This window comes from Eretmochelys imbricata, chromosome 1 (assembly GCF_965152235.1).
Source record: "Eretmochelys imbricata isolate rEreImb1 chromosome 1, rEreImb1.hap1, whole genome shotgun sequence".
NCBI lineage: Eukaryota > Metazoa > Chordata > Testudines > Cheloniidae > Eretmochelys > Eretmochelys imbricata.
The window spans coordinates 65123145-65195233 of record NC_135572.1 but is presented as its reverse complement, the minus strand read 5'-3'; the positions used below and the strand labels follow the sequence as shown (position 1 = coordinate 65195233).

At 43.5% G+C, this 72089-nt stretch overlaps 1 protein-coding gene across 1 annotated transcript; it reads right to left on the bottom strand.

The window, feature by feature from the left end:
* Positions 1–27239: 27239 nt before the first annotated feature.
* Positions 27240–59385, bottom strand: OLFM4 (olfactomedin 4). Its single transcript, XM_077806843.1, has 6 exons — positions 59299–59385; positions 56664–56762; positions 53087–53239; positions 42536–42748; positions 41534–41687; positions 27240–28042 (listed from the first exon to the last, which is right to left on the bottom strand). The coding sequence occupies exons 1-6, from the start codon at positions 59383–59385 to the stop codon at positions 27240–27242; spliced, it is 1509 nt and encodes a 502-aa protein (XP_077662969.1).
* Positions 59386–72089: the final 12704 nt, after the last annotated feature.

Sequence of the window (72089 nt, the reverse complement as noted above, 5' to 3'; positions counted from 1 at the left end):
TCCCACTAGCCGCACTTCACAGTTCCCAGCCAATGGGAGCTGCAGGAAGCAGCATGGGCCGAGGGACATGCTAGGCAGTGCTTCCCGCATTTCCCATTGGCTGGAAACAGTAAACTGCGGCCAGTGGGAGCTGCGGGGTTCTGTGCCTGCGGACGCTCCAGATAAACAAACTGGCCCAGCCCGCCAGTGGCTTTACCCTGACTGACTGGGTGCCAAAGGTTGCCAACCCCTGGTCTAGAGCACTGGACTGGGAGTCAATATGAAGAATTTGGTTCTATTCCAAGCTCTGCCCGTGATCTGGGGCAAGTCACTTAACATTTCTGTGCCTTGTTTCCTTTCCCAACTTTTGCCTGTCTTATCCATTTAGAAAGTAAGCTCTTCAGGACTGGGACTGTTTCTCACTATGCGTTTGTACAGTTTCTAGCACAATCGGACAATCCCAGTTCAGGCTCCATGCTGCAGAGAAGTAGATCATGATTTGACCCCCTGAAAACCAGGCTAGATTAGGAGAATAGGGTGAGGAGGGGGAAAAAGGAAGAGCAATCAGTTCTCCTTGTTTAATATAAATGACAGTTCTCCTTGTTCAGTGTTTACAAACTGAGCTCTGCCTGGTAGGGGAAGATTCCTTCAAGCTTTGGATAATCTCTTAGGCAAATTGTCAAGCTAAAAACTGGGGCTTTTAGATGGCCGATTTTTAACTGCATTATTGATTATAATGCAGATAGAAGCCCTTCTGAGGTTGATCTTCACATGATTTAACTGATGTCCAGAGGTGTTTTAATTGAAATGTTAGACTTTTTTAAATAGAACTGCCCTTTTTTTAAGCAAGCCAATTTTGGTTTTATGCTTTTAATCACCATCTGTTGTTCAATAAATGTCAAATTGCTCTTAATGGTCTCTCCTGGCATAGGATTTTTTAATTTGCTTTTGCACTCTATGTTCATTATTGGCAATTGAGCACTTGTCGTACAAGATTTTCATTTCTTATAGTGTCTTGGTTCCTTTAGAGGGAGAGATTGGTTGGAAGTGTAACAAAAAAATCCACACATACACATGCCTGCACACTTTTCATTCTTTAAGGCAGTAGTGGGAATTGGAAAGCCTATAAATGTTCTCTCAGCAGTACTGGTAGCTGTACTCCCCATATACAGCATAAAAGATAGTGAAATAATAGACCTCCAGAAACCCTTTGAGAGTCATTGGGATTTTCAGACTATATTAGAATCTGAAATATGAAAAGAAATTAACTGTAAAAATCCACTGGATATAATAGGAAGGTTCCTGATACAGTGGGGAAAGCTCTGTGTCAGCTCCTAAAAGGAGGAAACTACCTGCTGGTTCTGAAAGTGCTTTGGATATGACAGTGGAGATTAAACAAATCCAAAAACACCAAATGAATCCAGAACTGAATGGTTCTACAGACTAGAGAAGGGAAGTTTAAAAGCGAGTCACAGTGGAGAAAGATGAGAAAAGGTATCTTAACCAGTTAGGCTGGTGCAACTTACACCCTCAAGTGGTGTAACTGGATGGAAAATGTGAACAGAGAAGCCCCACAAATTTGTGGTGATGTAAAAATAGGCTAAATAGCTTTCATGGCCACAAATTAGTGGCCAAAAGGAAGGTAAGTGAGGTAAAAATGGCGGTGATAAGGACACCTAAGTCAATGCTGTGATGTAGGGTAATCTCACTGCCTGCCATAAGATAAAGTCACTTCTCAGACATCCAAAAAGACATCCAGCACAATCAAAAAAAACCACTCAGTGAAGCAGTGCTGTCTGACTCCAAACACCTCTCCAATTAGTTCATGCCCAGCTGTGGCCTCTGCTGAGGTTTGCCCCATCGCATTCAGTATCCAAGGCATGCCCATGGACAGCTCTGGAAGGTGTGCCAACTGCAGGGCCAAGAAAATAGCTAGTCTCTAGAAAGAGGAGACTGAATGCAGAGGCTAACTCTACAAGAAGGCCTATGGAACCTGAGACTGAAGTTGGTTTTTAATTATTATAATTATTTGTATTGTGGTAGCCTTTACAAACCATAGCCCCCATTGTGCTTGGCACCATATTCATAACATAAAGCGTCCCTGCCCTAAGGAGTTTTCAGTCTAACTATAAGGTGAGAGACAACATGTGGATACAACAGGTCAATTTGGGAAGCAAAAGGTAATAATGAGAAGGCTCTGATCAGCATGGGGCACAGCACACCAGCTGCCTCACAGTTGTCGAGTGTCTTGTAGACATCACATGAGAGGAGAGATTTAAGGATAGATTTGAACGTAGACAATGGGACAGCTTGGCAGATATTTGAGAGGCGCTTTCCATGCATCAGGCGTGGCATCGGAGAAGGTGGGAAAGCACATGTTGCAAAAAAATGTGACACATGGACAATGAAGGCTAGCATGACTGGCAGAGAAGAGAGTTAACCTCTTCTAATTTGTTAGAGGAGAGTCAGGATAGGTCTTAAAAGAATGAAGACAAATAGCTTGTTTGCGCTGTGATGGAGAAGGGAGAGCCAGTGGAGGGATGCAAAGAGGGAGGTGGTCATGTCAAAGAAGCAAGCTAAAATAAAAATCTTTGCGACAGCATTTTGAATGGATATAATGGCACCTGATGGCATTTGTCAAGGCCAGAAAGGAGCAGGTTGCAGTGCTCAAGCTATGCAATGATGAGGGCCTACATGAGAGTTTTAGCGGTGTGGACTGAGAGGAAAGGCCCTATTGTGTCATTCATAGTTAATGAGAAAGAAGGCAGGGGCTAGGGGGAAATATTAAGAGCTCTGTTTTGTCTACATCGAGCTTATGCTGCTGGCTTAAATAGTCAGTATCAAATAGTCAAATTATTCACTGAATGTTTTATCTGATCCATTTAGCCATTTTTTTCTACTGACAAATAATTCACAAACCAGACCTGATTTCTGCAAATGTATCCACTTCAAGCATTAAAACAACACCTTCACTAGTTCAGATACCTCAGTAGGTCTGATGTATCTTCCACTAGAGGGCAGTCTCACTCACTCTGCATCACACACACCAGTACATACCATGCGGTCTTTATAATGTGGCAGCTCCCTGAAAGTCCCTCAGCTCACTAGATCAATTGCCATGGATATGTTGTGACAATCCCCTTGAGGCACATGAGTGATCTACACAACAGCATTTTTGAGCCGTAGGGATCCCTTTCCAAGCCTACATTGAATTAAGTAAGTCACGCCATTACCAAGGCACTCTCAGGACTGGTGATGCAAAACTTTAGTAGCTATTTGCCAGCCTTAACTGCTTTTCAGATGTATTCAGAGCAGCCCTATGGAAGTCCCAAGACATGCTTTCCCAGCACTTGTGCAGTAGAACTGAAGCCTCCATTGTTAGGAGTCTGTTTTAAATTTTCTTAGCAATCTCTTTTGTTGCAGGGGCTGCTTTTTAGTGAGGGCTAGAACTCTGAGTGTCAAAAGGAACACTGACTCCAAGCAAAACTCGACTGACTATTGAAAATAATTAAGTACTGTATTTTTGTAGCTAACATGATGCCATTTCTACCCCGTGCCTTTTTCAACCGCACAGAGGGTGCAGAGGGCTCACAAGTATGGTAGTGCTTTGTCTAAAGCCTTGAGGTAGGCTCTAAGGCTTCCTTTTGCTATTTATTTAATTCTTCCCCCACTTCACCCCTCCACATTGTCTTTCTTTTTTCCATGGCTTCTTCCCTGTAGCATTCATTTGCTACATGAAACAGCACAAAACACAGTACAGATCCAATTGTCATGACTCCACTGACTTCAAGGGAGCTATTACAGCTTACTGCAGATGAGGGTTGGCCTCTATATGTTTGTGTTTTAAGCAGAGATGGCTCAAGGCACCAAATTCAGATGTGAATCCAAGTTTTCAGCACCAGAGGTTGAAGGGGGTTCATCTCTGGGGTTTTGTTTTGGCCTGTTATAAAAGCAGCTGCAAAATTACAGGTCCAGGTTCAATGCCATGCACGTTCCTCCCCCAGAGTTGAGGAGTGTCCAGATCTGGGGGGTTTGGCTCTGTATCCTCTCTATTTTTAAAGGGAATTTACCACTTACAAAAAGTGCCAGAGGGCAAGACCTGGAAACTTAAGTCCTCTGCTTAGCCACAGAAATTATACAGCATGGGCAGGAACAGCAAAAGGGACACTCCACCCCATGATGTGACTCAGCTGTGACCTGGAGGGATCACCCTTAGGGGTCACATTCAAAGTGATGGCATTTATGAAAGTTCTATATCCCAGTCTCTAGATCGATTCAGTCTGCACAAGAGTACACAATGATTCCTTCTTATTCTCTTCTCCACTTCTTGTTCTCCTTCAGAGAATCACCACTAATATTACAAGCCACAATAACAAATAAGTATACACAATGCCCTTATTTAATACTAGGGATGCTACAGTCAAATTCCTTATCTCTTTCCTCCCTCTTCCTTAACGCACATTTTTATTTTTGAAAACAAACTTATTTTCCAGTCTATTGTATCAACTCTGAGCTCCACAGACTGTGGTTTGTAGTGAATAACAAAACTGCGATGAATGAATAATGATACAGTAATGATGATTTATTTGCACTTCTATTGTGCCTGCCTTCCATCTGCGGATCTCAACACACTTTGCAATTATTAGTGAATTTAGAACGTAAGAACAGCCATACTGGGTCATACCAATGGTCCATCTAGCCCATGCCAAGTTCTTCAGAAGGAATGAACAACACAGACAATCAAGTGATCCATCCCCTATTGTCCACTCCCAGCTTCTGGCAAACAGAGGCTAGGGACACTCAGAGCATGGTGTAGCATTCCTGCCAGCCTGACTAATAGCCATTAATGGACTTATCCTCCAAGAACTTATCTAGTTCTTTTTTTAATGCAGTTATAGTTTTGGCCTTCACAACATCTGCTGGCAATGAGTTCCACAGGTTGACTCTGCATTGTGTGAAGAAATACTTCCTCTTGTTTGTATTAAACTTGCTGCCTATTAATTTCATTGGGTGACCCCTGGTTCTTGTGTTATGTGAAGGAATAAATAACACTTCCTTATTCACTTTCTCCACACCAGTCAAGATTTTTATAGACCTCCATCATGTCTCCCCTTAGTTGTAACTTTTCCATGCTGAAAAGTCCCAGTCTATTTAATCTCTCCTTATACAGAAGCTGCTCCATACCGCTAATCATTTTTGTTGCCCTTCTCTGTACCTTTTCCAATTCCAATATAACTTTTTGAGATGCGGTGACCCAATCTGCACACACTATTCAAGATGTGGGTGTGTCCACATCTTGACTTGCATCACCCCTGCACTATTGTCCCCACTCTACAGATGGGGAAACAGTGGCCCAACAATAACTTACCAAAAGTCATACCGAAAATTGAATAAAATCCTGGTGCCTTCTTCCCAAGTCCTGTGCTTTAACTACAACTCACTTCCCTTGCAGAAGTTTCTGACAAAGATGGAGAAAATATTGTATATGTCAATAGCAACTTTTTACTTAAATTCAACTTGACTCCTACATCCTGACAATGTCCCATGGTTGTACAACAGTTGGCCTGTACCCTGTAAACCTGGTGACAACCTCCAGACCAAGAACCCCTAAATGTGTGGCAGAGTATGATGTGGGGAGGAAATGTCATGGAAGAATCAATTACAGATATGAAAATGTATTCTTATTTACATATTCATATTGATATTTTTCCATTTCTAGCATTCATGAATGTAGTAGCATCAATGTATGCTAAGACAGCTTTTAGGGTATGTCTACCCTACAAAATTAGGTCGATATTGTAGAAGTCGATTTTTAGAAATTGATCTTATATAGTCGATTGTGTATGTCCACACTAAGCGCATTAAGTTGGCGGAGTGCGTCCTCACTACCCTGGCTAGCATCAACTTACGGAGCAATGCACTGTGGGTAGCTATCCCAGTCTCCACCACCCACTGGAATTCTGGGTTAAGCTCCCAATGCCTGATGGGGCAAAAACATTGTTGTGGGTGGTTTTGGGTACGTGTCGTCAGTCACTCCTCCCTCCGTGAAAGCAATGACAGACAATTGTTTTGCACCTTTTTTCCGTGCAGACGCCATACCATGACAAGAGTGCAGCCAGCTCAGCTCAGCTCACCGACACCGCCGCTGTTGTGTCCTGGGTGCTGCTGGCAGCAGACAATGCAGTAGGTCTGCTAACCATCATCATCCACCGCTTCCGCTGCAACTCTGCTCTGCTGCTATTGTCTCAATTGCGAATTTCTCCATGTTGTCTGTCCTGGGCTCCCGGGTATGTGTGTTCTTCCTTGGGAAATATGTGCGGTGCTAACTGTCACCCTCCACTGCTTCCGCTGCAACTCTGCTCTTCTGGTCTCATGAATCCACCTCTCAGGTCCTCTCGTCGTTCTCTATAAATATCTATTCTCGTGGCATCCGTTTTTAGCCACCGCTTCCGCTGCAACTCTGTTCTCCTGCAGACGCCATACCACAGCAAGCATGGAGCCCACTCAGATCACCGCAGCAGTTATGAGCATTGTAAACACCTGGCGCATTATCCTGCAGTATGTGCAGAACCAGAACTCGCAAAAGCAGGCAAGGAGATGATGGCAGCGTGGTGACGAGAGTGATGAGGATATGGACACAGACTTCTCTCAAAGCACAGGCCCCGGCAATTTGGACATCCTGGTGGCAATGGGGCAGGCTCATGCCATGAAACACAGATTCTGGGCCCGGGAAACAAGCACAGACTTGTGGGCCACATAGTGTTGCAGGTCTGGGATGATTCCCAGTGGCTGCAAAACTTTCGCATGAGTAAGGACACTTTCATGGAACTTTGTGACTTGCTTTCCCCTACCCTGAAGTGCAAGAATAGCAGGATGAGAACAGCCCTCACAGTTCAGAAGAGAGTGGCAATAGCGCTCTGGAAGCTTGCAACGCCAGCCAGTTACCGGTCAGTCGGGAATCAATTTGGAGTGGGCAAATCTACTGTGGGGGCTGCTGTGATCCAAGTAGCCAACGCAATCACTGAGCTGCTGCTATCAAGGGTAGTGAGTCTGGGAGATGCGGAGGTCATAGTGGATGGCTTTGCTGCAATGGGATTCCCTAATTGTGGTGGGGCGATAGACGGAACGCATATCCCTATCTTGGGACCAGACCACCAAGGCAGCCAGTACATAAACCGCAAGGGGTACTTTTCAATGGTATTGCAAGCACTGGTGGATCACAAGGGATGTTTCACTGACATCAACATGGGATGGCCGGGAAAGGTACATGATGCTCGCATCTTCAGGAGCTCTGGTCTGTTTGAACAGCTGCAGGAAGGGACTTACTTTCCAGACCATAAAAAAACCGTTGGGGATGTTGAAATGCCTATAGTTATCCTTGGGGACCCAGCCTACCCCTTAATGCCCTGGCTCATGAAGCCATGCACAGGCACCCTGGACAGTAGTCAGGAGCTGTTCAACTATAGGCTGAGCAAGTGAAGAATGGTGGTAGAATGTGCATTTGGATGTTTAAAAGCACGCTGGCGCAGTTTACTGACTCAGTTAGACTTCACAAAACCAATATTCCCATTGTTATTGCTGCTTGCTGTGTGCTCCACAATATCTGTGAGAGTAAAGGGGAGATGTTTATGGTGGGGTGGGAGGTTGAGGCAAATTGCCTGGACACTGATTTCACACAACCAGACACCAGGGCGATTAGAAGAGCACAGCAGGGCGCGCTATACATCAGAGAAGCTTTGAAAACCAGTTTCATGACTGGCCAGGCTACGGTGTGACAGTTTTGTTTGTTTCTCCTTGATGAAAACCCGCCCCCTTGGTTCATTCAACTTCCCTGTAAGCCAACCGCCCTCCCACATTCGATCACCACTTGCAGAGGCAATAAAGCCAGTGTTGTTTCAAAATCATGCATTCTTTATTAATTCATCACACAAATAGGGGAATAACTGCCAAGGTAGCCCAGGAGAGGTGGGGGAGGATGGAAGCACCAGGTGGGGTGTTGGATGAGGGGAGGAGGGAAGGACAAGGCCACACTGCACTTCAAAACTTATTGAACGCCAGCCTTCTGTTGCTTGGGCAGTCCTCTGGGGTGGAGTGGTTGGGTGCCCGGAGGGGGCCCCCCCGCATTCTGGGAGGGTTCTAAACTGGGAGGAGTGGTAGATACGCTGGAGGGGAGGGATAGGATACAGAAGGACCTAGACAAATTGGAGGATTGGGCCAAAAGAAATCTGATGAGGTTCAATAAGGATAAGTGCAGGGTCCTGCACTTAGGATGGAAGAATCCAATGCACCGCTACAGACTAGGGACCGAATGGCTAGGCAGCAGTTCTGCGGAAAAGGACCTAGGGGTGACAGTGGATGAGAAGCTGGATATGAGTCAGCAGTGTGCCCTTGTTGCCAAGAAGGCCAATGGCATTTTGGGATGTATAAGTAGGGGCATAGCCAGCAGATCGAGGGACGTGATCGTTCCCCTCTATTCGACATTGGTGAGGCCTCATCTGGAGTACTGTGTCCAGTTTTGGGCCCTACACTACAAGAAGGATGTGGAAAAATTGGAAAACGTCCAGCGGAGGGCAACAAAAATGATTAGGGGTCTGGAACACATGACTTATGAGGCGAGGCTGAGGGAGCTGGGATTGTTTAGCCTGCAGAAGAGAAGAATGAGGGGGGATTTGATAGCTGCTTTCAACTACCTGAAAGGGGGTTCCAAAGAGGATGGCTCTAGACTGTTCTCAATGGTAGCAGATGACAGAACAAGGAGTAATGGTCTCAAGTTGCAGTGGGGGAGGTTTAGATTGGATATTAGGAAAAACTTTTTCACTAAGAGGGTGGTGAAACACTGGAATGCGTTACCTAGGGAGGTGGTAGAATCTCCTTCCTTAGAGGTTTTTAAGGTCAGGCTTGACAAAGCCCTGGCTGGGATGATTTAACTGGGAATTGGTCCTGCTTCGAGCAGGGGGTTGGACTAGATGACCTTCAGGGGTCCCTTCCAACCCTGATATTCTATGATTCTATGATTCTTGGGCCTCTGGGTGAGGAGGCTATGGAACTTGGGGAGGAGGGCAGGCGGTTACACAGGGGCTGCAGCGGCAGTCTCTGCTCCTGCTGCCTTTCCTGCAGCTCCACCAGACACCAGAGCATATCAGTTTGATCCCGCAGTAGCCTCAGCATTGCATCCTGCCTCCTCTCATCACCCTGCCGCCACCTCTCCTCTTGCTCCTGCAACCTCTCATCTTGCTCGTCCCTCCTGTCCTAGCGTTCATTTTCTGTTTTCCTGGACTCTGACATTGTTTGCCTCCATGCATTCTGCTGAGCTCTTTCAGTGCAGGAGGACTGCATGAGCTCAGAGAACATTTAGTCATGAGTGCAGTTTTTTTCGCCTTCTTATCTGCGCTAGCTGCTGGGATGGAGATGATAGGGGGAGCGTTGAAACATTTGCAGCTGCAGGAGGAAAAAAAGGGAGAGTAGTATTTAAAAAGGCACACTTTAGAGAACAATGGGTAGACTTTTCCACGGTGAACTAAGCTGTTAACATTACATAGCACATGTGCTTTAAGTACAAGGTCGCATTTTGCCTCTTATATTGAGGGCCTGCCGGTTTGGTGTGAGAGATCACATATGCAGGGCCGGGCAACAGAATTCGGCTTGCAGGCAGCCGTGGTAAGCCACAGTTTTTCAGCTTCTTCAACCTTCTTAACATGTAGGAATGGTTTCAAACAGCAACGCCCTCCTTTCCCATACCAAGCACCCATTGGGTTGGCTATTTAAAAGGAGGGGCTGTACTGGCCGCGAATGCATCCCAAGTCTTCAGGGCAAATTAATCATTAAACATGCTTGCTTTTAAACCATGTATTATATTTACAAAGGTACACTCACCAGAGGTGCCTTCTCTGGCTTCATGATCTGGGAGCCTGCCTTGGGAGGGTTGAGAGGGTATTGGCTCCAAGGTGATAAAGAGTTCCTGGCTGTCAGGGAGAACGGTTTCTCCGTTTGCCTGTTGTGCACTATCCTCATCCTCATCCTCCTCCTCTTCCTCGTCCCCAAAATCCTCATGTCTGTTGTGTGAGACTCCCCCTTGTAGGTATTCACGGACGGGGTGGGGTAGTAGTAGGGGCACTCCCTAGAACGGCAAGCAGCTCATCATAGAAGCAGCATGTCTGGGACTCTGATCCGAAGCAGCCGTTTGCCTCTTTGGTTTTTTGGTAGGCTTGCCTGAGCTCCTTAATTTTCACACAGCACTGCTGTGGGTCCCTGTTGCAGTCTCTGTCCATCATGCCCTTGGAGATTTTGGCAAATATATTGGCATTTCATCTTTTGGAACGGAGTTCTGATTGCACGGATTCGTCTCCCCATACAGCGATGAGATCCAGTACCTCCCGTTCGGGCCATGATGGAGCTCTTTTGTGATTCTGGGACTGCATAGTCACCTGTGCTGATGAGCTTGCCACGCTGGCCAAACAGGAAATGAAATTCAAAAGTTCCTGGGGCTTTTCCTATGTACCTGGCTAGTGCATCTGAGTTGAAAGTGCTGTCCAGAGAGGTCACTATGGAGCACTCTGGGATAGCTCCTGGAGGCCAATACCATCAAATTGCATCCACACTACCCCAAATTCGACCCAGCGGTGTCGATTTCAGCGCTAATCCCCTCATTGGAGAAGTGTACAGAAATCGATTTTAAGAGCCCTTTAAGTCGATAAAAATGGCTTCGTCGTGTGGACGAGTGCAGGGTTAAATCGATCTAACACTGCTAAATTCGACCTAAACTTGTAGTGTAGACCAGGGCTAAATTACTTCTTGTTTTCAATACATTTTTTATTAAAAACTAGAACAAAGAGTAGGAAAAATGTTCCACCACTATGTATTTTCAATTGAAAATTCTGTTCACCAATATTCACAACCATTCTTGTGTTTGCTTTCAGGGGGTACTTGGGTGATCAGTCTTCTGTAGCATGCATACTTGTGGAAAGCAGATTTTAAACTTGAAGGCAGAAATAGACACTGAAAGTGAATTTACGATAATACACCAGACCCTCGCTAGAACACAGGATTTGGGATCCATGCACGGTACCGCGTTAACGCGGGGATCGTGTTAAAATGAATTCCAATTAAAGTAATAAAATTTGGGATCCATAGTCGCAATTACGTTACATGCAAATTCGCGCTATATAGACACATGTTCTAGCGAGGGTCGGGTATATCTAATTATAATATTTGTAACTCATAATGAACTAACACAGTGCAAAGTGCGAAGTTTAAATATTCACAGCAAACTAGTCATAGGCGAAAAACATATGAAGGACTACCAATGAATAAATGCAATAATTTCACAAATGGGGGGGAAGGGTGAAAATCTACAAATTATTCACTACAAATTATTCACAGCTCAGCTAAAATAAAAATACTATTTTAATGGACTTCATGTCCTATTTTATGTTCCCCACCCCGCACCCCCAGGGAAGTCAACAGAAATGGTTCAGGCCCTAAGTGAACTTAGTGTTAGAAAAAGATGCTGATGGCCTGATCCTGACTGGGCTCTGTTGGCCAATGCTGTGTTGGGGCAACTCAGGCAAGCATAACCGCACCGGGGCAGAGGGAGAGCACCTCAGCTGTACTGGTGAAATGCATGCCTTTTACATGGGAAGGACCAACTCCACTTTGCCCTGCCCTTTCTTGACTCCTCTAGGGAGTCTAGTGGCACTAGGCTTGAGTAACATTTACCCTCAGGCTGATGAAGGACTATGATTATGCCTAGCCCACGCCCAGGGATACAAAGAGAAAGACCCTTGTGCCTCACAAACCTGTGCAGGGACTGGAAACAATTATGCCCTCTGCTTTCAGGTTCACTTTAGTTTAATGCTTGGAAAAGATGCCAGTTTGACAGCAGGGAAATCGGACCCCTTCTATTCATACACAGGACATGAAGATTATAATCCATAGCAGTGCAAGCTTCCTCCATAATCCCCCAGCAATGCGTTTTTAACCTTGACCTGCAAGGAACACCTTTAGGGCTGAGCTTGTAGTTTGTAGGGGAGCAGGAGGATCTACCAGTTCACCTTGATCTGGGCCTGGCAGCGAATCCCTGAGAACCCAACATTAGATCTGACTGAGATTCATTTTTGCTGGCAATGAAAGAGGGTAATTGTTAATTTTTCATTTTGAAAATGGAAAAATATATTCATGTTGTTGGATTTGGAGACTTCCACCCACCATTGCATCTCCCTCGTCTGGGCTGAACAATCCCCCTGCTATGACTGTGGAGGCCCTTGAGGGGTGCACCATATTTGGGAAGGAATAACCCAATTATAATGTATATTACCCTGAAAAGCTGCCTCTGTCGTGCAGGCTATGCTTTGTGAGATCCCTCTGCTCTGGAAGAATGTATTGTAATGCAGATTTCCTCAATTTCCTTCGGAATCCCTTAGATAATGCAGGACAAGACTTTTCAATGGTTCCCACTCTATGCACTGCACGTCTAAGTAAATGGGAACATGGTACACTTCAGAAATCATTGTGAAGAACTACTGTTTATCTGGGTAAGGAGAATAGTCTTGAGAGCTGATCGTGCCTACTGATCTCAATGCAGTTAAAACTCTGTCCCCTTTTTCACATTCCTAGAGCAGCAAAACTTGAGATCTGTGCAAAAACTGTCTTCCTGAACAAGAAATATGGCTGTGTATGCAACTAAAAGGATAGTTTGCATCCCTCTTTCAGAGGCATTTATGACTATTGTATTTGTTGTTTTTTATGCGCACTTTACGGGGCATCAAAGATCGAAGCTGACGTGTGTTCAAGAAATGACTTCGAATGTAGATCCGTATGTACGAATGGCTAATTTTTGTCAGATTCATTGCAATTGTGCATAGAAACTAGGAAGCAAAGTAGATGACTGGGTAGTTAAACCCAACCCTGTGAGGTGCCGAGCACCCACAACTCCCATTCAGGGAAGTTAATGAGAGATGATGACTCAGCGTCTTGCAGGACCTGGCTTTGAGGTACCTCAGCAGCTGTTGGTATGTGCAATCTTCTGATCTGCGCACACATTTACTATAATTGTTCACGAGAAGATGGGGGCATGGATGCACTTGCCCTCCTTGCACATGGTCCTCTGCAGTGCTTAATTTGTAATGGAAAAAGGTGCTGGGGCTTGAGCAATTTTTTTTACATGCATAAATGATGCAGCAAGCCCAGAGGTGCCGGGGCTATGAACTTCCAAGCCTAGGGGTGCCGCGGCTCAGCCCTGGCAAACTCTGGCCCAAATTAAGCACTGGTCCTCTGGCCTAGGGTTAAATATTTGGCTCTGAGTCTCATTTGGTTGCTGTTGGGGTGGGGTGGGAGGTTCATTTAACACCAGAACTGCCCCAGCGGTTGGTCTTGACCGAACCTGGCAACTGGCTTTTGTAAAAGAGGCAGTAGCAGTGAATTTTCCGAAATGGTCTGTCTTTCCTGCATAACCTACACGTATACACACGCACATAATTGTTATCTCACTGAGAGATTTTTGTGTGCTTCGTGTCGATAGATTCTAAAGTCACTCATCTTGAGTAATGAAATCTATTGTCCACTGCAATATAAAGCAGCCTATGAACCACACGGTAAACATTAGGCACAAAGCACACTGACATTATGAAGCATTCAGCTCTATTTCCTGTAGATTCCCCACTGCATAAAGCAGAGTAATATATTTTTAAGAATGAAAGGGTACGTTTTCAAAGTGCTTAGCTCAGCAGTTTATTCTCCTGACTCCTATTAAAGTTAATGGGAGTTGTGCTGCTGAAACCCCATGGAATGCACATGGATTGATAGCACAATATAGCTGCAAATGAATGATGGATTGTGAAGAGTCAGGTACAAAATGGCAATATTTGCTCGATTTAGCCATAGTCTGCTTTCCAGTTCTCAGCACTTTAACCTCTTTGTTGCTGGTTTCATCTGCAATTTCTGTGCAGAGACTGTGCTCTTTGAAGTGTCGGAATTTCACTGACAACACTGTGACGTACCTGATAGACCAAATCTGTGTTTGTCCCACGTACCAGGTACGTTTCCCAGCACTATCTGTGTTGATGCATTTGCTCTGATCCTATCACAGACTGTTAGCATTCTCTCACCAAGACACATACAAGATTAAATCCTTGGAATGCTTTAGAGATTTAGCCCTCGAAGTCTATTCAATGCACTGTTCAGTTTTAAAATATTATTATTTTTTGCTGTGTAGAATAAGAGTATGTGACTTTAGAAATGCACAATTTCAGAACAAAAATACTCAAGATTTTTATAGCTGTAAACATGTATCATTTAATGAAGAAAAATGTGCTAAAGTGTGGCATCTATAGATAGGCATGGAAGAATTTAGTTTATCTGTAACAGTTGATAAAAATCAATTTCACCATACACACACAAACCGATGAAAAAGTATTTCTATCCACAATCATCAAAATTTACCGATAAGTAAGAAAAATGCTGCTTGAGAACTTATTGGAGTTTGATTTAAGGATATTTATTTTGCCTATGTTGACATGTGGTGATGACAATTTGTTTTAATAGTATAAAGCTAACTTTTTGATTCTCAACATCTATGGTCATTAAATAATCTGACCTCACCCCTTTCCTGTTGTCTGACACCCCTATAATTTCCCATGACTGTGAAAATTTAACTTAATAAAAAAATCTTTAAAAATGCTTTAAAATAAACATTGATATCCATCAAAATTATATTTAAAAAATTGAAGTCTCACAAGCCTATTTTCTCTTAACTTAGAATTGCCCAACTTGCAGATTAAGATTCCACAAACATCCTAAACTCTGCCCTATCCTCCTTATCTACCCACCAACGATCCCTTGAAATCTAACCACCATAACTCTGTGTCATTGTACCTCTTGTACAGTAATGGAGGCCACAAACCTTCTCCTCCATACTGTAAATATTGTTGCCTCTTTTCAACCTGAGCAGCTAGTCAGTTTGGGACCCTGTGGGGAACAGAAATTAGTGGTACTCAAGTATTTCTTTGATACAATTTTATTTACAAAGAATGTACAAAGTCCAGCATCCAGCAAATGCAAAAGGAATCAGGTAATAGGAAATGACCTCTTTGGATCACAACGTCAAGAGCACTCTTATCAGCCTGCAGTCCAACCCAAAAGCTCTTCCCTGGTTTCTTCCAGGGTCAGCCACATACATTTAGCTGCTCCTTCAGACTGCCTTTCTCTTTCCAAATGTTCTTATCTGACCTCAGTTTCTGTGAGATCTCTTTTCCCACGCACACCTACCAAAAAACAGTACTCAGCCAAAAGCTCCTGGGTAGGTTCACACACCTCTTTTGTCTTAGGTGGTGTTTTTGCTTACATTTATGTTAATTGATGGGTGTGAACTCACCTTCAATCTCTTGGCTCACCCCATAACAACGTTTCACCCAGCTCATAACAATACCAATCTTCAACTGCCTCCCTTCAATCACATATGATCCACGGATCCAGACTCCCTTCCACTTCACCTGCCTACATGCTAACTGAGAAATATGGAAAACTCATCTCTTATCCTCCGGATGAATGTCTCAGAGATGCAAAGAAAATATTCATGAACTGCTTGTGAATCATAACATAGTTCCAATGCTGGTTGGGGACTGTATCTACTTAAAAACCAAATTATGCTACTGATCTCTCCAGATGGAAATGTAATGATTTAACACTGAATAAAATTAAAAATCAACACAAAGTGGCACTCTGTCTTTCTAGGTTTGTACACTGTGGCGATTATTATTGAATCTGAATGAACATTCGTTCAAAAAGATCAGAACTAAAAGAAATGTTTGAAGTAATTCCTGGGATTGATTCCTGGGTCTTCCAGTGACTGGCTGTCTCCTCTCTGCCCTTGGGCATGTCTCCAAATCCTTCTGTGTCGCTTTGTTCCCTCCTATTAAAGAGAGAGACAGAAGAGTAAGACGGTAGTAGATTCACTGTTTCCCATCTCCCTCTGGATATATCTACCCGGGAATTAAAAAGCCCAGGCTGGCCTGGGTCAACTGATTTGACCTTGTGGGGCTGAAAAATTGTCGTATAGAGATTTTGGGCTGGAGCTTGAGCTCTGGGACCCTGCGATGGTGGAATAGTCTACCTGCTCTGTAGACTATTACCATAGGGGAGAATCAGAAACTCTTAAATCAGAGTGCAATTGTATCACTCAAGACTTTTTATTGAGTTCCAAAAAGTCTGAGCCTTTAATTCTGCTATATCTTCCGGGGGGAGGAGGGGGGTTGTCACAGTAAGAAGAATAAGCAAACAATGCTTCCATTCAAAATGTATAAAATTGCTTTACTATTGAATGTATTAAATGTCCCACATCATGCATAAAAAGGATTTGCACCTCTACTTTTCTGCTGTAAACAGTATTTCCATATGTATACAACAAATAGAACAGTTTAAGGCTCTGGGTTCTGTTCAGAACGTGGATGGTAACAATCTGTGCTGCTTAAATATGCATTTTCAACATTCCTAGGGAGACTTGAGTCTTAAATCTCAGTCTTTAACACTGCTGTCGACTGATATGCTCTTGCACAATGATTAATCAAAATAAGAATCATGAAGAAAAAAAAAAAAAGAGCCAATCAGCCCTGATTCCAAATCAGAAGCAAGGCACTACTCTGATTAACTGGAAATTGGAATTCTCCTGAAGACATAAAATGAGCTAAGAACCAAAGCACCAAAACTATGACTTAAGATTCCAAAATGCCTCTCATTTCAAGGGACTGCATGCATTTTATCCCCAGAGTCACTTACATTCCACACAATCTAGTATCCTCTTACTTCTGTTAGATTATAAAAAGTTATTTACACTAAGGGAAAGATGGATCCCTCATCTTTTAAATGTTTTTCTGCATGAATAAATTTTTGGTGCCCCCTCAGTTTGGTTCTTTTAGAAAAGTTAATAGATTAGATAGATAATGATATGGGTTACCAGTAAGCTTCCACTCCCTTTTTCCCACCTATTTTCAAATTCAGTACAGTGAAAAAGAAACTCAGTTCTGACACTTGTGCTTGCAAATAGCACACAAATAGTTCACTTTCTCCTTTAAATCTGGACCTCTATCACATTTCCCTCTCAAACTCCTTCACTGTTTGCTTCATGAAAATCATGAATACGATTTGAGGCCTAAGGTCAATGGAAGTTTTGCCAATCAGTTCTGTGGGAGCAGGATTGATCCCAAAGAACCAAATGGTGGGCCCAGTTTTCCAGTGACTTCTGGCTGCTTTGCACCACTCCAGCTGCACCAAGAAGCTGTATCCCAGCTCAAATACTAGCACAGGAGATGGGGCAGGAAGAAAGGCGTGAGGTCAGGATATTGCCACATCCAGCTGATTCCCAGCTTCTGGAATGACTCTTGGGGGCCATTAGCAGCCAGCATAAGATAAAAGAGACTTAAAGCTGCCCTTACTTTCGCCAAGGCCAGCACCCTCCAGCCTCATTACTGGGATGATGGCTGCAAGTCACCTTTGACTCCTCCACATGCTGGACCTGAGCCAAGCACAACTCAGCTAGTCCAGAGAAACCAGGCCAATGGCTGTAGCTCTCCCCATAGAGTTCCTAAGAATGGTTGCCTATTCATTCTTACTCATTCAATTTGCAGCCCTGTGCATGACAAACAGCTTGCTTACTGTCTGTACTCCAGAGGGGAGGAGAGGGACTTCTTGCTACACACTCACTCTCTTTTTGACCAATCATAATGTGATTTTTTTTTTAAAGTCTGATATCTCAAAACCTGGACAGGCAAGGAACCAATGTTAGAACCCCTTGGAAAGAGGAGATTCCCAGCTCCTCAGAGGGATTAAATATTAATTCCCAGCCCTGATGGTTTACAAGCTACTGGATATTACTCCTCTCACTGGTGCAATACTGCATATTTCCCATCCTGAACCTTGCCTCAATGTCATTCGGAGGGGAAATTCCACATTTTAGAGAGTGTAGAGGAAGAGAGAACTTTATTTTTTCATTGATTTTTATTTTATTTTTTTAAATAGATGGTTCTTTGAAGTTGTTCAGCAGTTTTGAACATCATTAGACTTAGGCCTGATTTACACTTTATTCTTTTTTTTAACCAGGATTACTATTTCAAATAGGTGTGACTTTTTTTTTTCTTAACTACAATAATTATACCAGTAGAAGCCCTACTGTCGATGCAGTTGCAGTGGTATAAAGATGACTTATACCAGGATATTAGAAAGACAAGGTGGGTGAGGTAATCCCTTTTACTGAACCAACTTCTGTGGGTGAGAGAGAGATGCTTTTGAGCTACAGGGAGCTCTTCTTCAGGTCTGGGAAAGGTACTCTCTCATCATCAGAAGTTGGTCCAATAAAATATATTGTCCCACACACCTTGTCTCTTTAATATCCTGGGACCTACATGGCTACACCTATGCTGCATGCTGATACCAGTATAGTTGTTGTTCTTCCTGTCCAAGAATAGCTGTAACAGTATAAAGGACCCTTATACGAGAGCAGATGGAAGGGATCAGGAAGATTAACAACAGCCTCGGGAGAAACGCTGCTGTTTTCTGGATGGGATGATGGACAACACCATGAGGGTGTTGCCCTTCTTTTGAAGAAGGGAGTGGAGCACTCCCTGCTTGAATGGAAATCCATCAGCAGCAGATTTATGAGAGCCAGACTGAAAGGGAAACATAATAGTATCACCCTGATTCAGTGCTATGCTCCGACAAATGACAGTGATGAAGAAGTAAAGGACAAATTCTACCTGACACTACAGGCAGAGTTAGAGAGAGTACCATACCACGACCTAACTATCGTCATGGGAGACCTGAATGCCAAGGTCAGTAAGGACAACACAAACAACAACAGAGCAATGGGAAGACATCGGTGTGGCACCATGAATGAAAACAGAGAAAGGCTTGTTGATTTCTGTAATATGAATGACCTAGTCATCGGCGGAATCCTATTTGAACATCGTGAAATTCACAAGCTGACATCATATTCTCCAAATAGCAGAGATAAGAACCAGATTGACCATATCATGATCAATGGCAAATGGTGACGCTCACTGACAGATGTGAAAGTGAGAAGAGGTGCAGATGTTGGCAGCGACCACCACCTTGTGACAGTCTCCATCAAGCTAAAACTGAGATGTGTGGGTCCATCAAACAAGGGACATAAACGTTATGATATTGACAAGCTAAAGTCCCTTAAAATAGAGGAGCCTTCGTTCTGCAGTTAAAGAACAGGTTTCAAGCAGTTGCAGACCTTGATGAAGAGGAGGGGAATGCAGATGAGGAGATCAACAAAAAGTGGGACAAAGTAACAAGTGTTATAGCCCCTTGGTGAGAGGAGATTCCCAGCTCCTCAGTGAGATTAAATATTAATTCCCAGCTTTATAAACAGAGCAGTGAAGCCAGTCTAGGCTACAGACAAAAGAGAAGGAAGGAGTGGATTACACCCAGCACATGGAATGCCACAGAAACCAGATGAGCCCTGAAGAAAAAAGTTTTTAACACAAAATCCCAGAAGCTAAAGGACAGATACCACAAGCAGCATAGGTGCAGACTCCATGGGTGCTCCGGGGCTGGAGCACCCCCCGGGGAAAAATTGGTGGGTGCTTTGCACCCACCAGCAGCTCCCCGACCCACACCCCCCGCCCCAGTTCACCTCCGCCTCTGCTCCGCCTCCTCCCCTGAGCACGCCACCACATCCTGCTTCTCCCCCTTCCCTCCCAGCGTTTGTACTGCGAAACAGCTGTTTCGTGTGGCAAGCGCTGGGAGGGGGGAGGAGGAGGAATGCGGTGCGCTCAGGGAAGAGACAGGGCCGGGGCGGGGATTTGGGGATGGGTCCAATGGGGCAGGGAGGGGACAGAGTTGGGATGGGGACAGGGGGATCATGAGCACCCACCGGCGCCAACAAAAGTTGGTGCCTGTGACGAGCAATATAGCAAGGCACACCAGGAGATAAAACACCTTGTGAGAGCGGACAAACGGCATTATATTGATAATCTGGCAACACAAGCAGAGGCTGCAGCTGCTCGTGGTGAACAAGGAACCATCTACAAAATGACACAGCTAATCAGTGGTAAACGGCAGACACCAACAAACACTCTCAGGAACAAACAAGGACACCAACTAACAACCGAAAAAGGACAAGAAATGCACCGGACAGAGCAGTTCAAAGAATTGCTGAACAGGGAGCCACCTAAAGAGGAAGCAAACATCCAGGAGGCAGAAAAAGATCTTGATATCAACACAGACACCCCAGCTAAGGAAGAGATCATTCAAGCCATCAAATCTTTTAAAAAATGGGAAAGCTCCTGGCAAGGATAACTTGAATGCAGAATTGTTCAAGGTAAATCCTAAATTAGCAGCATCTATCCTGGCCCCCGCTATTTACATCAGTCTGGGAAAGGGGAAAAGTGCCCGACGAGTGGACCAATGGGGTTATAGTGAAGATACCAGATAAAGGAACTCTGTGATTGTAATAACTGGCATAGTATCACACTTGTATCTGTGCCAAGCAAAGTATTGTGTAAGATCATAGTCCAGCATATATTAGAGGCAGATGGTAGCATTCTCAGAAAAGAGCAAGTTGGTTTTCGGAAAGGGCATGGATGCATAGACCAGATCTTCATTCTACAAAACATAATAGAACAGTGCTTAGAATGGCAACGGCAACTCTACATAAATTTTCAGACTTTGAGAAGGCTTTTGATAGCATTCACAGGACCAGCCTATGGCAGGCTGTGGGCATATGGAATTCCTTTCCGTATAATCAACGTCATCAAAAGCTTCTATTTCAACTTTACATGCAGTGTTGATCACAGTGAGCTCAGTTCTGAAGTCAAAACAGGAGTACATCAGGGTGTGTCATGCCTGCAATCCTCTTCAACATTGCCATCGACAGGGTAATGCGGCGTACAAGAGAAGACCTGCCAAGAGGCATTAAATGGACACTCTTCTTATCCCTTGAAGACCTGGACTTTGCAGATGATGTTGCTCTCCTTTCACATACCTAACACCATATACAAGAAAAAACAACTTGACTCAACACATTCAGCCAGCAAATTGGACTGAAAATCAACCGCAATAAGACAGATATCATGACCCTTAATATTGCCTCACCATCACAAGTACAGATAGAGGATCATGTTCTCACCAATGTAGAAACATTCACATAGTTGGGCAGCACTATCAGCCAAGATGGTAGAACAAGCCAGAACATCTGGAACTAAATCAATAAAGCCAGGAACACCTTCAGGAGCTTAAATACAGTCGGGAAATCATCAAAATACAACACCAAAACCAAATTCAAGATTTATCAGAGCTGCGTACTTTCAACACTACTTTATAGTGGAGAATGCTGGGGAATGAGGAAGTATGACATGTCCAAACTGTCTTCATTCCATACAACCTGCCTCAGAAAAAGCCTCTGTCTCTTTTGGCCCAGAACAATCTCAAACCAAGACCTATTGACACAGTGCAGCCAAGAGGCTCTGAGCACCTTCGTTGCCAGGAGGCGTTGGAGATGGATCCGCCATGTGCTTCTGATGGAAACTGATTCCATCACCAGAGTAGCAATAAGATGGACACCTGAAGGCAAGTGAAAACGAGGCTGCCCGAAAACAACATGGCGAAGAGCTGTGGAAGCTGAGCTGAAAAACCTGGGGCACAGCTGGGGAACCATTGAAAGACTTGCCAGAAACAAACAGGAGTGGAGGAGCTTCATCACTGCCCTAAATGCCAGAGGCGCAATAGGAACATGATGATGATACTAGATGATGATCCCTTACTACCAGTTGTACCACTTTAACTGTACCAGTGCAGTTACAGTGATATAGCTTCCTTGTGTGAACAAATCCTTACTTCTTGGAAAGATTGATTAGTGTATAGAGCAGATCAGCTACAGTGGAGGACCTGTAACACATATTCACCATGAGTTACACGTACATACACAAATGTGGCTTGTATGGTTCTTTAGGATCTTTCTGGAGATAAAGCTCAATATCATGGTCCGTGTAAGGATGTAAGTCATTACCAGTACAATGACAAGACTAGCTCAATTGGAACCAAAAACTGAAGGTGGAGATAAAGCCAAAAGAATGTATAATGGAGGAAACGATTTTAACTTGCTAGTGTAACTTTAATGCCCTTGTGGCCAAGAAGGAGTTTGCTTTGCAGGGAGCTCTGGCCAAGAAAAGGCAAGTGCAGTAATTCAGCAGAGAAACTCCCTTCCAACCCAGGAGTACCTGTTCCACATCCCCTGGAGTAAACACACACGCACCAGAATAGTACAAGGAATATAGGAAAGGGAAATACTTCATCACAGGTTTCAGAGTAACCGCCGTGTTAGCCTGTATTCGCAAAAAGAAAAGGAGGACTCGTGGCACCTTAGAGACTAACCAATTTATTTGAGCATAAGCTTTCGTGAGCTACAGCTCACTTCATCGGATGCATACTGTGGAAAATACAGAAGATGTTTTTATACACACAGACCATGAAAAAATGGGTGTTTATCACTACAAAATCTTATGCTCAAATAAATTGGTTAGTCTCTAAGGTGCCACAAGTACTCCTTTTCTTTTTACGTCATCACAGAGGGATGAATGGAGAAAAACAACAGGGGGGAAGATAAGGGAGCAGTAAAACAGGATTATATCCAACACAAGGCCCCAGTGGTACCACAGACTGAAAGGGGCAGACACTGAGCAATGCATCTACACTCAGACTTTTTCAGACTCCTGAAAAAAGTTCCAGTCTGGCAGTGAGTCTTTGGTACCCGGTCGTCTTCAGCACCAGTAAACTTTCCCCACAAACCCCTCCAGTGCCCTCTTCTGCCACTCTCTACAAAGCCACACAGAGCAACAACCTCCCCACTTAAGTAGCTACAGCCTCCCTCTTTATTCCCAATGCAAGATCACAAGCCCCAGTACTCACAGCCCCACAGAGCTCTGGATCAGGCTCTGGTTTGTCCTTCTCGGGTGATTCCCCCCTGGCACTGTGCTCCTCCTAGCTCCAGTCGTGGGGTGGCCCAGTCAGTCACTTTGTCCCTCCCAGGCTCTGGGCTCGTTCTCTGCTGCTTCATTACATGAGGGCCTGCGCAGTGTAGCCCTCTTGTCTGGAGCTACACCTGCCCTGTCACTCTCCCACTCCCCAGGCGTGAAACAACATGCACTTCTGCCTCAGAACAAGGTTTTAAAGGGGCCATGCTCCCTGAACTCCAAGGGCATTACACTGGCAAATACTTAACTAAAGAGTGTTAAGTAATTAACACTAGAACTGTTTGTTAGAGTTTGAAAACAGACTAAGAACAAATAGGAACAGAATTCCTCAAGAATCTTCAGCAGAGACTGCAAGTCATGGTTTTTCAATCGATTCTCAAGAGACATGCCAAATGTTGTTTTTAGGGCAGAGTCCCACCAATAGTGCAGTGTGCAAAAGACTACCCATTGGCTCTGTGCTCTGTGATTGCCTCAGACTAGTGTTGTTAGTCTCTAACTTTCAGGTGCACTAATATTCAATCACAAAAAACAATGTAATATCTACAAGAGAAAGAGATCCCCATCTCTTACACCTTACAAATTTAGAGATGAATTCATGAAATTTAAATGTCATTATGTGCACATAACTCTTGAAACACTGTTTCCAACAGAATGTTTACACAGTTGTCTGGAAGCATATTGTTTGCCTACTTTTCAAAGCCAATTTAAATTCAATCCACATAGCCGCATGCATGAAATTTCGGACAAAAACACAGATGCACAAAAAATCCCAGGCATGCTATTATTTATTGTTTGTATCCCAGAAGTACCTAGAGGCCACAATTGGTGTTTGATGCTGTTCTAACGCAGAGCAAAAAGGCAGTTCCTCTCTAGAAGAACATACAACAAAATGTAAGCTAAGACGCAACAAGTAATTGTAACAACAATTGAAAAGAATGAGGGATAAACAGTAAGGGTAAAAGTAACAAGATCATGAGTTTGCAGAGACCAGCTATGCGCACGAATAGATGGTCCTGAGTTGGTTCATGTCTTTAATTATTTTAAATACGATAAATATCAGAAGTTCCTACTGGAAACATCTGCTTAGCTGTAATCAGCTGGCAACTAACCATAGGCATCTGGAAGAAGTCGGTCTTAAGGAGCTATTTGGAGGAGCACAGTGTAATGGATTTATGGATTAGTTTAGGGGGAGTGCACATGCATAAGAGTCAGAGTGGAAGTAAATGGGAAAGTGCTTGGATGACAGGTGAACAAATAAATAGGGGCTAACAGCATTGTCAAAAAAGAAGAGGAAGGGTTGATAAAAGAGTAGACAAGTGGGGAAGGGTTAGGTTGTGAAAGACCATAAAGGAGGAACAAAAAACTTCCATATGACATGTTCTATTGGACTCGAGAAGGGGACTGACATTGTCACTGTGACAGGTCAAAAAGGTAACTTTGCAACATCATTTTGCCTAGATAGGAGAGTGAGGTGAATGACAGGAAGGTCAGAGAAGATGCAGATAAGCACCAGGGAGAGTTTTAGTCATGTAGACTGAGGGAATAGGCCCAAGAGTGGAAGTGCTAGGGAGGAAGAAGTGGCAAGGCTTGGATACAGCTTGGATGCATGGCTCTAAAGAGGGTGAAGAGTCAAAGATGATTCTCATGATGAGTCTGAGTGACAGGAAGGATGGTAGTAGTGTCAGTGGTGACTGAGAATGCAATGGAGATCTTGAGAGGAATGAAAGGAGCTCAATTTTAACCAAGTTACAATGAAATAGATAGCAAAATATCCACAAGGAGATGACAGAGAGACAGGCCAAGATGCAAGACTGTGGAGAGGAATCAGGTCAGGAATGGATCTCCAAACAACCGAATTTGTGAATTTACGTTCCGGTTTCGGTTCATTGTAGTCCCGCTCCCATTGAAGAAAAAGGAAGTTTTGTCATTTGCTTCAATGGAAGGCGCTTGCTTTCCCGTTGCTTTGCTGTTCAATTTGGCAAACCCGTGCAGGGACTGGCGACTCTGTACTCCTCTTTGTAAACTGGAGAGTACCATATCAGAAACTCATTTACAGTATGAGGCCATTTGGGGCCTACCCCACACTAGGCACCTACATGACTGAAGAGGCACTCTGTCTTTGGACAGTACAGAAAGGCATGGAGCTGTCCAGCTGATGTGACACTCAAAAATTGCAAGTGGGAAACGCACAGAATCAGCTAGACCTGCCCTTTGCTTTAGTCTTTCTGATATTAGATACAGAATGAGCTGACATTGCACAGCCTATTTGGTAAATAGGAACCTCCTACAAAAGAAAGTTGACGGGTTTGGGCTACTAGCAAGCTTGTTGCTAATCACAAGATTTCTCACAGTGACAATAACAAGACACTGTAACAGCTTAGAACTGAGTAATGTTCCAGGCTTAAACAGTCATTGGTGCAGGACTAGAACTTGGGTCTGTAAACTAGATACTGTAATCCCTCTGCTATAGTCATTCTGACTACTCTTTGGCCCACTGACTATTTAAGTATTTCATACAAAGCGAAGCAGCTTCAACAGGTGAGATTGAGAAAGCCCCTCCCCTGACCCACTTCAGAGTTCCCTGTAGCCCAGTACTTAGCATACTCACTTGGGCAGTGAAAGACCTGGGGGTTCAAGTGTTTGCTCTGACACAAGAAGAGTGGGGATTTGAACCCTGATCTCCCATATCCAAGCTGAATGCTTTAAATACTGTGTATAAAAAGGGCATCACGACCTCCAATTTCCCCCCTTCACACAGGGCTGACCTGAATCCCAAGTAGCATTAAGTGGACTTGAGGCCAACCCTCTACTCAGCATTTGCTACTGGCTGTCTTAAGCAGCATCCCACTCAGCTTCTGTGAATCTCATTCTTAGGTGCCTAAATCTCCGCATACATTTATGGGGAGCCTGTGTACCTGAGTCAGGGCTGAAGATTCCAGTAAGTGGCAGGGGACCTAAAGTTAGGTGTTGCAACACTGAACGTAAGTCCTCTTTGTGGATCTAGCCCCAAACTGCTCCTTAAAATGTGATGCCATATAGAGATACCTTTTATGCCTTTGAATAGGGCAACCCTTGGGAATTATTGGTTCGCCACCCCAAAAAATGTGAAGCAAGAAATATTCTGTTCTCTATTAGCTTTTTTATTTTTAAACAAACCCTCGGTTGGGCTATTGTGAATTCCTTATAGGCCCATGCTCATAGATCAGATTACTGTGCCGATGATGGCTGGCTTTCAAATTTATTTCACACATTTTCGGGAAACAGATGCAGATACCTAGTAAATAGCAGTACCTGACTTAAAGATCATATGACTGATTTTGTCCTAACTTCAGTATTCTGTAACTGACAGATCATGTGCCAGATTCACCCCCCAATGTAAAATAATTGAAGCCAATGGAGTTATATTGGAAATGAATTTTGGCTCCTTGTTTTCAGAGTGTTTTTGAAAAATGCTAATGGAGGTCACAGTAAATTGCAGACTGCCAAATGGCTAAATGGAAGTATGCAGGGTGGCATAGTTTCTGTTCTACTGCAGCATATGGCCTACACCAAGGAACTGCCAGAGACTATTCAAGTCAATGGAACTCTTTCTGTTGCTTTTAGTGGGCTATGGCTCAGGATCCCAGGACTTCAGTGCTAAGAAAATGCAACCATCCAAAAATGGGTATGATTTTTATTCCCTGGAGTGCAACTTTAGGAAAGTAGTGTATTGGAGCCCTGCCATCTAAAATATATTGATGGGTTGCAAGGAAGGCGCCATGGCAACCGTTTCCATAGCTTCATCTTAACCAATGGTCTGCTCTTTAAAGATCAAGTCTTAATTCTCCTCTAATTTTAATCTTTTAGTAATTATTTGAGGCCAGTGTTTAATATATTATGGCCTTTGAGCAATGATGACAAAACAGCAGTTCAGTTTCCATGTTTTATTCAAATACAGACATTCCTCCAAATGCACATCAGTGTGTGAACCTATTGCTATGCATGTTCTGTCCATCAGTAAGTCATCTATTTATCTTTATAGCAGAGGCATTTCTAGTACACCTGTCACCATTGTAGCTAAACACCAGTTAAAAAACTAAGAACCCAGTTTTGCAATTAGTTATTACCAGGCATAGAGGTTATAGTGTAAGTAATCCCTTCAATGGGAAAGCTCATGGTAATAAACCCTATGCCCAGTAGCTATTCTTGGTAGGATTAGATCCTAATCTAACATTAACATTTTCCACAGGGATATAAAATGGGACTTTCTATGATCTCTAGCTGTTAAGTTTATTCATATCAGTGTAACACAGGTTGAAAAATCAGATTGTATTTAACAAGGTAGCCATTATTGTAAACATACAAGATATGGTCTGAGGGGTTATAGTTGATACTCTGAACTGTTTCTAACATTTTGTCCATAATGATGTTAACTTTACCTTCCTGTTTGGTGTTGGTGTCATACGTGTAAAATATTTCCTCTTCCCTAGTGTTGAGAGGTCGTGTGGCATATAGAACACCACATATGATGAAAGTGTTGGAAACAGATGGCTTGTACTGCCTTGTTTTCCAAGTATGGAGCACATCAAGTGTGGTCTCATTGAGTTTGCTAATCACAATGTTACCTGTGCTTTCTTCAGTTGAATAAATTACCCATAATCCACTTTCATCCACAGCAAAGTCCATATCTTGCCACCCAACACCAGCATAAGAGAAACGGTTACCATAAGCAGCATTGGGCAGAGTTTTCCTCACAGTTAATGTGTTTGTGTTTAAATCAAGCTTGCCCATATCTCTTGAATTATATATATTATAGTACATGAAATTATTGTAAACTGCAGTGCCACTGCCTTCCCCGTAGGTAATTCTTTTATCTCTAGCATTTTTGAATAGCAGCAAATCATCATAGGAATCGTGAAGTCTGTAATATTCCAAGACTCTCCCTTCTGTGTTCAAAGGTGCAACCCAGTACAGGTCCTTCTCTGGGGTCTGAAGAGAGTAATCCCGACCCCAGGCACCATATTTGAAGGAAAATCCTCTCCAGTTCAGCTGTACAATATAGGGCTGGCTGATATTCACAATTCCACCATGACCACAGCTACCTGTAAGCAAAAAGAAAATGCAGGCTTTTCAAATGGCATGATTAGAGAAGATTACAGTGTGTGCTTTATAAGAATCAGCTTTGTTGCAAGAACAGAAATACATACATATCTTTGTCAAAGATTTGCTTTGCACCGTGTAAATAGCGCATGGATGTCATTTCTGTAGCTGTTCCAGTCTGACTGAGATACAGAGGTCAAAGCTCCATACCACTAGAATGGGGGTCATACTGAAAAAATAGCCAACAATCCAGCAACAAATTATAGGGACCTCTGTTTTCAGTCAGTACTCACTTGCAGTAAATAAGTGATCAGCTTAGATAAGTGATCAGTTTTCTGTTTCCACCTATTCTATGCTTTCCAACCCGATGGGCTGGGAAATCACATAGAAAATACAATTTCAGAAGCATTTTAGGTCCTTTGCTCCTTTAGTAGAGCATAGTTCTGGGAATATAGGAAACAAGAAAATGGGACATCTTGTCTCACTATACAACAATGAATTTTAGAAGTTGGAGGGAGAAATAGCAGCACTAGTTCTAGAGGCTCATTTCAGATTAGCATGCTGCTGTCAAAATCACCACTTAAAAACAATACATCACAGTGCCTTCCACCTGAGGCTCTCAAAGCAATTCAGACATTAATGAGCACAGCCTTACAACAGCTCTGTGAGCTGGTGTTAAATATCCCCAGTTTACATGTGAGGTAACAGTCCTGGTGTTTTTTACGATAACCCAGGAGCTTCAGGAGCTTGAAATAGCCAGTGTTTTTCATTTCATCAGCCAAAATGTTTGGTTTTTTTATAGCTACACAATGCTTGTTCAAGATGTATTGCTATGCTGAGTAGAATTTGCACTATTTACCTAGAACAAACAGCCCAGTGGAATGAGCATTCAGTGGAATGAACAATGTCTGGAATGAAGAGAACTTGAATGAACGCTATCAAAGCTATTCCTTTGCTCAAAGCCACTCTTTTGCTCAAAGCGACTGTTGGTGACACTTCGTTCAATGTTTCACAATGAACGCAGACCACGACATTATTGGAACATAAGAACAGCCATATGGGGTCAGACCAAAAGTCCATCTAGCCCAGTATCCTGTCTTCCGACAGTGACCAATGCCAGGTGCCCCAGAGGGAATGAACAGAACAGGTAATCATCAACTGATCCCTCCACTATAGCCCATTCCCAGCTTCTGGCAAACAGAGGCTAGGGACACCATCCCTGCCCATCCTGGCTAATAGCCATGAATTTATCTAGTTCTTTTCTGAACGCTGTTATAGTCTTGGCCTTCACAACACCCTCTGGCAAGGAGTTCCACAGATTGACTGTTCGTTGTGTGACAAATACTTCCTTTTGTTTGTTTGAAACCTGCTGCCTTAAAATTAATTTCGTTTGGTGACCCCTAGTTCTTGTGTTATGAGAAGGTGTAAATAACATTTCCTTATTTACTTTCTCCACAACAGTCATGATTTTATAGTTCTCTATTATATTCCCCCCTTAGTCATCTTGTTTCCAAGTTGAAAAGTCCTCGTCTTATTAATCTCTCCTCATATGGCAGACGCTCCATACCCCTAATCATTTTTGTTGCTCTTTTCTGAACCTTTTCCAATTCCAATATATCTTTTTTGAGATGGGGCGACCACATCTGCATGCAGTATTCAAGATGTGGGCATACCATAGATGCATATAGAGGCAATATGATATTTTCTGTCTTATTATCTATACCTTTCTTAATGATTGCCAGCATTCTGTTCACTTTTTTGACTGCCGCTTCACATTGAGTGGTTGTTTTCAGAGAACTCTCCACAATAACTCCAAGATCTCTTTCTTGAGTGGTAACTGCTAATTTAGACCCCAACATTTTATATGTATAGTTGGGTTTATGTTTTCCAATGTGTATTACTTTGCATTTATCAACACTGAATTTCATCTGCCATTTTGTTGCCCAGTCATCCAGTTTTGAGAGATCCTTCTGTAGCTCTTCGCAGTCTGCCTGGGACTTAACTATCCTGAGTAGTTTTATATCATCTGCAAATTTTGCCACTTCACTGTTTACCCTTTTTACTAGCTCATTTATCAATATGTTCAATAGAACTGGGCCCAGTACAGACCCCTGGGGGACACCACAATTTACCTCTCCCCATTCTGAAAACTGACCATTTATTCCTACCCCTTGTTTCCTATCTTTTAACCAGTTACCAATACATGAGAGAACCTTCCCTCTTATCCCATGACTGCTTACTTTGCTCAAGAGGCTTTGAGGAGGGACCTTGTCAAAGGCTTTCTGAAAATCTAAATATACTATATCCACTGGATCCCCCTTATCCACATGCTTGTTAACCCCTGTCATAAATATAAAGGGAAGAGTAAACCCCTTTAAAATCCCTCCTGGCCAGAGGAAAAATCCTCTCACCTGTAAAGGGTTAAGAAGCTAAAGGTAACCTTGCTGGCACCTGACCAAAATGACCAATGAGGAGACAAGATACTTTCAAAAGCTGGGAGGAGGGAGAAAAACAAAGGGTCTGTGGCTGTCTGTGTGATGCTTTTGCTGGGGACAGAACAGGAATGGAGTCTTAGAACTTAGTAAGTAATCTAGCTAGGTATGTGTTAGATTATGATTTCTTTAAACGCCTGAGAAAATAGCTGTGCTGAATAGAATGAATATTTCTGTCTGTGTGTCTTTTTTGTAACTTAAGGTTTTGTCTAGAGGGATTCTCTATGTTTTGAATCTAATTATCCTGTAAGGTATTCACCATCCTGATTTTACAGAGGTGATTCTTTTTTACTTCTATTAAAAGTCTTCTTCTAAGGAAACTGAATGCTTTTTCATTGCCCTAAGATCCAAGGGTTTGGGTCTGTGGTCATCTATGCAAATTGGTGAGGATTTTTACCAAACCTTCCCCAGGAAGTGGGGTGCCAGGGTTGGGAGGATTTGGGGGGGAAAGACATGTCCAAACTATGTTTTCTCAGGAACCCAGATAAAGTTTGGTGGTGGCAGTGGAAGTCCAGGGGCAAAGGGTAAAATAGTTTGTACCTTGGGGAAGTTTTAACCTAAGCTGGTAAAAGTAAGCTTTGGAGGTTTTCATGCAGGTCCCCACAGCTGTACCCTAGACTTCAGAGTGGGGAAGGAACCTTGACAACCCCCTCAAAGAATTCTTGTAGATTGGTGAGGCATGATTTCCCTTTACAAAAACCATGTTGACTATTCCCCAACAAATTATGTTAATCTATGTGTCTGACAATTTTGTTCTTTACTATAGTTTCAACCAGTTTGCCTGGTACTGAAGTCAGGCTTACTGGTCTGTAATTGCCAGGGTCACCTCTGGCGCCCTTTTTTAAAATTGCGTCACATTAGCTATCCTCCAGCCATTTGGTACAGAAGCTGATTTAAAAATTGAAAAAATCCTCCACTCCAAAATATGCATGTCTCTCTGAGTCAGAAGCTGGCAGTGGTGACTCCAGCACACTTTAAAATAAAAGTATCCTTTTGTCTGACTCTTTGCAGCCCTAAAAGATGTCAGCATGTACATGTGCCAGGTTTCTTTTTCCTTTAAAAATATGGTCATCTGAGACACAGATGCCAAGAGACCTATATCAGGTCACACAACAAGTGAGTGGCAATGCCAGGAATAGAACAAACATTTCCTAACTCAGGTGCTTTCACCGCTAGATAATGCTCCCTTCCTCTTAGAGGTGAAGGAAATTTTATCTGCCAAGTTTCATGTTTCTATTAATTGATCAATTCACGGCAACAGCTAATGACATCATAAACACCTAGATCAGGGCAGAGGCTGCACGTGCTCTGGTGGAGGGGGTGTTTTTAACACCAGTCACTTATATTTTATCTTTTCAGTGAATAGCATTTGATGGCTGTTTGCAAGCCTGTGTGAAAAGAGTTGCTGGTCTTAGTCTATTCCAAATAGAGAAGAGGCCACAGCACAAATAACACCATCACCCCCTTAATAGCACTGAGAACAGAGATAACAAAGACAGAACTATGCTCTCATACCTAACGATGGTCCCCTTTAAGGAGGGTTGAAGAGCACCTGTGGAGCAGAATAGGGAACACTGATAGGCTCAGACGAGCAGGTTCCTTTGGCCAGAAACATCTTCTGAACAGTCCACAATATACAAAGCAATGTGCAGAGGAGGGAGAAACCCTTGTGGTCAGTCTGAAGATGCTCTCCCTGGGAAATGATTGGAACACACCTGCCACTTGGAGAAAACTGGTGCTTGTGTAACCCACACACCTGCTGGGTATGGTGTTCCATCTCATCTAGTGGCACCCGAGACCACGTAGAGAGAGAGTTAAATGAGTCTGCTCTACAACCTTAGCTAACAAGCAGTTGGCATTTAGATCATACGGTAGAGGCTCATGCACTGAGCTCCAGAGATCCCCGGTTCGATTCTGCCTCCCGATGATTGGGGTCTGTCCACGTTACAAGTTGGGGCTTGTCCAGGATTTCAACTGGAAAGACTCTGAAGCTTGGGACGTGCTTCCTCAGCTAGGGGAAGTATGTAACCCACACACCTTCTGGGTGTGGTGTTCTGTCCCATCTAGTGGCACTGAGACCACTTAGAGGGAGAAATAAAATTAGTCTGCTCTACAGCCTGAGTTAACAGCCCGTTGGCTTTTAGCGCATGCTGTAGAGGTTCATGCACTAAGCTCCAGAGGTCCCAGGTACGATCCTGTCCACCAATGACTGGGGTCTGTCGGCGTTACACTTGCAAATGCAAAACATTTCTTGTTCAGAAATAGAGGGATCAAAGTCATCCCTGGCAGGGATGATTTATCAGCATCTAGCTAGAAGGATGCACCGCCATAGAGGCAGGACTGTATCTTTGTGGCCTTTCAGTTTAACTATTGGTAACATCTGCAGAATCCAATGTTAATGTGCATTTAACTGTAATTGTAACATTTGTGGCAGTCTATGAAATATGTTTTTTCAGTGAAACTCACCATGTCTCACTTGCTTTTGTCTTTCCACCTTTCCTAAGCTCCACTGTCTCCTTTCTTCTGTTGTACATCTTTTCTCACACCTCCCTACCCCAGCCTGATCCCTGGTGCCAAAGCATGTGGGGATCAGGAATTCACTCACTGCCCTCACTGCTGGGGGTGGGAAGCAGATTTCATTTCTTCCCAGGGCTTCTGTGGAGCCCTGCTGATGGAAGCTGCAGAGAGGCTGTGCTGAATTGCTGCCTCCCCTGGCCACCTGGGTCATGCCCCTTATTGGTCAGCACCAGCCATTTGTGGGGCATGGTTGGCTAGAGATTACAGCCATTCTGTGCCACTGTAACTTCCCCCTGATCAATCTTCTGCTCTGAGGACACACTGCTAGAAGATGGTGTAGCCCAGGGTTTTGCTCCCTTGTTGAAAAACACTACCAAATAACGCTCCAATTACAGCAAATCAGCATTCTAGGCTCAGATTCAGCAAAGAAGTTAAACACGTGCTTAAGTGCTTTACTGACTGGGAATGGACCGCTGAGACCGGAGACCTCATTTCCAGATATAGCACACAATGCAGGCACGTATAGCCAGGCAGGCTGTAGCTCTACAAACGACAATTAGCATGGCTAATAACATGGCCTCAGTACTTGGCACACATACTGATGTTTGGAGGTGCTCATACCTCAGCTAACGCAGTGCAAGAAAGATAACGCGGATGATGATGCACAGTGGCTTGCAGCCTGCCAACGCCATAAATCAATTTGAGCCATTTGCCTTATATCTCTATTGTGTATCGCTGCCTCCGGCATTATGGTTTGTTCTTAACTGTTGACATATTGAATCTATTACTGAACTTAACTCACAGCAATCTTATTTTTAAATGGTTATTAAGTGCCTCTATAAATCTGTGATTTGTTCCAAATAATATTGCTGGTACTGAGGTACTACTAAACTCATATATATGCAACCTCAAATAAGTTTTCATGTCATTAAACTGAACCCAATCCAGCTTTATTTTAATAATTCATATGCAGTTTCATAAATAAAAAAACGTGTTCAGCAGAGAGACCTTTTCTTACAAAAGAAATAATAAATTATTATTTCTTCCCTTAAAGAGATCTCTCTGCTGAACACTTGTTTGTTTCTTATTTATGAAACCATGCATGAATTATTAAAATAAGGTTAGAAGCATGTTCAGTTTAATGACATGAGAAATTGTGTGAGGTTCCATACAGGGGATATTTGATTTTTGAAAATTCTCCCAGAAACAGTTTAAAAAACCAGCTCTGTGGTAGTCAGGGTGGGTTATCTGTCTTCTGCACAGGTTCAGAGGAACTCATTGTTGTTTGTTTAATCTTAACCTGCCTTCCTGTTTGGATCTTATGGAAAAAGATACACAAAAGAAACAAAGTGTCATGTCATTTTGTAAATATTGGGCGGCACTTGAAATAAATCCATATGAATTATTCAGACTTTAGCATTTTTAACTCCTTTTTTACTGTGTTAGGCCTCTGATCATTGAAGTCCCAGGGCTAAAGCTGTGTCTTGTCTCTTTTTCAGAGGTGGGCTGCATGTTCATGTGGGGAAATAAGGTAGAGGGAGCTAAGAAAACACATACGCTTTATTCCCCCACACAGGCTACCCAGACTTTGGGTCAGGATGCCCAGGGGGAAGTGGCGCTGCATGTCTACTTGCTAACCCACTTCTGAGGGGCAGAGGAGTGAGCATGGAGAGGCGGGAAGCCATGGCCCCATAGCCCCAGTGTGCCAGTCACCACAGCTAAGCTGGCAGGTTGGGGGTTGTGACAGCAGTGAATTGATATCCTTGTGCCCATAGTTCCCTCTAAGCTGCACAGCCAGGCAGCCGCCCAGCAGTCTGTCAAGTTCCTCGCACTTCAGGTGCCTCCTTCCCCCAACTGCAGCGCTGCTCCTACCCTCTGCCTTGGAGCCCCTGGCCAGCTGCTCCCGGGAGCCTCTTGCTTGCTGTGCAGAGCAGTGGGAGGGATAGGAGGAGAATGTCAGGGTGTCCCCATCCCCACCACCTCTGTATCCAGAGGTGAAAGTAAGCTGGTACGCGCCAGTACGGCATACCAGCAAGAGCCGGTGCACCGTACTGGGGCAGCCCGGCTTCCCCAGGGGGCAATTTAAAGGGCCTTGGGCTCCCAGCAGTGGCTGGAGCCCCAGGCCCTTTAAATTGCCTCCAGAGCCCCGCTGCTGGAGTCCTGGGGTAGCGGCAGCGGTGCTCCGGCAGCTATTGAAAGGGCCCAGGGCTCCCCTGCTTCTACTGCCCTGGCCTTTTAAATAGCTGCTGGAGCCCTGCCCCCGCTACTCCAGGACTCTGGGGGCTATTTAAAGGATTGGGGCAGCAGAGGCAGCTGGAGCTCCGACCCTTTAAATAGCCCCTGGAGCCCCGCCACTTCCCCAGGGCTCCGGCGGCTAATTAAAGTACCGGAGCAGTAGAAGAGGGGAGCTCCGGGCCCTTTAAATAGCCCCCAGAGCCCCGGGCTGCTGCTGCTACCCTGGTTGGGGGGGGAAGGGGAGGAGGAGGAGAAGGAGGGGTGAGGAGAAGGAGGGGCGGGGCACTTACCTATCAGGGTGGGCTGGGGCTGGCTCTGACCCTCTCAGCCCCGCCCCTTCCACCCTAGGCCCCGCCCCTTCTGGGGGCCAGAGCTGGCCCCAGCGTACCGGTAAGTCACTCGACTTACTTTCACCCCTGCCTGTATCCCATCTCTGCAGAGCGGGGTGGGGGTGACACGACAGAGCTCAGAAGTGGGACAGAGCTTGCTGGCAGCTGCTGCTGTGTCTGAACAAGCACAGACTGTTCAGACTGGTGAGTGCTGATCTACTTAAAGGGGCAGTACGTGTGTGTGTGTGTTTGTGAGAGAGAGAGAGACACACACACAAACACATACTTGTGGTGTTCTTGTTGTTACTTCTGAATACCTCCTACAATGCACATATAGGCTCTGTAATTTTATTCTTTCAAAGTGCTGTTATTTGAGGTTTTTTTACTGATTTCATAATTTTTATTCCTCTCTTACGCTTACATTTAATTCTTTGAGTAGTGAGTTCTAAAATGGTTGGAGTAATTATCCCTATGGTAACTTTTTAAAAATATTCTTATATGTAGGTTTTTTGTTTCTACTGGGAGCATACATCCACACATTACCTCAATAATTTGGTGCACATAACAAAATTCATTCCACACATGGATGGAAAAAATTAGAGGGAACATTGCCTGTGCCCCCTGAAGAACAAGGCAGAACGGGAAAGTGTGGCTCCTTGAACCACAATTTTTCCTGTGTTGCTCCTGGGGCAGCCCGGCAATGCGCCACCTCTTCCAAAGGCTTGGGACACCATCCAACCCAGAAATAGTAAGCTCCCTGGGGAAGGGAACATATTACATTTTAGTCCTACTTCTCTAATCTGGCCCATGCAGGCAGATCCTTACACCCACATTGATTCCCATTGATATCAGGGGCACAGAGATCCACCCACCTGGATCAGATTGCTGGAGTGGACCTGTGTTTGTACAAACACCATGGAAATGTCCAGCTCTAAATTAACATATCCATAACTAAAGCATTAACATTTCAAGTGATAATTGGTGCCATTACATTACCCCAAAAGACAACCAAGCTATAGGCATTTATTTTCCTACACCCCAGCCTTATTTAGATGGCAGGGTGCATGAAATCAGTGTAACCCTCAGACCGAGATGCCTGAGCTTCCACGGAGGCTGATTCCATGTCCCCACCCTGGTGAGAGCTGTTTGCCAATAACCTGCAGTCTGGTATATTAGTCCATGAAGGCACAATGCGGGGGAAAACCAGCTTTGCCTTTTCATTTGCCTGTTAGTGTCTCATTTGGCTCATGACTGTCTGCTGACTATCAGATCATTTTAGTCCAGTGTGACAATGAGCCTGTTGCTGAGCCCTCACTGAACATTTATCTCTGTACTCCTGCTCTGATGCAATCAGTTGAAATCAACACACAAGAGAGACAGTCATTCATGGCACATCTTCACTGGCAACGTTAAAGGGCTGCTGCGGCCAGCTCTGGGAGAGCTCTAAAAATCCACCTCCACACGGGGAATAGCTACCAGGGCAGGAAGCGCGGCTCCCAGCCCTGGCGCACCGTTTCCACTGGCACGTTACAGCGCTGAAACCTGCAGCACTCAAGGGGATGTTTTTTCACACCCCTGAGCGAGAAAGTTCCAGCGCTGTAAAGTGCCCGTGGAGACAAGTCCTTAGCTTGTTAAAGGGATGGGAAAAGGTTGGATAAGTTTCTGCTAATTTGGGGCAGTAAATAGTGACAGAGGTGCTGGAAACTGCTGCAGGCATGGTAAAAGTAATGAGTTTTTATTATCAGCACATTTACTGAATCCTATCGTGGACTGGGCCATGCACTAGAAAATTGCAGTCAGAGAGCAGGCTAGATGGAGAACAGTACTTTCTTTCTGACAGGTTGCTTGAGAATAGGCCTGCTCTCTCTACACAGCGTGTCAGTGAGCAGCACCTTGGGATGCAGTGTTTGAGGGGCTGTATTCCAAAGTACTGCAAGAACAAGTAACTTTAATTAAACCCGCCTTAGACAAGTTAAGGATTTTTCAGAGTCTCCCAAGTCCGCTTTACCCAACCAAAATATGAAGGGGGGGGGGGAACAGATCTGAAAACAGGACAAAGGGTCAGTGTAATACAAATATTATAAATATAGTATGAGCCAAAAGCAGAGGAAGTTGTTTGACAGGAATCAAGGTTGTGGAGGAAATGTCTGGAAATCTGTGTGTAACTGCTTAAAGGCATGTTAGGGAGTTTTGACAGTCTAGTGTGAGCAACCGTTTGCATCCTCCAAAGGGACCCATCCAGGAAATCCAACAAAGTCACTTATTTGCCCCCTGTTCCCAAACAACAACCTCTCCCTCTCACATTCTCTCTGTTAAGGAAATGGACTATACCAGGGGTGGGCAAACTTTTTGGGCTGAGGGCCACATCTGGGTGGGGAAATTGTATGCAGGGCCTGGGCAGGGGGTTGGGGTGCAGGAGGGAGTGCGAGGTGTGGGAGGGGGTGCGGTGTGCATGAATGGGCTCAGGGCAAGGGATTGTGGCAGAGGAGGGGTGCAGAGTGTATGAGGAGGCTCAGGGAAGGGGGTTGATGCAGGAGGAGTGTGGGGTGCGGCAAGGGGTTCAGGGCAGGGAGTTGGGGTACACGGGGGTGCAGGGTGCAGCAGGGGGCTCAGGGAAGGGAGTTGGAGTGTAGGAGGGGTGCGAGGTGCAGGCAGGGGGCTTAGGGCAGAGAGTTGGGGGGCGGGTTGCAGGAGGGGTTCAGGCTCCGGCCCGGTGCCGCTTACCTAAAGCAGCAGCGCACACCGGGGCCAGAGTAGGCTGCCTGCATGCCTGCCCTGGCCCCACGCCACACCGCTCTGGGAAGCGGCTGTCACCACGTCCCTGTGTGGCCCCTGGGGTGGGGGAGCATAGGGCTCCATGCGCTGCCCTTGCTGTGCCTCCAGGTATGTCCCCCGAAGCTCCCATTGGCCGCAGTTCCCCGTTCCCGGCCAATGGGAGCTGCAGGGGGCGGTGCCTGGAGGCAAGGGCAATGCACAGAGCCCTCTCCCCGCCCCCCCGCCCCGGGGCCCCAGGGACGTGGTGCCAGCCACTTCTGCAGCACCACGGGGCAATCCCACAGGCCGGATCCAAAGCCCTGAGGGGCCAGATCCAGGCCGTAGGTTGCCCACCCCTGGACTATACTGTGTGCAATCGCTGTAGAAAGTTTTGAACAATAGGGCATGAAATGAAAGATTGCACCCACTGTAAAGAGAGTGCAATTCATCTGCTCACCTTCCTCCCCACCATGCAAACAATGTCAGGCTAAGCAGGCTTTGTGTGGTCAATTATACAGCAGGTTAGGGATCTGAATCTTTGTCTCTATCTAGATATTTACACAGTAGTAGCTGAGCAGCTCCACTTCCTAACAGACAGGCAAATTCCCAGGCTCTCCACAGTTGCTATTCCAGTCTTGGGCTGAAGTACGAACCATGGCACTGATATACTCCCCTTCAGCATGGTTTACTATCATTTGATCTCCGTAATGGCCCACCCAGAAATCACAATCACTCTCTGCTCCCAAACTCCCAGCAAACCTTGTTTTGAGCTATTTGAAGTTGATGGCAACTTACCTCTACCATGCACAAGACATGCAGAGTCCCTCTCTATGGTCTCTCCACAGCTTCACACACCCCTCAAACAAGAGAACCACTGAGGTTCCACTGCAGTAGGAGCCTTCTGAAGCCTCTGTGCCAATGGGGGAATTGCACCCAGAAACCATCAAAAAAGTCATCAGCTAAGTCCCTAACTGGTATAAACTGTCATAGTCCAACCAAAGTCAATGGAGCTATGGCAACTTATGTCAGCTGAGGATCTGGCCTTCCATGCCATTCCTGGTGCTAAGAAAGCTGCGGTGCCCTGCGGGCATGTCACATTCAAGTCAACCAGAAAGAGATCCACCAACCCTGAAATAAGCCCCTCCTCCATCCCACCGCATCATCTGACCTAACTGAGAAGGTGCTGTTCATTTTTCCTATCAGAGACAAACTGCGCTGGCTGCCTGCAATGCTGGCAAACCCTGAAGAGGCCGCAGAGGGAAAACACTTACTTCCACCAGTTCCTCTTTCCTGCTAATGGGAAGCTTGAAATAACTGACCTGAAGATGGTAGGAGGCAAGTGCTGGCAGGTAATATATGTGCACTATCTGTATAGTGGAAAGTGCTCTGCTTTGTTCAAAGGTTTCTCCAAACTTTTTGTTATTCATCTGGTTCACCTCTGATTTGCTAGCCAAATTGTTAGGTACAGATGAAAAAACAGTCTTCTTCCCCAATTGTATTATGAACATTTCAATATCTTCTGCTTTAGAATAATTTGGCAAAAAGAAGTCATAAAAATGCATACAAGGGAGTTACAGTGCTTAAAAAATCCTCTTGCCTACTCATTGGTGACTGGGAAGCTTTCCCTTAAGGAAAGCTATCAATTGCTACAGAATTTAAACTTTCTTTAAAAAAAACCGAGTGAAATCCTGGCTCCATTAAAGACAATGGCAAAACTCCCACTGAGTTCAATGGAACTAGGATTTCACCCTAAGATTCTAGACTTTATGGCTCAAAATAAATTTCTGCATATTAATGAAAAATGTAAACTATGCAATATTGTCTTCTTGAGTCTGCATACAAACTCCTCCAGTGCATCAGCTGCTTCTCAAATTTCCCAAGCAGCAGTAGAGTAACATTGACAAGACACAGATCACTTTCACAGAAGTTATCCATGATCAGAGCTAGTCAGAAAAAATATCTCTCTCAAATCTGGTTAACTGGACAACAAAATGGCAGATGAAATTCAATGTTGATAAATGCAAAGTAATGCACATTTAAAACATAAACCCAACTATACAGATAAAATGATGGGGTCTAAATTAGCTGTTACCACTCAAGAAAGAGATCCTGGAGTGATTGTGGATAGTTCTCTGAAAACATCCACTCAATGTGCAGCGGCCGTCAAAAAAACGAATAGAATGTTGGCAATCATTAAGAAAGGGATAGATAATAAGACAGAAAATATCATATTTCCTCTATATAAATCTATGGTACTCCCACATCTTGAATACTGTGTGCAGATGTGGTCACCCCATCTCAACAAAAGATATACTGGAATTGGAAAAGGTTCAGAAAAAAGCAACAAAAATGATTAGGGGTAAAGAGCGTCTGCCATATGAGGAGAGTTTAATAAGACTGGGACTTTTCATCTTGGAAAAAAAGACAACTAAGGAGGGATATGATAGAGAACTATAAAATCATGACTGGTGTGGAGAAAGTAAATAAGGAAGTGATATTTATTTCTTCTCATAACACAAGAACTAGGGGTCACCAAATGAAATTAATAGGCAGCAGATTTCAAACAAACAAAAAGAAGTATTTTTCATACAACGAACAGTCAATCTGTGGAACTCCTTGCCAGAGGGTGTTGTGAAGGCCAAGACTGTAACAGGGTTCAAAATAGAACTAGATAAATTCACGGAGGATAGGTCCATCAATGGCTATTAGCCAGGATGGGCAGGGATGGTATCCCTAGCCTCTGTTTGCCAGAAAGCTGGGAATGGACAATAGTGGAGGGATCACTTGATGATTACCTGTTCTGTTCATTCCCTCTGGGACACTTTGCACTGGCCACTGTTGGAAGACAGGATACTGGATGGACCTTTGGTCTGACCCAATATGGCCGTTCTTATGTTCTTATATTTTACCACAAAAAGAGAGTTTGGAAGAAGGGGAAAACATTGCATTTGTACTGTTTTCCAACTTTTTCCACTTTAAAAACAGTATAAGAGTATGTGAAAGTGTTTGTTTCCTGCTCTCATCTTTCATACCAGTCTGTTGCTGAAAGGTTAGTACATGTTTGGCAAATTTTCCAGGACCTGTGCTTTATTGTCATTTCATTTAACTCAGTCTTCTTCCTACTTCTCCCATCCCTTCTCATGTGATCTATACATGAAATGCTTACCTGGTGGGAAATAGGGGGGCGGAGTGGTTTGATTTCTTTCTTTTTCACATTCCTTCAATCGATTCTGCAGAGTCACAATTTCTCGACGGATTGCAAGGATATTGTGTTTGTCCAGTGATTCCAGATCATTTACCATGAGAGTCAAATTCCTAATCTGGAGAAATAAAAATTCAGCATGACTTTAAATTACAGTCAACTTTATTTCACAAACATTTTAGGCTGGATTTATCATTTCACAACAGGTGCTGCAGAACAAGTTTTAGGAAATGTTCCCAAGAATATGTTTAAGCATAAACATCAGGTTTAGCATAAACATCATGTGGATGTGTGTAACCACAAGAAAATGTTTGTGATTTTAGCACCTAATCATATTCCATAATGCTAAAGATCACCCAAACATGTCCAATAAGGCTTACTCGATTATTAATTGTTACCTATAAATTATTTCAACCTCGCAAATGTGTCTTGAAATTTTACCTGCCCAGATGAATAATCTACTCACATGCTCATTTAATGTTGAAGAGGACAGTGAAGACACTAATGATATTTTACTTACCATCAAAAGCAGTTATTCACTCCAGGTGAGTGAGTGATAACTTTGAAAATTTGATTTATTGAATATTGGGAAGGTGTGAGTCTTTTCCAGTTCTTGATTTTATATTGATTGGGTTACTACCCTAATAAGTAACATTTTTAAATTATATTTGTAGAGCACAGGAGCTTTCAGGCATCGGTGCCCATAAATTAATATTATAATAATTTAGACAGCATATTTATTTAATATAGCAGCATCCAAGAACTTTAGCTTTCAGTCACACAAATGATAAAAATTGCCATTTTCTGTCATATATGAAGAAACATGCTTCAGGCCAAGATTTGCTTTAATTAACACCGATTTAAATCCAGAGTGACTGCACTGACAATAATAGAGACATGCCAAATGTCACTGGTGTAACACAGAACGGAATGTTTCTGAATGGCAGAATAACCCTCAGACTCTACCTCCACGTATAGTTGTTCAACAATCACATTGCTTCCAACAAGTGTGGATTTCAGCTGAGTGACCAGTCTCTCCATTTCATTGATTTCCAGTTTCAGTAACTGAAAGTCCAGCTCAGTATAAGAAACAGTGGTCGACTCCATATGTTCCACCTTGATGGTGAGGTTTCGGATTTTCTGTTCATATATTTCAATTGCTTTGGTATATTGGCTAACCTAAAAAAAAAATAAGCACATTTTCAAGTTCAGTTTAGCAAATATAACAGGCATGTTTGACATCTTTATTACACGCATTTAAATTATAAATTTGTCAAATTGTGCCTTCATTTACACCTATGCATTACTGAGGGCAGAATTTCATTCATAATCTTCACTTTTTTACTCCTTACTGTAACAAGAGCAACTGCACTGTGAGCAACCCCTTTTGACCAGAGGTCACCCTGCAGCACCTGCATCCGGGGCCCCTTATGCAGACTCCATACTCTTTTTCTGGGGTCAAAATACCCCTTGTTGGGACCTAGGTTGATTCACAAAACAAACTCAAAATAAATCTCAAGAGTCCCAAATTAAAGTCCAACAAGCAAACGTTTCTCTTCCTGTTCCCAAGCCTCCCTGCTTGGAGAGCTTTGGCTGTCTTTCCCCTGCTCTCTCGCAGAGTCTCCCCTGCCTTAGCAGGCTACTGCCAGTACTTCCTAGCTGAAATCTTAGGCTACATTTATACTGCCCTGTGGTTCAGACTGCAGGGCGCACCAAAGTGCTGCTCTGTAACTTCCCTGTGTGGATGCCTGGGGTGCGAACTAAAAGGTTCCTTCTTCCCATTAATGTAGTCCTGTTTGAAGAGGATTCCATGAAGGCAAACTAGGAAACTTATGGGTTGCACCCACAACATCCACACAAGTGAGTTGCAATGTGCACCAAGATGCTGCACTGTTATTCACACACCCGTGATCCAAACTGCTGGACAGTGTAGATCAGGAGTGCCCAACCTATGGCCTGTGGGCCATACACAGCCCACCAGAGTATTTCATAAAGCCTGAGGCCTGCTTCAATACAATATACTAGTGGCCGATTCATTAGCGTTTGGTCATCACGCTTACATCATTTTAGTTTACACAAGTGTGTAAATAGACAATACTGTACATAGAAACAACCTATCTAAAGACATACAACACAAGTTAAACTTCAAATATAAATCAATACATGTGACTTTAAATCTTATTAAAATATGTAGAATCTGTTTAGCCCACATAAGGTTTATGTGGCACTCCTGTGTAATAAGGTTGGGTACCACTGGTATAGACAAACCATAGTCACAAATCCCAGGACTCTGCTGGAGCCTCCTCACTCCCAGCAGTCTTTGGTCTCCCTGAGTTTTCCCCATTTCAGCTTCCAGCTACTTTTTATAGGGGAATCTCCTGATCCCTCTTTCAGCAATCGGGGTTGGCTGCCCCAGCAACACCAGGTTTTCAATGGTGCCAAGGTGCTGGGCCCACACTCAGAAGGAGCCCCAGCCCGGCCTTCTCCATTTGCACTGTGCCCTGAGGCCCCACCAGCCCGCTGGCTCTTCTCTGCCCCCTGGCCAGACCCCAGTGCAGCTCCAGCTCTGGCCACTCTCAGCCAGTGTAGGGGGGAAGAGGCAGTGTGGGGTGCTTGGCTGGGCCCCTCTAGGCAAGAGGGTCCTGAGAGTCTGTCCGTGGCAGGGGCAGGCCCTTGCCTGGGTGATCATGCTGCTCCCAAGGGGCGAGAGTAATTCCCTGCCCCAGGAATGGGACCAGCCCCAGCCATGCTGCTGGCTCAGCCCAGCAGACACAGTCACCTCCCAGCAGCAGTGAGTTCAGCCAGGGGGGCAGGGCACGAGGGGAGTGGATCTCTGGGGGGACCAGTGCAGGGTGCTGGGCTGTGAGGGGGCAGGGGTGCTGGGCAGTGGGGGAAGTTTATGCGTTTTGGGGTGCTAAGCAGTGGGGGGTCTGTGGGGGGGCTCTGGGTGGTGGAGGAGGTCTATGTGTGTTGGGGTGCTGAGCAGTGGAGGGTCTTTGGGGTGCTGTGTAGTTGTGGTGATAGGGCTGTGGAGAAAGGCACTGGGCAGTGGCAGGAGGGGGAGATCTGTGTGTGTTAGGGTGCTAGGGAGTGGGAGTTTTGTGTGGGTGCTGAACAGTTGTGGTCGGGCTGGGGGGTGCTGGACAGTTGTGGGGGGGTTGTTGGGGGGGCACTGGGCAGGGTGGTGGTGTGCAGGGCACTGTGCATTGGTGGTGGGGGATATGTGGAGGGGCACCACAAATGGCATAGCAGGTCCAGGGGACATTGGGCATAGGGAGTAGGGGGAAGTTGGGCAGGGAGCTGTGGGGCACAGCCCAGGTCCACCCCCAAAGGGAAGTGGCATGCTGGCAGCACAGGGCCAGACAAGCCATTGTGCGTCTGGCAACTGCCGGTTTGTAAACTGTGTCCTTGCAGTGGGCTGGGCGGAGTGGGGCCACCCCCGCTGTGCCATGCCCCATTGCCCCGGCCAGCCCCTCGCTCTGGGGACCAACCTCCCCACGCCATGCTCCACTGTCCCCAAGGGGTCCCATAAATATGTTTGGCACCAGGCCCACAAAAAGTTAATCCGGCCCTGAGCCCCAGGCCCTCCGGCCTGTACGGGGCAAGCCACCCACTTACACTCACTAATGTTCCCTCTAGGAGCTAACTTTATCCAGGATTATATAGAATTTCAGGGGCCAGAGTCCACCAGGGAATCTGCAGTGACTATTTCTAATAAGTGATGTACGTGAAGAATGTTGGGGTATGTCTCCGAGCCTGTCGACAGACTGGGGCTCTCACTGCCAGGCTAAAAGCAGCAGTGCTAAAAAATAAACCCCTCCCTAGGCCTCAGAGCCTGCGCTCCAGCCTGAGCCACACCACTTATACAGCTATTTTTAGCACGCAGTGCAAACCTGAGTCTGTTGCCTGGGGCTCAGATTCACGGCTGCGGCCTGCCACTTGCTGTGTAGATGTACTCTCTGGGGCTGGAAAAGGTAACGAGAGATCCAGCAATTTCCCAAAGATGACTTTCTGCTGACTTCAGTGGGCACTGGTCAGGCCACCACTTTGCAAATAGTACCCAACCTTTTCTGCATTAGAACTAACTGAGTCCCCTGAAGAAGGGGATATTTTAGCAGAGTGCACTATTACAAATCCGATCCATCCATCCTGAAACTGCTTTACGTGAAGGCCAGTTGAGATGAAATAGTTATTTTAGCCTTTAGGTCGAATAACTGTTGCCCAGCTGCCTCTTCAGACATGGAACCACTAAACAGATGGCTGGAGAAATATACGTTTGCACATGTATCTACTAATGTAAAGGTCACGGTGCAAACATTGTGAAGAAGAATGTCAAGAACACTATGTGGATTTGGCGCATACAAATGGAACATCTTGGAAAAGATATAATCTTCTTCCCACATGATTTAAAACTGTACCCATTTTTCCTTAATGGCATTCCAAAAGATAAGAAGTATCTCTCAACAGGAATAAATAGAATTATATTATTGTGTCAAATTAGCAACTCTGAAATTACGGACTCAGAACGCATTTCCATTATAAGCCCTAATTTTCAGGTGCTTATCACTTCCCTAAATATTACCTTCTGGATTGAAATTGCTCATGCATATTCTCAGACTTAAAATTAATTTGTTGGATTAAAAATCAATTTGGCAACTTTTGCATGATCTTAACATGAATTAAGAGTGTTTTGCACCAGTCACAATTTTTTTCAGATCTATTTTAATCAAGAGGACAGCTCCGAAATGGACTTTAAAAAATTTGACATGGATACAGTTTTTCATTAAGACTAGAGCTTTGCTATTCTACTGTCCTGGTGATATTGGCTATAGCAGTGGTTCCCAAACTTGTTCCGCCACTTGTGCAGGGAAAGCCCGTGGCGGGCCGGGCCGGTTTGTTTACCTGCCGTGTTCATAGGTTCGGCTGATCGCAGCTCCCAGTGGCCACAGTTCGCTGCTCCAGGCCAATGGGAGCTGCTGGAAGCAGCGGCCAGTACGTCCCTCAGTGAAAAATTGTTCTCCTTAACCACTAACAACCTTTTAGGTACCTGAAAACTGTTTTCACCTCCCCCCTCAGTCTACTCCTCTCCTGACTAAACAAACCCAATCTTTTCAATCTTTCTTCATAGGTCATGTTTTCTAGACCTTTAATCATTTTTGTTACTCTCCTCTGGACTTCCTCCAATTTGTCCACAACTTTTCAGTGTCGTGCCCAGAACTGGACACCATAGTCCAGCTGAGGCCTTACCAGTGCTGAGTAGAATGGAAGAATTACTTCTCGTATCTTGCTTACAACACTTCTGCTAATACATCCCAGCAAGATGTTCAGTTTTTTTGCAACAATATTACATTGTTCACTCATATTTCATTTTTGATGCCACATAACCTCAGATCCTTTTCTGCAATACGTGTTCCTATGCAGTCATATCCATTTTGTATTTGTGCAATTGATTATTCCTTCCTAAAGGCAGTACTTTGTATATGTCTTTATTGAATTTCATCCTGTTTATTTCAGACTATTTCTCCAGTTTGTCAAGATCATTTTGAATTCTAATCCTGTCCTCCAAAGCACTTGCAATCCCTCCCAGCTTGGTATTGTCAACAAATTTTAAAAGTGTACTCTCTATGCCATTATCTAAATCGTTTATGAAGATATTGAATAAAACCAGACCCAGGACAGATTCCTGCAGGACCCCATTCAATATGCCCTTCCAGCTCAAATGTGAACTATTGATAAATACTCTCTGTATATACTTTTCCAACCAGTTGTGCACCAACCTTATAGTAGGTTCATCTAGGCTATATTTCTCTAGTTTTCTTATGAGCAGGTCATGTGAGAGAGTATCAAAGGCCTTACTAAAATCAAGATATATCACAGCTGCTGTGTCCACACTATCCACAACGGTTGTTACCTTGTCAAAGAAGGATATTCGGTTGAAATAATTTTTTCTTCACAAATTCAGATTGACTGCTACTTTTCACTTTTTCTAGGTGCTTGCAAATTGTTTAATTATTTGCTCCATTATCTTTCCGGATACCAAAATTAAGATGACTGGTCTATAATTCCCTGGGTTGTCCTCATGCCCTTTTTATAGACAGGTGCTATATTTGCCCTTTTCCAGGCCTCTGGGATCTCTGCCATCCTCCATGCGTTCTCAAAGATCATTGCTAATAGCGCAGCAATATTTTCAATATTTTCCTGAAGTATTCTATGATGTATTTCATCAGGCCCTGCCAGCTTGAAGACATTTAATTTGTCTAAGTAATTCTTTACTTGTCCTTTCCTTATTTTAGCCTCAGATCCTACCCCATTTGCACTGATGTTCACTATATTAGTCATCCAATCAGTGCTAATTTTTTTTGGTGAAAATATTAACAAAAAAGGCAATTAACACTTCAGATATTGCTGTGTTTTCTGTTATTGTCTTTCCCTGCTCATTGAGTAATGGGCCTCTCCTGTCCTTGGTCATCTTCTTGCTTCTCATATATTGGTAAAATGTTTTCTTCTTACCTTTTATGTCTCAAGCTAGATTAATCTTGGGGTTTTTTGCCTTGGTCTTTCTAATTTTGTCCCTTCATGCTTCTGTTGGGTTTTTTTAATATTCATCCTCTGTAATTTCACCTAGTTTCCACTTTTGTATGACTCTTTTTTGAGTTTCAGGTCTTTGAATATCTCCTGGTTACACCAGCTGAGTCCCTTATTTACACTAACTGAGGATCTGGCTCTCATAGTTTTAGTTCTGTGTAAATTCAAGCTTAGGAATGATTAAAGGTGTTGTACTTGGCAATCAAAACAAATAGTGTCTGTTTAAATTTATCTCCATATATGGAGCTAATTGACTGGACGTTCACCATAGCTATGTCTAAATTTCCCTACCTCCACCCTAACATGAGCCAGTCCATAGAGCAAGATCCATGTTCACAGAGTCATAGAATCATAGAATATCAGGGTTGGAAGGGACCTCAGGAGGTCATCTAGTCCAACTCCTGCTCAAAGCAGGACTGATCCCTGACTAAATCATCCCAGCCAGGGCTTTGTCAAGCCTGACCTTAAAAACTTCTAGGGAAGGAGATTCCACCACCTCCCTAGGTAACACATTCCAGTGTTTCACCACCCTCATGTTGTTTGAATAGAGGATTTAGATGGATTTTGACTACCTTGCTACTCACAAAAATCCAGTGAGAGCTGGGAGATTCCCCCAGTAATCTCTGTGGGGAAGATGTTTAAAAGTTGGTGTCTAAACTGTGCCTGTAAAATTTGCACATGACCCCACCGCATGCACAAAAATGCATTTGTGTTCACAAACCAGTGAGCACAAAGTGGCAACCATGTGGAGAAAATGCATACTGATGTGTGCAATTACCTATACCACAGGCACAAACATTCAGAAATGTGGGTATCTATCCCGATGCTAATAATATTAAAATATTCAAAGAAAACAAATGTTTTAAAAGAAAAGCTAGTCACCAAAAATATGCCAAATCTGCAATCCGCTGAACTCAGTGGACTACCAGCCTAAGTAAGGGCTACTCTCATAAGTAAGAGCTTCAGGCCTGAGCCCAGGAGTTTTGGTTTTCTCAGATGTATTGATCTGGTTTTTTTTTCAATTTGGGCAAAATGCAGAGGGCCAGCACAAGGCAGAGGCACTACGTAAGCCCTATTTGGAGTGTGTTACACAGCCCAATCTTCCTTCTGACTCAGACTGTTTTTTCCCAGTTGCCCAGCTGGGCCATCTAGGAGAATGCCTCCCATGATGGCTGCTCTATTGCTTGACAGTTAGACCCATTTTGCCTTAATAGCTTGTGACTGTATCTACCTGTGGGGGATTGTGTTGAAACCATCTGCTCCCTCTAAAACAAGCCAACATACCATCTCAGAAATCTAGTACATAAACCACATTTTGGGGTACAGATCAATATTCACCTCGCATGCATCTCGCATTCATCACAGAGCTTTGCAGTGGGGTTTGAGCAGTGCATAGGCCTTGTGGTGGACCTCTGCAGGGGGTGAATTTCACCATTAAAGAAATATAAAATTCATCTATTTTAGGCATGCGTAAGAATAATTCCTATCTAGTTTTTCCTGCTTTGCAAGCATTGTCACACTAAGGGCCTGAAAAGGGCAGGGAGAAAATCTGTAATGTTCATTTATTGTGTCAGTTACCCAAAACTGGTATTTATCAACACAGGTTACTCAGCATGCAAGCAGACACTCCTCCAGCATGCAGGTGGAGGGTGGGAGTGGAGGAATGAGGAAGCAGAAGGAAGACATAAAATGAAAAAGAATGGAGAGGGAGGGAAAGGGGGATAGAAATGACATGAGCAAGCAATTCAGGTGCAAGTGTATTGGCCGCAGGCAAGTCTGATCTCCGTGATCACATGGTGAGCATGCCACCCGCATGTCATATAACCCAGCTCAGATCAAGAGGAATATTTCCTACAGAATAATCTGTTTTGAATGTATTTTTCATCTCTGTTGGGCAGGTGTGTTTGCTCTTCCTGTTTTTATTGCCTGAGCATGTTCTGGGCAGTGTAGTCAAAGCACTGAAAGGCAAATTCTCCCATGGGGTTAACGTTGCTATTCTTCCCTTTTAATGAGGTGCACAAAGAGAGCCATACTCCTCTTCACTGTTGCGAACAAAAGTTGATTCCCGCATTAGTCTAACAGGTTAATTTTTTCATCATGATAATTATGCTAGCAAAGTTTCAAATTACAGATGAGAAAATTAGTCCAACATTTTCAGGCTACAGTTTTTTACTGCTTTGGAATATCGGAGTATCTCTTTGTCTGTGAAATTCACTGCCTGCTGATTTTATAAAAGGGCCTCCTTTGCTTGTTGAAGTAGCAGCCTACAATCAGACAAAAGCTTAGGGATTCAATCAGGTTGTATATCTAGGACTTCTAATGCATGTATAGCACCTCTTAAAGGGCTGGATCCTGCAAGTCTTACTCAGGAAAAACTCCCATTAGCTTCAAATGGAGTTTTGACTAAGCAAGTAAGGCAAGATTGAACCCAACCACAATGGGATGGTGAAATGTAGTTATGGCATTTGGGACACATCCTCAGCTGGTGTAAATTAGCAAGTTGTAAACTAACTTCCATGGTGCTTCATCCATTTAAATTATTTGAGGATCTGTTTGTTATTCCAACCCTCTTTGTAAAGTGGTTCTCAGATTCAAAACCCAAATCTAAGTGTTTATGATTTGCCTAGTTGTTTCAACTTTCACAGTAGTTCAGTGGTCACTTCCACTCCATAATGTGTAAAGATGAGTCTGGGTTGCAAAATTGGATGTGGATCTGAACATCCCCATAGTTTGGGGGTGCTTGGAACCCAGAGTTTTGGTTCAGACCCCTCTAACGCTAGGATGAGTTGGGAGATCTTTTGGTTTTATTGTTTCATTTTGTCCATACGTATTTTCAGGAAACAAGCAGTACATTGGGTTACACACTGAGGAGTAACTGTACAACTAGAAAGGTGAAACTCATTTTAAAGAGAGCCTGAGAAATATGTTTACATAAGACAAGTACAAATATGCACATAGATTCAAGCATCTTCTGCCCCTCTCCAGACATTTCAATTTTACTTGAACTCAGAGATGAACAGGTCAATGCCTAGTATCTTTTTCGTTCTATAGTCAAGCAACATAATAATTATCTATGAAATTGTAACACCCCCATAGTTAAACAAAAATACAGTTTGTTTGTTTTCATTTCTGACCTGATATCTCTTTGCCTGGATCACATTGGAGGATCTGTCACACTATATCTAACTCGATGCATTGCAACACTGTTTGGCTGATCAGACGCAACATGATAAAGTGCAGTGAAACTCAGACTAGGTCAAGATTTTTTTTTGGTATCTACCACTGGAGTTGAAAAGTGAGAGCCAACTCCTGAACTGGTATACACTGCCAGAGCTCCATTGACTTCGAGAAAACAACATCAGCTGAGGTCACTAGAGTCCAGCCATTTTTTTAATAGAGAACAGCTACAGGGTTTCAAAAAATCAGCCAGTTCCTGCCATCCATACTTGGTCCTTACTCAGGCAAAACTCCCAATGCAGAGTTTCACTTCAACAGGAGGTTGGCTTCAGTTGAGTCTTATTTCAATCCTCTCGGATTCGGGAGGGCCTTGCAAAATTAGTCCAAGTTTCAGGATGAGAATTATAGACCTGATCCTGTCCTGTTGCAAGCTATTGAAATTTTGCCACTGACCACAATGGGAGCACTTTGGGGCCCTTAAATACCTAGTGTTTTCATGGATCATTAATGTCAAGTTCCATTTTCCTCTTAAAGCTATCAGGTAACTCTTGTGCTGAGAGGCACTGAGATTTGTCAAATTGCCCTTCATATCTCCACTGACAACTGAATGTATGTCATCGTTTGCGCTAGTTATTTCAAAGCAAATTATTTTAACTGAAAAGACTTTCTATAGGATTATGCCCCCCATTGTTGTGTTTTTATGCATAACTTCTTATCTATTCTTGATTATACTAGAAGAGAGTTATGAATATTTATGGTTAGAATTTATAATTTACTGCTGTGCCTTTTCTACTGATTAATTCAAGGACACTTCATTTTTTAAGATGTCTGGCTCCTGGAAAAGTCAAACACTTTCTCATGGACACCTAATGTAAACCCTGAATATTCATCTACCAGCAAAAATCAAATGCAGGTTCTCCTTCTCTTAAGAAACCACTGTAGTCCCCTAGTTTTGCCTGATTTTTGCAAGAAAAATGAGATCTGAATCCTTGTAACAAACAAGCAAAGTAGTGTAAGGATAAGGAGTTTGTCTTTAACTAGAATGCATAATTCAGTAGTCATTGCTAGAGCATCAGATGTTGACAGAGAAAATAACTGATTTTTTTTTTCAACTGTTAAGGGAATGGAGGAGGTGAGGGGGTGGATTTTTGCCCATGCTTCACCCTGGGCTGAGCTGACATTTGCTCTCTTTTCTCTCATTCCCTCCCATAAGCTGGTTACATACAAGTAATAACACAGGAGGGAGCAGGAATCATGGCTTCTTCCTCTGTGACTGTATATAGCAATTACAAGCCAACAAGATTGTTCCATGGTTAATAAAGAGTAGCATAGCCCTTCCTCCACCCTTCCAAGAACACCATGTCCCTTGGGTACGGCGAATTGGGGCGACCGCTCCAGGCCCCATGCTTTGCGGGGCCCCACAGGCCAGTGCGATTGGCCAGTGCAGTCGGTCCTGGAAGAGATGAATCCATCACTTCCGCCCTGGACCCCACACCTCCCTAGGGACTGCCTATATAGGCCCAGGAATGAGGCCTGAGGATATTTGAAACTCATGTTATTATAAGGCCCTGCTTGCATGCTACAATATTGAACATTTTATGTTTAGTCACCCTTTTCCTTGCAATTTTTACAAGCCCCTTGCTGCCATTGCTTGGAAGGCAGGCCCTGCAAAGTTCTGACTGCTAGACTGTTTCACATTCACTAACAATAGGACTGGTAGATTTTTTTTTTTAAAGAAAAACCAAAAATCCTTACTTTAGTAAGTTCTATTTCAAATTTCTCAGAAAGCACTTGGGCTGTGATTTCCAGCATCTCGACCTTCTGCACAGGAAACGTGGTGTCTGGCAGGTACACTGAGCATTGGCACACTCCATTTTCATTCAAAGAGCCGGTTACATTGGCAAATGGCTGTAAGAACAAGTTTGTTTCAGAAAGCAAATAAAAAATTGTCAATATGCTACTAGGAAACAACAGCAAAGGACTGACAACAGTCCCCAGGCAGGGAAAAGTTGAGCTATAATAATACTGACCCTGAAAGCATTTATTCATTACAACTTTCTTCCAATAAACTCAAAGTATTTTCCTATATTAATTCATTAAGCTTCACCCCACCTCTACAGAGGCAGTTAAATTCTATTATAACCATTTTAACACTGGCAAAACTGAAGTACAGGAAAGTTAAGTGATTTTTCTAAGATCAGACAGTCAATGGCAGAGCAGGAAATAATAATATTAAATCTTATTGGCAGTCTTTCCATTGCTTTTAATGGTCTTTGCATCAGGTCCAGTTAGTGGTTTTAGTCCATTAATTTCAAAGCACTTTACAAAGTTTATTTGGATTTTACTGATGGAAGAATCCATAGAAATTGATCTGTTTTCATGGAAAATTTTGATTTTGACTAAACCCTATTTTCCCCATTGGGAATATGATTCATTTGATATTTTTCAGCTAGCCCTGGTAAACAGGTTGTATACTCAACCACATTCACATGAGAGCTGCTATGCCAGCTACTGCAGGGTACTGAGTGGAGTAAGGGACATTTATCACTGCTCCATCAGTGCACAGAGGTATAAACAAGTTTTTTAATTGGGGCAGTTAGAGTTAAAAAATAAAATATTGGCTGTTGAATATCGCTTTTATGAGTAGTTTTGTACCATGACTAAATTTGTCCACTTCCAATAAAGTGAGATAAACAGGCTTCTGTTCCACATTCAGTGCTTCCTTTATTGATTAACATAATCCCTAAATTTGGGCTCCTAAATCCCTTTTAAAAATGAAATTGAGACACCTAAATTGGTTAGACATTGCAACACTGAGTGCAGGAACGCTTAAATAGCTTTTAAAAATCTGGGCCTTGGTCATTATTAAAAATGGGCCTTGGGCTCCTAACTCCCTTAGGTGCTTTTAGAATTGTCACCCTCAGACTCCTCACTTTACTGGATTTGAATTCTGCTCAGCAGGAATGGTGAAAAAAGGAGCAGAGAGGAAAACATCCAATTAACAGTCAAATGCGGTTATTGTACTTACCTTTGATAAGGCCCCCATCTGTGCTAGCCTGCAGGAGGGGGCATTATTTTATCCCTCAGACAGATTATAAACTGCCCTTTATCTATGTTTATTTAATAAATTAAATAACTCTTTTAAAAGTGGATTTAAACTATTAAAAACCCACCAAACGTCAATGGATGGATTCAACTACTTTTTAAAAAATTTTTATTTGTATTGTAGGAGTGCCTAGTTACCCCCTCTGAGGTTTGGCCTCATTATGCTAGAAGATGTAGATATACGTACTAAAAGACAGCCCCTGCCTTAAAGAGGTTAAAGTCTAAATAGACAAGATAGCTAAAGGGTGGGAGGAAGAAATATTGTTATTCCTGTTTTACCAATGAGGAACCCCGTTGAAGGCAATGGGAATTTTGCTGTTGACTTCAACGGTAGCCAGCATTTGACCCAGAAAGTTTAAGTAACTTGGCCAAGATCACACATGACTTTTGTGGCAGGGGCAAGAATTCTGTCTTTTATAGCACCCATTGCCCTATTATCTGAGCACCTCAGAATCTTTAATGTATTTGTCTTACAACACCTCTGTGAGGTAGGGAAGTGCTATTATCCCCATTGTACAGACGGGGAACTGAGGCACAGAGAAGTTAATGACTTGCCCAAGATCACACAAGAAGTCTGTGGCAGAGCAGCGATCTGAATCCAGCTCTCCAAAGCCCCAACCACTGGACCATCCCAAATTCCCTGAGCCCCGGGCTAGTGCCTTAACCATAAGACTATCCTTCCTCCAAAAAAATAAATGGCATCAATAGGTTGAATCACTGAACTCCTGTAAGAACTAAGAATTAAAGCTTGATGACGTTTAGCAGGAATTTAGAGGGACAAGTTTCAGTAGAACTATTCAGCATGAACAATGGTTGCAGATTTCAAGGCCTTTGCACATTAACATCACATCAAGTTCATAGCTTCCTCAGACTTAATATGATGTTGACAGAATTGTTTCATTTCTTCCATTGACATTATAGTATGCTGGGTTCATGATATTGATGCAACCGTAAGCCGTATTAATTATTATTATTATTATTTATTAAGATCTTCCTGGGTCCCTGAGTCCTTTGATCACAGTGCAATGTCAATAGAATTATTAATTTTGGTCATAACATCTTTCCAAGTCCTACATAAAAATATGCTGAAGTTTGGCTCTTTTTGGTTGGTTGGTTGGTTGGTGTGTGTATTTTTAAAAGCTAAATAGGCTTCATTTAGTATTTAACAGAGCAAACTGTCCTAGCCTGCAGCAAGGACTTGACTGCAAAAGTTCTGTTTGTAAAATTAAATCATGTATTACATAAAGGTATCTGAGTCTAAAAGAAATATTATTCAGCCTGGTCCAAATATTTGTAGCTTAATAAAGTAAATGAGAGCTGCTGGGTGCTGAGCATTTCTGAAAACCAGGCCATTTATTTGGGCGATGTAGCGCAGTGGACACCCCGCTCAGGCCCAGAGGGGTTTAAGATAGCCCTGGGAGAGGGCTGGGGCAGGGGAAGAGCTGGGCTGATTGGCAGAGTAGCCGCAGCTGGGGGCCACACCCCAAACAGACCCAGCAGGCCGGGAGCAGAAGAGCACTCTCTCTCTAGCTCTGAGAAGTAGGGATCTGGCTGCAGAGACCTGAATAGAGGACCCAGTTTGGAGTAGGGCTGGGGAAAGCCCCAGGCTGCTGGCCTGGGAAGGCCTATTAGGCACGGGGGTTGCAGGGGCAGCCACGGGTAGGCAGAAGCAGCAGTCCAAACCTAACCTTGCCGGTGATGAGTGGCTCATACTGCAGTCTGCCCCAGGGCACGGGGGCTAGTTGGTGACTGGCAGGAGCCTATGACTGAGGCGAGGTAGGGATAGTGGGTGGGGGGTTCCCCTGGGAGGGGAAGACCTAGAACTGTGGGGCACTGCCAGGGGGCAGAACCCAGTGAAAGGGGCACCGGGGTCCTGGGAGGGACACGGGAGCCAGCAGTAAGGCGAGACACCGGCCTGAAGAGGGTGCTCCGGCGGCTGGAATGCTAATTCCCTGAGACGACCAGCAGGAGGTGCTGCCGGTGAGTCTGCGCCTGGTTACAGTGACTATATGTGGATTTAGGAACCTAAATTTAGGAAATTAATTTTGAAAATCCTGAGCTCAAGTTTCAGCTTAAGCAATTTGGACAGAGGACACAGAGTCCTGTGACAGCCAGGATTAGACCTCTAAACAACCTGATTTGCGCTTAATATACTAGACCACACATCTCTCTTTTCTTAATGATGATTTTTACTATAGCCTTCCAAGAACAGTAAACAATGGTATACCTCTGTCATAAACTGAGGTTTGTTGAGTGTGGCCTGAGGTTCGGTCAGATATTCCACCAAGGTAGGAAGGGGTATAGTCGGGAAAGGAAAGAAAAACACCTGTTACAATGCAACACACTACATGTCCCATCCCTATTTAAATCATGACCCCCTCTCCCAACAGACAGTCAACATTCCGGATTTGTCAGTATTCTGAAACACTTTGATTTTGTTAAGGAAGCCATCTCCAGCAGCTCTAACATTGATTGGGATTTCTGACTGACTGCTGAGACAGTTAATGTTTCTTCTGGTACAACACTGTTTCGTGGAGTCCTTCCTTTGAAAAAAGCTTCATGTGATCAATGAAAGGCCTCGAATGCTCAGTCTGTCCAAAACAATGTGCATTATTTCTGCTGAAGTAATATATACCCTCTCACTGCCATCTTATGGAATAAGAAATAAGAAAGCAGTGGACTAGGGACCGAATGGCTAGGCAGCAGTTCTGCGGAAAAGGACCTAGGGGTGACAGTGGACGAGAAGCTGGATATGAGTCAGCAGTGTGCCCTTGTTGCCAAGAAGGCCAATGGCATTTTGGGATGTATAAGTAGGGGCATAGCCAGCAGATCGTGGGACGTGATCGTTCCCCTCTATTCAACATTGGTGAGGCCTCATCTGGAGTACTGTGTCCAGTTTTGGGCCCCATGCTACAAGAAGGATGTGGATAAATTGGAGAGAGTCCAGTGAAGGGCAACAAAAATGATTAGGGGTCTGGAACACATGAGTTATGAGGAGAGGCTGAGGGAACTGGGATTGTTTAGTCTGCAGAAGAGAAGAATGAGGGGGGATTTGATAGCTGCTTTCAACTACCTGAGAGGTGGTTCCAGAGAGGATGGTTCTAGACTATTCTCAGTGGTAGAAGAGGACAGGACAAGGAGTAATGGTCTCAAGTTGCAGTAGGGGAGGTTTAGGTTGGATATTAGGAAAAACTTTTTCACTAAGAGGGTGGTGAAACAGTGGAATGCGTTACCTAGGGAGGTGGTAGAATCTCCTTCCTTAGAAGTTTTTAAGGTCAGGCTTGACAAAGCCCTGGCTGGGATGATTTAATTGGGGATTGGTCCTGCTTTGAGCAGGGGGTTGCACTAAATGACCTCCTGAGGTCCCTTCCAACCCTGATATTCTATGATTCTATGATTCTAAGTGTCAGGTCCTAGCCCTCCGTAGCACTGGCAAGATTGGATGTCACTCTTGAACCTTAACATGCATCCCTGGGAGTCTACAGTAATCAAGGGCCTGTGTACTGCACAAAATACTATACCGCAGGGACGCAGCCAACCACCGTACGCAGCTGAGCTCCACCAAATGGGAACCATGGCAATCTCCAATGGTTACAAAACCATTTGATAAACTGTGCATCAAATGATGTGACTAAACTAGAGGAGTGTGGGGCAGGAAGGGGCTTGCACAAGGAGGCAGCTGCTTGCTCTTGTACGGCTGGCTATGTGCCATTCCTGCAGGAGCTCCGCGTGGCAGGTGTCCTCCCCAGCTGCACAACTTCAAAGCCATGCTGAAGCAGAACTCCATTCTGACAGAGCTCTTGGAGCCCCAGTTTTAGCCCAAGCTTCCCCTGAAGGCCTCCCACTACTTCATCCAAGAACCTGTTCAGCTCCTCATGCTGCTGCATCCCCATCACCTGCTCCCTCATTCCCCAAACCAGTCAGACAGTCCCACTCCTAAGGAGCCCCTAAAACAGCCAGCTGGACAGCTGTGGAACTGAAAGATGACAGGAAAAGGGCTACTTGTTTAAACTGATTCAGAGAAAACAGCATTTTTTTGTGCCAGCTTGTCAAAAAGATAATGTACCCAACCATTTGTCTGGCCCCCTGATAGTGTTGTACAGGGGGGGCTGATGGTGATTAACTGCAGAGTTACAAGGAGCATCATAAATTTTACAAATGTCTGCATGAATTATGGTTTACCCAAGAGTGAGCATAATGAGGAGAAATCTCTGACATACTAAATTCCCCCCATCCTCAGCTTATCATTATGTATTTACACTTCAGCCTTGATTCTTACTGCTAGGAATTGCCACTGCTTATTCATGCTGCAGTGAAAAAACATTCCCTCCCCTTAGATGCTGAGTTCCCTATGTGAGTCCACAGCACTTTCAAGCCTACTAGACTGCATTAATAGTATCACCTAGAACTCATATAGTGCATTATGTTTTCAAAGTGCTGGACAAATGAACCTGAGACATGGAAATCTAGATCCAGATCTTCAACGCTCCAAAAGGCTGAGGGGTGTTTGCATGTGTGGTTTTGGATTGAGTTTGTCTCAAGTACAAACCATATTTAATTAAATACGACCTGCATTTTGCATTTAAACTCTATTCAGATTCTCAATGGGAGTTACATTTGCCTAACTGAAGGCAGAATTTTGGCTTTTTAAAACAGTGTAATCTGTTTTCGGATTTATAATTAAATCCCAGCACATTTGTTAAAGGCAGTATTTTACACTTGCTACCTGCAGACAGCCGACAGAACAAGTGGAGATCTGAAAACTTGCCTCAAATAATTTTAAAAGATATTCCTAGCAACCTGAGTAGTGAGAGGAAAAAAGAATACATTAGAGCCTGTGAAAATCATAATACGCATCTTACCATATTATGGAGTGTGGTGGTGGCTGCATTCAGTGCAATGGCATTTTGTAGAAAGACCAGCAGCACAGCCAAGTTTGCACACTTCATCTTCTCAGCAAACAGGTATGATGGAGAAAGGACAGACAGAGCCCTTTTATAGTGTGCTCTGGGAATTCCCCCAGCAGGAGTTTTTGCTCAGAAAGGGGAACTTGTGTAATATTTATTGACGCTTCTCCTAAAGGTGAGTAAATCTTAGCACAGAAAGTGACTGAACTACTATTATACAAAGATAACTTTTTCATTGCCTGCTGTCAAAAATTAACCATCCTGCCCTTTTGTACCACAAAGCCCTTCCTTAGTTATTCCCAGTATCTAATCTTGTTCTCTGAGAGCCACAAAGGAATAAGTACACAATGGACAGAACAATTAATTTGATAGGACTGCAATGATTAAAATGCATTGTTGGTGGTTTTTGTGGGCGGGGAGAATAGCTGCTTCCTCTTACTGGACTTTTATCCGTATTTTTATTGTAAATCCTTTCAAGAGCATATAGACAACCTGGGCCACATCATCTTCCTAACCCTGCTTCTAAACTCAGATGGGGTGAAAGCACCTCAAGTTAGGTCATTTCACATACAATGTCAAAGGAGCATCCCTCCCTTTCTCTAAGCCCCTGGATGCCTTTTAACATGAGCATAGCGCACATGGGGCTCCACAGATTTGGGCTAAAGGCCAACCATTGGAGAGGGGAGGGGGATGAGCTAAAGAACAGACCCAGCAAACCTGCAAGATAATGCTAAGACAGTCCGCGTTAATGCCCATCCTATATCTTTGGTACCATGGCTCCTGAAGCAGCGGAGATCAGGGAACAGCACACTGTGGAATGGCCCTTTGCGTGGGAGCACGAAGATCTACATGGTTTGCCAGCAGATTTCAAGACATTCAGGCAATCGATGAGCTGGTCTCATGGCATTTAGGCACTTCCACTTCCAGTGCTCACTGGAGCCAGGCGTAGAGGCAAGCAAGGATGAAAATGGCTATCCAGACATTTCTAAACTGGCAGGAAGGCTAGATGTGAGTTTGGGTGGAAGTTCAGGTCAGTTCCCCTACCTTTAATTAGTGTCTGCAGTTGTATTTTTAAACAATACATACTTATTGTGGAGAATGCAGCTTGGGTTCCATTTTCTGAGTACTGCTTCTTTAAGTGTAAGAAAATGAGGGAGGGAGAGGATTCTGAGACCTTACACAGAGGGTACGCAACGCCTGAGTGCCGCAGAGCTGCGTTCCACACGAGCTCCCCCAGCATGCAGGTGAGGCAGAGGTGGCACAGGCTGAAGGAAGCCACTATGGCAGCTGTAGGCTCTTTGGGGATTTCCCTTACACAGGAGAAATCCCATCTGGTCAGTTCTATCAGGTTTCTCACCTGTTTGTGCTGGTGGCGCAGAGCAAAGGGGCCCCATATGGGAACATAATATTCTACCCCACCTACTTCCAGACTTTCAAAACAAGTTAGAAACTTTATGTCCCTCCAGATATGAGGTTATTCCAATTCCTCTGAGTAATAACAGCACTTCACATGTACCACATCTTCCTTCTGAATGTAAAGAGCTTTTCAGCAGTGGATTAATATTATCATCTCCAATTTACAGAGGGGACAACTAAGACTTAGACCAGTTCTACACTAGAAACTTTTGCAGGTATTATAATGTTGATTAGGGATGTGATTTTTTTTTTTAACAATACATCTATACTGGTAAAAGTCCTAGTGTAGGTGCATAAAAGTCCTTTTGTACCAGCATAAGTCTTTATTTTGTTTGGGGAACTGGTATAAGCTACACCAGCAAAAGCACACTTTTGCTGGTAGATGCTGAATGTACACTAGAAGGGTTTAGTATAACTAGACCTGTATAGCTATATCAACAAACCTTTTTCTGCCGTAGCATAGACTGAGAGAGGAAGCCAGTGTGACAAAGTCAGGAATAGAATCCAAGTCTCCAAAGTTCCAGCCTCTGCTTCATAGGTATGATCCTAGGCCCACTGAAGTTAATGGAAAGACTCCCACTGATATAAATGAGCTTTGGATCTGGCCCTATCACCACTTGACTGCACTTTTCACTAGGGCAGAGGTGTTGTGTAGATAGTCCCAAGACATGCTATATTCTGTGGACAGCACAAATTGTTTCTCATCAATTCTTGGGACATATAGTTCTCAGTATGTCAGATTTCTATGTTTACCTTCTATTGTTGACTTTGAATAAGCACACAGATTTATTTTGTATAAATTTGCAATAGAGCAAATTTAGAGCTACACTGTTAACTTCGTGTGCAAAATATTACGCAGTCTAAACATCCGACGAGTGACAGCAGTTAGAACACAAACAAACTGGCAGTGTGGGAATTGGGAGGACAAGGTAACTAAAATATTTGCTTGTCTGGTTCATTTCTAATCATAAACAGGCCACCCAAGGTGTTCCAAATGTTCTGCTTAATATGCGGGATTCTGTTTTAATTGAGGAAAATTATGGGCCCTATTGTCCCATCTGTCTTTGTGGGTGGAAGGGATGAAAACTTGGTGGATCTCTTGCTGAGAAGAGCAGAACATTGTAGTGCTTCCTCTGTGGCCTAGTAGCGTCCCTTCTCCCAACTTCCGTGGTAGTCCCTCCACAAGTAAGTGGATCCATGCTCTTTTCAGGGGTAGGCATAAGGGAGCAGGGCTGGGGGAAGGGTGGGAAAATCATGCTGTCTATGCATCATCCCCCACACCAGCACTAAGGAGAATCCTCACCTAAGTGAATATTGACCTATGGCCTGATCCAAACCCTCATCCAAACACTCTCGTTGACTTCAGCAGACCTTGAATCAGGCTCCTAGTGAGTATGAACTTCTGCGCACACCCTCTTTAGACTGTGGAATGTCCCCAAGGAAATCTGGCATCTAGGGGAGGTAGAAGCTCCCTGTGAATGGGACGGGGCAAAGGGATAGGAGGGGGAGTGAGGAGCGGTGCTGAGGCTCATCAGGGGGAAGGGAGAGGCAGGTGGCTCCACGCTGGAAAGGAGGGTTTCAGATGTTCCCACCTGCTCCTGGGCCCATTCCAGCCTCTCTGGGTCCCTGGTGCCTGGCCCCACGGCAGCCACTCCAGCCACTCTGTGTCCTGCTCTCACCTCTGTCCCTCTCCCCCCACAGACATGTAAGTTTACCTGGGGGCAGAGCCCCCATAATGTTTCCATTGCAGTGACACCAGCCTGCCCCCTCCCACCGCTACCACCGGTTCCACCACCCCTGCTGCCACCAGCAGGTGGAGGAAAACCCTGACAAAAAAGCATATTTTTATTTGAAGGTGCAAGACATTGCAGCTCATATATATAACCCCACTTAAATTAAATGAATTACAATAAACAGCTTTGTTGCCAGCTTCCCTTGGACCAGAAGGCTGTGATACACACTGTAGTTATCAAAAAGAAGACCAAAGCCCCTATAAGATAGCGATAAATACAAGTACCACAGACTACCAAGCAGCCCTGAGTTTAAAATTGACAGCCCAGCAGAAGAAGTCTCAAAGTATGAGCTCAAGGAAACAAAATAATTAAAAGCAGAATGACTTAAATGGGATTCGCAGAAAGAAAAGGAGTACTTGTGGCACCTTAGAGACTAACGAATTTATTTGAGCATGAGCTTTCGTGAGCTACAGCTCACTTCACGAAAGCTCATGCTCAAATAAATTCGTTAGTCTCTAAGGTGCCACAAGTACTCCTTTTCTTTCTGCGAATACAGACTAACACGGCTGTTACTCTGAAACCTGTCATTAAATGGGATTTAAGCACATGCTTAAATTTAGTACAAGCTTAAGTGATTTCCTGTAGGAGGCATGTACAGGTCTGACAAAGGGAAGATGATGAAGGAGGAGGAAAGGGGTGGAAAACACATTGAGAAGGATCGGTTGAAGGAAAGATGACCTGTGCCAATTGGATTCATTATACTTCATTATTATTAATACGTAAAATCTTAATCTTTCTGTGTAAGGATAAGTAATGTCCCCGAAGCTTCACCTGGCATCTAGAATTTGAGTGAGTCAAGTCACATTGGTGAGTCACAAAGGTAGTGACAGACCCAACCCATCCACGGCATGTAACATCCTTCTGCTGGACCCTCTCGAGAGCTGTGGGAAGGTATTCATTAAAGTCGCAATTCCAGCCCCCTTCCCTATCTAGCCACTCCTGCCAATTAAGTGTTATTGGCGGATCCCGAGAATTTCCTGGCATAAGGTAAAGGCGGTTGAAACATATTTTGTCAGTCTCAGGATTCAGGGCCCCATTTTATTTAGCAGGTCTCTTGGACCTTTCTATCCCCCTTTGCAGGATATGGCTTGCTTTCTGCATGAGGATAATGATTTTATTCAGGGGAATTCTCTCAGAGTTATCATGCTCTGTTTTAACCCTTAAAGAGACAGTTCCTCAAGGTCTAACTGCCCCAGAATAGTATGGTCATCATTACCACTGCTTTCTATGGTAAGACATGTTCTATAGTTCAGTATTCTTACTCTGCTCAAAGTCTACTGAAAAATTAAGGCCTATAAGATCATTTATATCCATATATATATATCATATATATATTGTGTATGAATAATTCCTGTTATGTCTTATTAATCTCTTCAGCTATGTTTGAGAGTGACATTTTTACCCAGGGTCAGTATTATAAGTTCCTGGACCACTACCCTCTTTTGGGTGTGTTCATACTGCTTCAGTTTGTTGGCATCAAGAGACAATTCCCTTCATCTAGAGACCAGAGAGTCAACCTCCTGGATTTCTTTTGAGTTTATGTATTGCTCAGCCTCTGGGGATTCTGACAATTCAATTAATTTCATAGGGCTTGGTTTTCGGATTCTAGATTCTGGGTAGCATTTCCCAGATCTTTCATTATAATTTATGATCTGTGAATAAGTCAATGGCCATGCTAACTATTTTCTCAGAGCTAATTTCTTTCCTAGTTTTTCTGGCAAAACAGAGACCTTTCTGTTATTACCATTATTGTGTCTCTACCTCAGAAATTTGTCTTTAGAAGATCTTTCAGATGCCAAATCAGAAAGGACAATAACGGTATAAAACACACATTAGTTAAGTAATTTTAATTAAGCAGTTACCTTTCTCACAGTTCTTGTGCCTCTGTTCCTTAGCTAAAGTACAGACCGGAGGAGGATTGTAAATGTACAGGTTTCATTAGCAACAATAATTTGAGAGAATTACAGAAAACAAAATAAAGAAGGTTATTTGGTAGGGTCTTTTTACAAAATTAAAAAGAATGAATTTGACAAGGAAAGTTAAAATTTGTCAATAGGCAATAGACCAAATCAGTTACTCAAAGTCTGACAGTCTTGTTACATAAAGAAACTATCCTATTCTGTATAAATCTGGGCTGGCAATTTTTGTCCCAAAAATTAGGGATTCCCTTAGATTCCCAGACCCTTGTTGATTTACCAATTAAGTTTATTTGCCAATTATATTATGGGAACATCCATAACAGTTCAACTAGTGTAATGCTAAAGTTAAAGCTTAGGAATTTAGTCAGTTACCTAATTACTAAAAATGTCAATTCTGTTCAAAATCAAAAGGTAATACTCATAGCTAAGACCTTCACGCTCTCTCACACACAATATTACTATGCATTAAATTCCCAAATATAGTATACAAGCAATGATTTAAACAGTGGTAAGAGGGGGAATTTTCAAAAATACCGATGAGTTAGATGCCAAACTCCCAGTGACTTAGGTGCTTTTGAAAATCCAGCCAAAGTCTCTAGCTTAAAGATCAGTTCAAGCTCCACCTTCTCTAAGATGGAATGCTGTCACTTTTTTGTGACCACAAAGTATGTCACTCTTAGGCTGTTTGCTTTAAACTAGGGCTGTCAATTAATTGCCGTTAACTCACGTGATTAACTCAAAAAAATTAATCGCAGCTAAAAAAAAATCACAATTAATTGCACTTTTAATTGCACTGTTAAACAATAGAATAGTAACTGAAATTTATTAAATATTTTGGATGTTTTTCTACATTTTCAAATATATTGATTTCAATTACAACATAGAATACAAAGTGTACAGTGCTCACTTTATATTTTTATTACAAATATTTGCACTGTGAAAATGATAAATAGTATTTTTCAATTCACCTCAAACAAGTAGTGAAATCTCTTTGTCGTAAGAGTGCAACTTACAAATGTAGGGTTTTTTGTTACGTAACTGCACTCAAAAAAACAAAACAATGTAAAACTTTAGAGCCTACAAGTCCACTCAGTCCTACTTCTTGTTCAGAAAAATCACTCTGACAAACAAGGTTGTTTACATTTACGGAACATAATGCTACCTGCTTCTTATTTACAATGTCACCAGAAAGTGAGAACAGGTATTTGCATGGCACTTTTGTAGCTGGCATTGCAAGGTATTTATGTGCCAGATATACGAAACATTCAAATGCCCCTTCATGCTTCAGCCACCATTTCAGAGAACATGCTTCCATGTGATGACACTCATTTAAAAAAAAATGTGTTAATTAAATTTGTGACTGAACTCCTTGAGGGAGAATTGTATGTCTCCTGCTCTGTTTTATCCGCATTCTGCCATATATTTCATGTTATAGTAATCTCGAATGATGGCCCAACATTTTCTTCATTTTAGGAACACTTTCACACAGATTTGACAAAACGCAAAGAAGGTACCAATGTGAGATTTCTAAAGATAACTACAGCACTCAAGCTAAGGTTTAAGAATCTGAAGTACCTTCCAAAATCTGAGAGGGACGAGGTGTAGAGCATGCTTTCAGAAGTCTTAAAAGAGCAACACTCTGATGCGGAAACTACAGAACCCAAACCACCAAAAAAGAAAATCAACCTTCTGGCTGGTGGCATCTGACTCAGATGATGAAAATGAATATGCGTTGGTCCACACTGGTTTGGGTCATTATCAAGAAGAACCCGTCATTGGCATGGACGCATGTCCTCTGGAATGGTAGTTTAAGCATGAAGGGACATATGAATCTTTAGCACATCTGGCACGTAAATATCTTGCGATGCTGTCTACAATGGTGCCATGCAAACACCTGTTGTCACTTTCAAGTGACACTGTAAACAAGAAGAGGGCAGCATTATCTCCTGAAAATGTAAACAAACTTGTTTGTCTGAGTGATTTTATGAACAAGAAGTAGGACTGAGGGGATTTGTAGAATCTAAAGTTTTACATTTTTATTTTTGAGTGCATTTATTTTTTCATACATAATCCTACATTTGTAAGTTGCACTTTTACGATAAAGAGATTGCACTACAGTATTTGTATTAGGTGAATTGAAAACTACTATTTCTTTTGTTTTTTACCATGCAAATATTTGTAATAAAAATAATATAAAATTAGCACTGTACACTTTGTATTCTGTGTGGTAATTGAAATCAATATATTTAAAAATGTAGAAAATATCCAAAAATATTTAAATAAATGGCAGTCTATTATTCTTTAATTGTGATTATTTTTTAATCATGTGATTAATCATGAATAATTTTTTAATTGCTTTACAGTCCTACTTTAAACCCTCAGAATCTTTCTGTGTTTGAGAGCTGTCCTTTACTGTAAGTACAGTTTCCTGCTACAGATTGTTGGCTAAGTTAGTGTGATGGGTTCTTCAAGCCTCAGCGCTCTGATTGCCAAATATGGAAAAATGGAGAGACATAATATTTATATTATTAATACATTCCACAACAGCCAACATTTTTACACTGAATAGGGATGGTCCTAAGCACATACTAATGGGTTTTCCAAAACTAGGATCCCAGTGACCTCATTAGAAACCTAAAAATAAGGGCCTTCAGAGGCTTAAATGGAGACCAGGAGAAGGGGAGCATGGGGTGTTGTAGCAGAAATAAGGGAAAGACAAGACAGAACTGGGAGCGGGGGAATCAAATCAGTATCTTAGATGTCTGTATACTAATGTGAGAAGTATGAGGAATAAGCAGGAAGAACTCAAAATGCTAATAAACACAACTATGATATAGTTGGCATCACAGAGACTCGGTGGGATAATACGCATGACTGGAATATTGGTATAGAAGGGTACAGCTTGCTCAGGAAGGACAGGCAGGGGAAAAAGGGAGGAGGTGTTGCCTTATATATTAAAAATTGTATACACTTGGATTGAGGTTGAGATAGAAATAAGAGACAGACTTGTTGAAAGTTTCTGGGTAAGGTTAAAAGGGGGAAAAAACAAGGGTGATGTCATGATAGGGGTCTACTACAGACCACCAAATGAGGGAAAAGAGGTGGACAAGGCTTTTTTTTTAAACAACTAACAAAATCATCCAAAGCACAGGACATGGTGGTGATGGGAGACTTCAACTACCCAGACACCTGTTGGGGAAATAACACAGCAGGGCACAGATTATCCAACGAGTTCTTGGAATGTATTGGAGACCATTTTTATTTCAGAAGGTGGAGAAAGCTACTGGGGGGAGGCTGTTCTAGATTTGATTTTGACAAATAAGGAGGAACTGGTTGAGAATTTGGAAGTGGAAGGCAGCTTGAGTAAAAGTGATCCTGAAATGGTAGAGCTCATGATTCTAAGGAATGGTAGGAGGGAGAACAGCAAAATAAAGACAATGGATTTCAAGAAGGCAGACTTTAGCAAACTCAGGGAGTTCGTAGGTAAAATCCCATGGGAAGCAAGTCTAAGGGGAAAAACAGCTGAAGACAGCTCGCAGTTTTTCAAAGAGACATTATTAAGGGCACAAGAGCAAACTATCCCACTGCATAGGAAAGATAGAAAGTATGACAAGAGAGCACCCTGGCTTAACCAGTAGATCTTCAATGATTTAAAACTCAAAAAAGAATCCTACAAAAAGTGGAAACTCGGTCAAATTACAAAGGATAAATATAAACAAATAACACAAGTATGTAGGGATAAAATTAGAAAAGCCCAGGCACAAAATGAGATCAAACTAGCTAGGGACATAAACGGTAACAAGAAAACATTCTACAAATACATTAGAAGCAAGAGGAAGACCAAGGACAGAACAGGCCCGTTACTCAATGAGAGGGGGAAGACAATAACAGAAAATGTGGAAATAGCAGAGATGCTTAATGACTTCTTTGTTTTGGTTTTCACCAAGAAGGTTGGTGGCGATTGGATGTCTAACATAGTGAATGCCAGTGAAAATGAGGTAGGATCACAGGCTAAAATAGGGAAAGAACAAGTCAAAAATTACTTAGACAAGTTAGATATCTTCAGATCACCAGGGCCTGATTAAATGCATCCTAGAATACTCAAGGAGGTGACTGAGGAGATATCTGAGCCATTAGCAATTATCTTTGAAAAGTCATGGAAGATTGGAAAAGGGCAAATATAGTGCTCATCTATAAAAAGGGAAATAAGGACAACCTGGGGAATTACAGACCAGTCAGCTTAACTTCTGTACTCAGAAAGATAATGGAGCAAATAATTAAGAAATCAATTTGCAAACACCTAGAAGATAATGAGGTGTTAAGCAACAGTCAGCATGGATTTGTCAAGAACAAATCGTGTCAAACCAACCTGATAGCTTTCTTTCATAGGGCAACAAGCCTTGTGAATAGGGGAGAAGTAGTAGATGTGGTATATCTTGACTTTAGTAAGGCTTTTGATACTGTCTCTCATGACCTTCTTATAAACAAACTAGGGAAATACAACCTAGATGGAGCTACTATACGGTGGATGCATAACTGGTTGGAAAATTGTTCCCAGAGAGTAGCTATCAGTGGTTCACAGTCACGCTAGAAGGACATAATGAGTGGGGTCCCATGGGGATCAGTTCTGGGTCCGGTTCTGTTCCATAACCTCATCAATGATTTAGATCAGTGATCGGCAACCTTTAGCATGTGGCCCGTCAGGAAAATCAGCTGGCAGGCCAGGACGGTTTGTTTACCTGCAGGGTCCACAGGTTCGGCCGATCGCAGCTCCCACTGGCTGTGGTTCGCCGTTCCAGGTCAATGGGGGCTGCGGGAAGTGGTGTGGGCCGAGAGATGTGCTGGCTGCCACTTCCCACAGCCCCCATTGGCCTGAAACGGCGAACCGCAGCCAGTGGGAGCTGTGATCGGCCGAACCTGCAGACACTGCAGGTAAACAAACCGTCCCGGCCTGCCAGCTGATTTCCCTGACGGGCCACGTGCCAAAGGTTGCCGATCCCTGATTTAGATAATGGCATAGAGAATACACCTATAATGTTGATGGACGATACCCATCTGGGAGGAGTTGCAAGTCCTTTGAAGGATAGGATTAAAATTCAAAATGATCTGGACAAACTGGAGAAATGGTCTGAAGTAAATAGGATGAAATTCAATAAGGACAAATGCAAAGTACTTCACTTAGGAAGGAACAATCAGTTGAACACATACAAAATGGGAAATGACTGCCTAGGAAGGAGTACTGTGGAAAGGGATCTAAGGGTCATAGTGGATCACAAGCTAAATATGAGTCAGTGTAATGCTGTTGCAAAAAAAAAAAAGCAAATATTTTGGGATGTATTAGCAGGAGTATTGTAAGCAAGACAGGAGAAGTAATTCTTCCACTCTACTCCGTGCTGATTAGCCTCAACTGGAGTATTGTGTCCAATTCTGGGTGCCATATTTCAGGAAAGATGTGGACAAATTGGAGAAAGTCCAGAGAAGAGCAACAAAAATTATTAAAGGTCTAGAAAACATGACCTATGAGGGAAGATTTTAAAAATTGGGTTTGTTTAGTCTGCAGAAAAGAAGACTGAGAGGAGACATAACAGTTTTCAAGTACATAAAAGATTGTTACAAGGAGGAGAGAGAAAAATTGCTTTTCTTAACCTCTGAGGATAGGACGAGAAGCAATGGGCTAAAATTGCAGCAAGGGCGGCTTAGGTTGAACATTAGGAAAAACTTCCTAACTGTCAGAGTGATTAAGCACTGGAACAATTTGCCTAGGGAACATAAGAACGGCCCTACTGGGTCAGACCAAACGTCCATTTAGCCCAGTATCCTGTCTTCCAACAGTGACCAGTGCCAGGTGTCCCAGAGGGAATGAACAGAACAGGTAATCAAGTGATTCATCCCCTGTTGCTTATTCCTAGCTTCTGGCAAACAGAGGCTAGGGATACCATTCCTGCCCATCCTGGCTAATAGCCATTGATGAACCTATTCTCCATGAATTTATCTAGTTCTTTTTTTTGTTATGGTCTTGGCCTTCACAACATCTTCTGGCATGGAGTTCCATAGGTTAAAGCATTTTAATGTCGCTGCCCGTTTTTTCCCCCTGGCCACCGACAGTGGGGGGTAGGGGAAGAAGTAGCTGCCCTGGGACAGTGATTTAAAAGGGCGTGGGGCTCCAGCTACCACTGCTGCTACCGTGGCAGCGGTGGCCGGAGCCCCGGGCCCTTTAAAACGCTGCTGGAGCCCCAGGAGGCACAGGCCAGGGAGAGCAGATGGACTGGCTGGGAGACACTGACCCCCTCCCGCCCCTTCTGGGGAGAGCCACAGCGGCCCTGTACTGGTAAGAGCTGCATTTTACTTCCACCCCTGCCTGCGAGGCAGACACCCTGAGCCCCAGCATACCCCGGAGGCAGAAGCCCCGAGGCTCCAGGAAGTACTATGTGAGAATTTAAGACCTGAGAATGTAGGTCTCATAATTCCTAAGCCTTGGCTCTACCTGCTAGACAATGTCAAATGACACATGTAATCTATTTGATCTGAGATTTCCAAATTGTTTGTGAAGTGTTCACAGTCCAGCTGCAGCTCAGGTTTATGGCTTGACTTTTTTTTAAATACATATCCCAAACCAGGATGTAATATTTAATTGTTCTAACCTGACGGAATAGTTCAGCGAGAGAATACGTTGCATTGTACTTAACATTTTGCAAGCCTAATGTAAAAGAGGTTCTGCTGTTTTGCCTGCAGAAGAGATAAGCCCCAGAAACTTATAAATTCAACCATCCAATGCATTTTGTCCAGTACGCTGTATATTGTTATTTAACAAAGCTTGTGAAATACGCCCTCAAAAAATATGTATTTTTGACCCAAAGCCAAAAAAAGAATGAGCAAACATTATTCCTAAGTCATATGGACTAAAAATTATATCAAGGTTTTGGCAAGGACATTTCCTTATCCAACATGATTTCAAAATGTTTCTTTTGAAGCTAATCAGGTCAGCTTCTTTTCTTGTAGAATCTGCGTATAACAAGGATCCATGTATTGCAAAATAAGAAATTTCCAGTAGGCAGGATATCCTCATTAAGACATTAGTCAAGAATTCACACCAGAGTTAGTACAGTATTTCACAACATGTATTACAGGAGGCACATTGTTCTGCTAGGTTATCTGCTTATTTGGTTATTTAGTTACTCTCTGAGTACTCTAGTACAGAGCCTGGAGCACTGGGTGGAGCAAGGCCTGAGGCCTCAACCAAAGTCAGCAAAAGCCAGGCTATGAGCAACAGTCAGGCCCTGTCAGAAAGCAGAAGCTTGCTTACAAGTTCACTGTCTGGTACATGAACTTGGCAAAAGCATGGCTGGAATTGCTAAAACACAGCACGTCTGTATGTATATATATCTTCTTGCTATATGTTCCATTCTATGCATCCGATGAAGTGGGCTGTAGCCCACGAAAGCTTATGCTCTAGTAAATTGATTAGTCACTAAGGTGCCACAAGTCCTCCTGCTCTTTTTAGTGGGTACTAGGTATTCATGTAAACAAATGCCAGAAGCACAGGTGCCGGGGCTACTCAACCCCTGGCTCTACCTCAGGCCCCGCCCCCACTCCACCCCCTCCCCCAAGGCCGCACACA

Excerpts from the sequence above, each read along its gene's own strand:
- OLFM4 (XM_077806843.1), bottom strand. The coding sequence starts at position 59,385 with ATGAAGTGTGCAAACTTGGCTGTGCTGCTGGTCTTTCTACAAAATGCC. Across the intron at positions 53,240-56,663 it reads AACCTCAGTTTATGACAGAG|CCATTTGCCAATGTAACCGG; the intron begins GTATACCATTGT and ends TTGTTCTTACAG. Across the intron at positions 28,043-41,533 it reads GCCCCCCTATTTCCCACCAG|GTAGCTGTGGTCATGGTGGA; the intron begins GTAAGCATTTCA and ends TTTTGCTTACAG.